The sequence below is a fragment of the Hibiscus syriacus genome, unplaced genomic scaffold, assembly GCF_006381635.1.
Source record: "Hibiscus syriacus cultivar Baekdansim isolate YM2019G1 unplaced genomic scaffold, ASM638163v2 tig00110882_pilon, whole genome shotgun sequence".
Lineage (NCBI taxonomy): Eukaryota > Viridiplantae > Streptophyta > Magnoliopsida > Malvales > Malvaceae > Hibiscus > Hibiscus syriacus.
In genome coordinates this window covers 826,539-898,627 of record NW_024062896.1, presented here as the reverse complement: position 1 = coordinate 898,627, position 72,089 = coordinate 826,539, and the positions used below count along the sequence as shown (strand labels likewise).

At 34.9% G+C, this 72,089-nt stretch overlaps 4 protein-coding genes and 1 long non-coding RNA gene across 7 annotated transcripts in view; 2 read left to right on the top strand and 3 right to left on the bottom strand.

The window, feature by feature from the left end:
- LOC120144184 (beta-glucosidase BoGH3B-like) overlaps positions 1–1,433 on the top strand; it is a 4,503-nt gene extending 3,070 nt beyond the window's left edge. For 2 of the 3 annotated variants that reach the window (XM_039158313.1, XM_039158312.1), the window contains exons 8-10: positions 124–306; positions 429–633; positions 837–1,324. In XM_039158313.1, coding sequence (XP_039014244.1) covers positions 124–306; positions 429–633; positions 837–1,324 — 876 coding nt within the window. Of the gene's footprint in view, positions 1–123; positions 307–428; positions 634–836 lie in introns of all 3 variants that reach the window. The other variant, XM_039158314.1, reaches the window with a different exon arrangement.
- Positions 1,434–22,487: 21,054 nt separating this feature from the next.
- Positions 22,488–35,697, bottom strand: LOC120144127 (putative axial regulator YABBY 2). The gene is made up of 6 exons (XM_039158270.1): positions 35,533–35,697; positions 28,668–28,787; positions 28,239–28,368; positions 27,684–27,732; positions 27,365–27,440; positions 22,488–22,684 (listed from the first exon to the last, which is right to left on the bottom strand). The coding sequence occupies exons 1-6, from the start codon at positions 35,599–35,601 to the stop codon at positions 22,583–22,585; spliced, it is 546 nt and encodes a 181-aa protein (XP_039014201.1). The 5' UTR covers positions 35,602–35,697; the 3' UTR covers positions 22,488–22,582.
- On the top strand, positions 25,067–35,671 carry LOC120144128. The gene is made up of 3 exons (XR_005518013.1): positions 25,067–25,079; positions 32,057–32,060; positions 35,442–35,671. It is a non-coding gene; the product is annotated as an uncharacterized LOC120144128 (long non-coding RNA).
- Positions 35,698–42,701: 7,004 nt separating the features above from the next.
- Positions 42,702–46,437, bottom strand: LOC120144117. The gene is made up of 9 exons (XM_039158264.1): positions 46,327–46,437; positions 46,036–46,270; positions 45,886–45,938; positions 44,050–44,186; positions 43,873–43,966; positions 43,700–43,762; positions 43,467–43,618; positions 42,937–43,020; positions 42,702–42,819 (listed from the first exon to the last, which is right to left on the bottom strand). Exons 1-9 carry the CDS (start codon positions 46,435–46,437, stop codon positions 42,702–42,704), a joined length of 1,047 nt encoding a protein of 348 aa, XP_039014195.1.
- Positions 46,438–58,871: 12,434 nt separating this feature from the next.
- Positions 58,872–61,004, bottom strand: LOC120144124 (dnaJ protein homolog). The gene is made up of 6 exons (XM_039158267.1): positions 60,733–61,004; positions 60,448–60,613; positions 60,084–60,222; positions 59,721–59,997; positions 59,431–59,629; positions 58,872–59,343 (listed from the first exon to the last, which is right to left on the bottom strand). Exons 1-6 carry the CDS (start codon positions 60,880–60,882, stop codon positions 59,021–59,023), a joined length of 1,254 nt encoding a protein of 417 aa, XP_039014198.1. The 5' UTR covers positions 60,883–61,004; the 3' UTR covers positions 58,872–59,020.
- Between the last annotated feature and the right edge of the window lie 11,085 nt (positions 61,005–72,089).

Sequence of the window (72,089 nt, the reverse complement as noted above, 5' to 3'; positions counted from 1 at the left end):
AGCACTATCCATGCCTAGCTATTCAAAAGTTCGAGTCTATTAGTGTACCGATCTTTATTTAACATATGTTACTTTGCCAAATTGAGTTTCTTGTTTTCTAATGCAATTTCTGGTGTCATGCAGATTATGGTTCCTTATAGCTTCACAGAGTTCATTGATGACTTAACCTATCAGGTTAAGCACAATATCATTCCCATGAGCCGGATTGATGATGCTGTAAAGCGGATTTTGAGGGTCAAATTTGTGATGGGTCTCTTTGAGAATCCAATGGCTGACAACAGCCTGGCCAATCAACTTGGGAGTCAGGTATATTGAATACATTTTGTTATAATATGGGCTGTGTTACTTGGACTCGGATGTTAGGACTCCGGACATGCATATTGGTGAATAAAAACAGAGCTTTACTAAATGATAACATGCTATAACAGGAACACCGGGAGTTAGCTAGGGAAGCTGTGAGGAAAAGTCTTGTCTTATTGAAGAATGGTGAGGCTGCTGATAAGCCATTATTACCCCTTTCAAAGAAAGCAACTAAGATACTAGTTGCCGGAACTCATGCTGATAACTTGGGCTATCAATGCGGCGGATGGACCATTACATGGCAGGGTCTTAGTGGCAATGATCTCACAACCGGTACGTTTTAAATTTTACTCTTGAAACAAATAAATATATTAGATTTTGACAAGTAAAATAACCCGAAAATCATTTTGGTTTCAGTATTGCCTCTGAATTTGTCATTGTTATTAACTATCTTAGCTCAAGGGGTTTGCTAAAATCGAAAAAAAAGATGGTTTCACTTAGTTTAATCCTTTGTTGAATGATACTTGCTTGAACAGGTACAACTATCCTCCAGGCTATTAAAAATACGGTTGATCCGAGTACTCAAGTTGTCTACAGTCAGAACCCTGATGCAGAGTTTGTCAAATCCAGAAAATTTGCTCATGCCATTGTTGTCGTGGGAGAACCCCCGTATGCAGAAACAAACGGCGACAGCCTGAATCTTACTATATCCAAGCCTGGTCCCGACACCATTTACAATGTTTGTGGGGCTGTGAAATGTGTAGTTGTCGTCATCTCTGGCAGGCCGGTTGTCATGCAGCCATATCTCTCGTCGATCGATGCACTTGTAGCCGCTTGGCTTCCGGGGACCGAGGGCCAAGGTGTTGCTGATGTTCTGTTCGGCGACTACGGGTTCACCGGGAAGCTGGCGAGGACATGGTTCAAGACCGTTGACCAGCTCCCCATGAACGTTGGTGATCCACATTATGACCCTCTCTTTCCATTTGGCTTTGGTTTGACCACTAAACCTACGGGGAAGAACTAATGTCACCTAGAGCTTGAATTTTGCTGCTTTACATGGCAGAAACTTATTAGATTATTTTCCCTCTGTATTATTTAGAGGTGTCCGCTGGACTTGAGGCTTTATTTATCAATGTTCTGGGTTATAAACCAGATTATGATCTTACCATTAACTGATAAATGTACTTTGGTTCATTTTTCAGAACTGGTCCTTTATTGCATTTTTTACCTCAAACTTTTTTTGACATTTTCTCCTTTCTCCTTATATACACACACATCCACTTGGTAATTTCTAGTTGTGTTGGGCATATTTGTGATTATATTTTGAGTGATCAATTTAACGGTATCGACAACGATTGTTGTAAGGCCTTTTACACTGTCTTTTAAATTTGGTGACTAAAAGTGAATACTTACGAAACAAAAGTGATTATTTCAATAGTTTACCCTTGAATTAATGATGGCAATCGATGATAGGGGTTTAGGTAAATGCAAATACTATCAGATTTGGTTTTGGTCAAATTCTTTTATTCCTGTACTATGGGTAAATTATGGATTTAGTCTTTCTATTTTAATTTGTTTATTTACCCTTCAAATTTTGAAATTTCAATTTGGCAGCAAACAATAGCAATGCAATTTGTTAACTTTAACTATTAACTATCATATTATGTGATATTTATAGATTTCGTCAATATTTTTCAATTTCACCATTTTAAAATTTTAAAAATACAGAGACTGCTGACCAAATTAGAATACAATAATAAATTTCATAATTTTTACATAAAAGAGGACTAATTATAGAATTTTTTTTCAGATTCAAAAGGTTACATTTTAGGTTAATATTTAGATTCAAATATTTCAACATATATTATTTCTCAAATGTCAATGGCCCATATCCATATTACCTTTGCGGATAACCCAATTGAATTCGGACATGGGTAATTTAAATTCACTTTCTTTTATGGATAACAAATTCAGATATTAATTTTTTATTTTAATTCTTTTAAAGTTATTAAATAAATTTTTAGCCTTTTTAATAATCACTTATATAATTTAATTTAATTGATTTAGATTTAAATAGTAATGTTTAAATTAAATTCAAATACTAAACAATAAATAACTTAAAATTGATAAATTTATATTTTATAAAAATTATGTTTTCGATTGAGCCTCATAAAATCAAGTTAATCATAAAAATATTTGAAAATATAAAATCTTTTTTAAAAGTTAACTTTTGCAATTAAATTTAATTAAAATGATTTATTTATTATTACCTAATAGTTAAATAAAATATAGGATAAACTATACGAATGGTCCCAATTTTTTCGGCCTATTCAATTTTGGTCACTAGTTCAAAAAAAATGATTTTGATCCCTTGTATTGATTCGTACGATTTTGGTCCCGGCCATTAACTCCCGTCAAACCATTAACGAAAATCTACGTTTATAATTAGAAAAAAAATCCACGTGTCATTCTTCAAAATTCCGATCCATCCATCCAGCGGCTAGAAATAAAAACATCCGAGTCAGCTTATCCCTAACCCAAAAATCTAAGCTGCCGTCGAAGCGTCACCCGCTGCGGAAGTCGCAGCTGTCGTCGGCCTAAATCTATCGTCCACCTAAAATCACTTTCTCCTTTATCTTAAAAGCCTGATGACCTAACCATGATTTAACTTTTGTTTCCATGGAAAAAACTATTAACACAAGCTTTTATTGACCTTTTAAATTGCATGGTAGCACGGCTAGAAGACTCTAAATTTTGTTTTTCTTATGTAGCATGGGGGTGGACAATGGTACGAGTTCGACGATAGCCATGTTTATCCCATCGGCCTGGAGAAGATAAAGACATCCGCTGCTTATCTTCTTTTCTACGCACGAGTTGTAGACTGAAAACATCCTGGTCATTGTTTACCGATGGAACCTTTTAAAGCGAGGAATTCTTCGTCTGTGGATATATCAAAATCTCAAAAGAGTAAGCATTCTACTTTCATCTTTGGCACCTGCTTTAGCCTGAGTTGATAGTTTTTAGTATTACAAAGGAAGGGGCGAATTATAAGTTGATGCCATTGATGTCTGTACCATAGTAGCAAGCAAGAAAAGAGAGGTGAGAGTGCTTGAAGAAGGGGAAGGGGAAGGGGAATTTTTGTTTCTTCTTTTATACCTATAATCATTTGTGAAATGAAGAGTCTATCCTTATTATTATTATTTTTATTTTTAACCCATGAAAGTGTAGCTTTTGTTCATTGTTATTATTGTACAATGATCGATTGATAGCTTGAAGAAGGGGAAAGCCTTGAATTTTGATGTATTCGTTTTCTTTTTTGAATACTCTGTAGTAAATATAAGGTAATATATATTCATAATTTTCTTATCTTATTGATAACATATACGTTCTGCAGACACAACTATTTCAACTTGAGTCATCTAGAGAGAATCATTTATTAGATGTATACGCAAATCAGTCGGGTTAAACTCGGAGTTTTACATGTAAAAGGTGGACCATTTCTATAGTTGTGTAAGATGTGACTTGACTTCCTTGATAGTTATAGTACCATGGTACCCACCCATGGCACTAGATGAGTCCAGGACCACTATCCCTTATGAAGCCAGGTCAGGTCCCTGTCCCTGCACCTGTGGTTCTCATTTTCTCACCCACTTTAGCCCAATTGCAATTTTCCATTGACATTTAAGTCCTTTTCTATCTTTGATCTCTCCATTCCCTTTACATGGATTTCAATTGATAACATCAGCTTCTATCATTAGAAAATTCGATATAAATCAAAACAATATGGATTTCAATCGACTTTAAAGCCGATATGGTGCCCATATTGTTTTCATTTTACCTTAAAATCGATATGAACGTTTCGGTTACAGATAGTAATCATCATTAAAGAGTTGAACCAAAATTAAGACTCAGGCGCATCATTTAACATTCCCGTTTAAATTTTCTTTTTTAAATATTAATTTGAATTATATTATTGTTGCTGTAATATTTTAAGAATTATAGATAATTTGATATTGCACAAAAATATATTGAAATTCCATCAATTTAATATATATTTTTTGAATTTCTTTTTCTTTTATGACATGTCTTTTTAGCACTAAAGAAAGTGAGGTGTGACAAAGTGCTGTCCAACAATGTCTGAATTCTCAGATCCATACTTGTAAACGTTGTTTTTGTTCTATTTTAGTACCTAAATTTTATTTTTTTAAATCATATTTAATATTTAGTTTATATTTCAATTTGATATCTGTCGTAACCGGTTTTCGTCCGGCACGAATTTTTTTTACTTGGCAGGAAAATAATGTGAATAAAAAATTATTTTTGATTTAAAAATATTTTGGGAGTCGCCATCGGCCTTTTAGGTCAGGTAGGTCGAATACCTAAAAATCATCCTTTAAAAGAGTTTTTAAGAAAACATCGATTAAAAGATAAACTGATCTGCGTTTTAACCAAAAATTCGTTCTTTTTAATAATAAAAAGGGATTTGTGGTCGGTTACGTTTAGGGAAGGATTAGCACCCCTACAACGCCCAGAATTGGTACTTTTTAATTATAAATTGTCTCTATTATTAGAAATTTAAAAATTCAAAGATATATTTAATTTATAATCTTGTTATTTCAAAAATAATACTATAATTTTAATAAAATTTATTAATTTATATTTATTTATTTAGAAATGTCAGAAAATGACTTCTAGGTACCTTAAGACATCTATTTTCTTCGATATTAAAAAATAAATAATTAATTAAAACATTTTTATAATAATTATAAAATATATTAATATATACAATTTTATAAAAGTAAAATATTTATTTATTTAAAATATCAGAAAACGGACATCTAGTTGCTTTAAGACTGCCCCTTTCTTTGATATTAAAAAAATAAATAAATACTATTATAAATTTTTTATAAAATTAATCAAATAATATATATTAATATGATTAAAATAATGATAATAATTACTAATTTAAATATATAACAATAAAATAAAATTGCAATGTAATAAAAACAAATAAAATTAAAATTATATGATCAAAATATAAAGTATTGAAAATAAAAGATCAAATTCGAAATATTAAGAAATCTATATCCTAATAGTTTAATTTAACCTTAATTATTTATTCAGGGCTAAAATAAAATTTATAAAATTATGAGGGACTAAATGCGATATTTATCCTAAATATATTATTTAATATAAATGACTAAAATAAATAAAATTAAAATTAAAGAACCAAATTATAAAGATCTAAAATTGGATTAAGTGACTAAAATATAAAGTTCTAAAATTATAATGGCTGCGGAAAGGGTTTTACCCTTGTCAAATTACACACATGTCCTCCCTTAAACGACGCCGTTTAAGAAAGGGCATAAATACCCTATTATGGCTGGCCCAAAGGGCCATCTTCTCATTTTTCTCTTTTCTCTTCTCTCTCTAACTGAGAGAGATTAGAAACTCTCTGTCCTCTCTCTAGGCTTCTGTCGCCGGAGAGAGATCGATCGTCGGCCGGCCGCCTTGCTCCGGAATGTACAAAATTACCTCACTTTCAAGATCTAACAACCCCAAAGCCGAATCTGGTTTTCTCTTCTCCTAAAAACCCCAAGAATTTCTTAGATATAGGTTTTATACCTTCGGGTTTTCGATGTTTCGACGACGGTTTTGAAGTTCCGTTGAAGGTAATCCACTCCACTCTCTTCTCTTTTCTTTTTGTTCCCTGTCGTTTCTGGTTCGTGCTCTGTTTTGGGTTTACTATTGGTCTCCGTGGCTGTCTCCAATTCTTCCTCTCTGTTCGTTGTCTTTTATTTTGCAGGTGAGTCGAGGCTTTTATAGCCTCGACAAAACGCTCATCGGACCGGTCACAGAAGGATTTCTCAGTGAGTCACCATAGCTATGGTTGTGACTCACCATAGAGCTCGACGTGGGGTGATGACGAGGCGTTTCTGGAGGCTTCGATGGGGTGGCGTGGCACTGACGGCGGCGTGGCAGCAGCTGAAGCGTCAACGTGGAGGTGGCGGCTGAGCAGAGGCGGCGGCTGGCCTTCTGGAATCTTGGAGGCGGTTGGGGGCTAGGGTTTGAAACCCTAGCATGAATGATACAAACCCTAAAGGGTTTGGGTTATCTGTTTGGGCCTGGATTGGTCTGGGCCTCCAAGATTTGTAAAATGGGCCTCCGGGTCTTGGGCTTGTAATAATATATTTAATAATAATAATAATAATAATAATAATAATAATAATTTTAAAAATAAAATGAAAAAAATCAATGTCTACAACTGCCCCTCTTTGCTCATTCTTGTGTTAACAAGAATAGAGCAAAGACGAAAAAGACAATAATTTTTTCATTTGATTTCTTTTGAGTAGGATGAAATATTGAAATCATCATGCACTGAAGGGCTTACATATGACCCTAAGGCTTTGAAAACATCAAAAAGCTCCCGAAGGCTTTTTGGAAACATCATGCACTGTAGGACTTACAGATGACCCTAAGGTTTTGAAAACATCAAAAAGCTCCCGAAGGCTATTTGGAAACATCATGCACTGTAGGACTTACAGATGAACCTAAGGCTTTGAAAACATCAAAAAACTCCCCGAAGGCTTTTTGGAAACATCATGCACTGTAGGACTTACAGATGTGGGAAATAGTTTACTAAGTAAAAAAACTAAGGAAATCGTTTTCTTACTTTTTAACAATTTCATTTTAGAAAAGATAAAATGAGAAACTATGGAAATCGTTTTCTCATTATTTTTCAAAATAACATCAAAAAGCTCCCGAAGGCTTTTTGGAAACATCATGCACTATAGGACTTACAGATGACCCTAAGGCTTTGAAAACATCAAAAAGCTCCCGAAGACTTTTTGGAAACATCATGCACTGTAGGACTTACAGATGACCCTAAGGCTTTGAAAACATCAAAAAGCTCCCGAAGGCTTTTTGGAAACGTCATGCACTGTAAGACTTACAGATGACCCTAAGGCTTTGAAAACATCAAAAAGCTCCCGAAGGCTTTTTGGAAACATCATGCACTGTAGGACTTACAGATGACCCTAAGGCTTTAAAAACATCAAAAAACTTCCGAAGGCTTTTTGGAAACATCATGCACTGTAGGACTTACAGATGTGGGAAATAGTTTACTAAGTAAAAAAACTAAGGAAATTGTTTTCTTACTTTTTAACAATTTCATTTTAGAAAAGATAAAATGAGAAACTATGTAAATCGTTTTCTCATTATTTTTCAAAATAACAACATCAAAAAGCTCCCGAAGGCTTTTTGGAAACATCATGCACTGTAGGACTTACAGATGACCCTAAGGCTTTGAAAACATCAAAAAGCTCCCGAAGGCTTTTTGGAAACATCATGCACTGTAGGACTTACAGATGACCCTAAGGCTTTAAAAATATCAAAAAGCTCCCGAAGGCTTTTTGGAAACATCATGCACTGTAGGAATTACAGATGACCCTAAGGCTTTGAAAACATCAAAAAGCTCCCGAAGGCTTTTTGGAAACATCATGCACTGTAGGACTTACAGATGACCCTGAGGCTTTGAAAACATCAAAAAGCTCCCGAAGGCTTTTTGGAAACATCATGCACTGTAGGACTTACATATGTGGGAAATAGTTTACTAAGTAAGAAACTATGAAAATCGTTTTCTTACTTTTCAACAATTTCATTTTTAGAAAAGATTGAATGAGAAACTATGGAAATCGTTTTCTCATTATTTTTCAAAATAACATGTTGATTGGGTAACATGATCCAATCTCAAGATAATGTTCATTCTTGTGGATTGCGTCCATCTATTCTTCAGATGTTGGTGTGATTCTTGCATTCGAGGTTCTGAATTCTACCTTCTTCTTGCAAGGTATTATTCATCATGAATCTTCTTTTTCATATGAAGATCTGCAAAACCTTATGTTTGAATGCAATCATATGTATCAATGTAATGTATTGTCTATTGTGTAAATGATATTCTTATGAATGCATGAATGTTGATGCAATCTTCATTTGACTTCAAAGTGGTGAACTAGGTCTTCCTTCACTTCATCATTTATTTCCAGGGTCACCTCTGGTTATCAGTGTAGAAACTCATGCTATCAAGCTTGCATTTCTGCAGAATCATCTGATCAATCTGTATTTTGATGTCTTCTTTGCTTCATTTAAGTCTCAGAAGAAGTGTTTCATTTGTGGAACTCTTGCCGTAGTCAGAACTATGACCCTGATGCCCCATTTTGTCTTGGATAAAACCAACTTTATTTGCTTGGACTTGTGTATAAATCCCATAAAGCTTTCATCTTTGAAAAGAGAATCTATCATCTTAAAAAGAGAATCTATCATCTTTGAAGAGTGTAGATGTAGATATGTCTGACTCAGCGGGGATTAATTAGGGGAGTAGAGTCTGTTCTAATTTAACTCTTGAAGCACATCACAAGGAAGATTTATTCCAATTCCTTTCATGTCTCCACATATAATCAGATCTTGAATAAGGCAACTTAGACCATATCATGTCGAGATGCTTAACAACAACCTATCGTTCAACCTTAGTTGGCGCCACTAGTTTCTTGTTGTTAAAATTTCAGTTCTCCTTCTGTGGAAAGAAATCTTCATTATATCTCACTTTTAATCTTGGGGTTGAAGAAGACAGAATTTATCTTGGATCAATAAAGGAAAACCATATGATAACAACATTGGTTCAACACCATAATCACTGGTTCATAAAACATTTGACAACACATTCTTCATCTCATGTGGCTTCTGCTCGAATTACTGGTCAATGAAGCTCTTTGCATGGTGTTCAAAGTCTTTGTATGATGTCACAAGACCACTTGAGAACAAAACTCAATGGGAATACAAGTGAAATACTGGTATGACCAAAAAGTTGGTCAAATTCATAAAATGTGCTGGTGTCGAATTGAATAGGAGACACTAATTGATCTCGATATCATCTCGGGCAAGGGCAAGTGTAATACTGATCACGTTTTCTTCTATAATGAGCCTTGTAGAGAGTAGAAACACTTCGGCTATAGGATCCATGTACATAAAGATATCTGTAGAATTCTTGCCGCTGGGGATGAAACGCACATGATAAAACCCAAAATAGATGAAAATTCAATTCACCCTGGCTGGCAATGATAACTCCAGTAACAACGAGAATAAGGGTAACATACATAAGTCAAGCCTCTTTCTTCAATGTCATCAAGTAGGCAAAACTGATGTGAAAAACAATTTTGTAGCCTCAACAACATAATTAAAACTAACTGCCAGGAATCTCAAAGAAATATGTTCAATCATCATACATAATAAAAAATTCAAAGTCGAGATCTTGAGGAACTGAACCCTGGATCGAACGGTCTGCATGGGGACCAAATTTAAAGAACATGCTGTCATGTGACACATGATTAAGAAGATTGGGTATTTGAAACCATACTTGCTGAGTAGATATTTGTTCAACAATATGATCCTGATGTAACTATCTGATGAACGAAACAATAATGTATAGTCAGCTCCACTGTCACTGTTTCAACATTTTTATTCTTTATTATTTCTGTCTTATTGGAAATATTTGTTCAAGGTAATGATTTTTAACACATGATGATGTGGGCCTTCAGCATGCCCCAGCATTTGCTAATACAAATATTCAAAAATGCATCAACAATCCTAATTCTGATTGAAATGGGCTTTCAGCCTGCCCTATCATTTGCTTCTTACTGATCTGAGCTTTCAAAATGCCCTAACATTTGTTGATACAGATGTTAAAAGTGTGTTCACATTATTTCTTGTTGAGATGAACCTCCAAGAATGCCCAAATATTCATATTGCTGTGAGCCTTCAAAATGCCCCAATATTCTATTTCTGGTTGAAATGGGCCCTCAAGATGTCCCTCTAGATCTGTCTTAATTGGGCTTTCGAGATGCCTCAATTTTCTATTTTTGGTTTACTCTTAACGTCTGTTTGACTTGAATATCATGATCCGTATAAGGTTCAATTTTGACAATGCATTGTGGTGGATACTTGTGGCTTTATTCGTGCTCCAAATCTGTTTATCTTGAATACTCTTATTCTGGTGTCACTAAACAGCAGTGTTTTCAGGTAACTGGAAGAATTCTCTTCATGTTGTAACAAACTTAAGAAGTACTCAATCATTCTGACAGAAACGTCTGAGATATGTGTCTTCTGAATGAGGTAACCATTTTCTGTATCTGGAGGGATTTAGTCAGATAGAGTAGTATAAATAGCTTGGTAATCCGTTCTAGACTAACAGAGTGGCTTATCATCTTTCAGTGAAGGCCATCTCTGAAATATACTTTTCTGTTGGAGAGAAACCAATTTATGCGAACAGTAATCTGATGCAATAGCAAGACTACATATATAGGCTCTTGAAAATCCACACCCATGCAACATGTTGATTCTGATAACTACTCATCTGATTATGAAGTGATCTTTTAGGATGATTTCATAAATATTGATAGTTCTTCTGATACCGAGAAAATCCTGAATTCTGATTCTGATGAGGAGAATAAACTATTATACTTGACGAAAATGGGATACTCATATGCTGAGGCTTCAATAGCCATGGAGAGATGTGGTCTGGATTCATTAATTGCAAAGTTGACAGATTTTATATGTGTTGCTCAAATGGCTAAGGCTTCTGACGCACTTCTTTCAGTAGAAGATATGAATTCATTATGCAATGACCCCAATTACAAGCAAAGGCGAAACTTGGGCTATGATTTTTGAAAAGGAAGAAGCAGGAGAAGCTTCTTAATGAAAACGATCATGCAGTTCATCTTTCAATTCCAATGATTGGTTCTGGGGTTCCTACCGAACCAGATCAGATAACTCAAAGAACATTTCCAGAAGATGCTATTGGGTCTCCTTCTTTCTACTATGAGCAAATTCATCTTTCAAATATAATGTTTGGTTTTGGGGTTCATACCAAACCAGATCAGATAACTCAAAGAACACTTCCAAAAGATGCTACAGGGTCTCCTTATTTCTACTACGAGAACGTGTCACTTGCTCCAGTTAATGTTTGGACTGGAATATCACAGTACTTATTTGATGTAGAGCCAAAATTTGTAGATTCGAAGCATTTTTGTGCTACTGCCCGAAAACGGGGTTATATTCATAATCTGCCAATCTAGAATAAATTTCCTCTTATTCTGCTTACTGATTGCACCATACATGATGCTTTTTCCATTAACAACAAACTGGTGACCTTTCTGGGATCCAAGAACAAAGTTGAACTGTTTACAAACATGTACAGGAAGTGCCAAATTGACAGAAATGATCTGTAAGGCTCTTGAAGCTTATGACGATGAGCCACATTCGAGTGTCCAGAAGTATGTTCTTGATGAGTGCTGAAAATGGAATCTGGTATGAGTTGGAAGGAATAAAGTTACTCCACTTGAACCTGATGAGGTGGAAATGCTTCTAGGTTTCCCTAAAAACCACACATGAGGAGCTGCTAGAGACAAGTTCTTTGGTGATATCAATGTCCTGTCTTTTTTTTTTGGATCAGTGATGCAGAGGCCGCCTTCTACTGTCTTGGCATATCTTTGAAAACAGATGTGCAAGAACTGAATGATGATCGGTTGGAGCAATTGATGAGTATATTTGGCGAATTCGACCTTGTTGTCGGTGGCATCCAGCGTAACAACTTACTGGAAGAAATAAACATCATCAGGATGAATTAGAAGATTTTTGTAGGTGCATTTTCTTGCAATGACTGCTATGACAACTGTCTCTTCTGCTGCTCCAATATATCCCACTCTTTTTGAATCATGGAACGGTTTATTGACGGTAAAATTGATTATCTTCAACTTTTGGAATCCTGTAACCAATGTTACCCTATATAAAAGGCCTATAAGGGTAGATTCTATTCCAATGTCCTATTCTGTGCCATATGTTATCAATTTCAAGTTCAACAATCTTCTGAAAGACATAATGGATATAATCTTGTCAATGAAATTGATCAGCATGGAAGAGGCAGCAATGATGTATCAAGACTTGAGCTAGCATCACAGTATAACCAGAGTGCAGGTAGTGACTTGTTCATGGCTCTATGATGTAATCTTCTAGAGAACATGGATTGATGGTTGGGGAGAATAATTTGTCTGGTGATGCTTATCGACCTCAGCATGAGATAAATGATAATCTTTCTTGATGAGCTGCTAATAATGTCATAGGAGAGTGTCACAAGTTCAATTCTCCAGACTTTCTGGCTTATTGGACCACTTGCCTTCAAAAATGTGAAGTGCTTCATCATTTTGGCCTCGTTCATTCTTTTTCTACAACAGAGGTAGAATAAGAAACAATTGCTTCAAGGACCTTCCTCATTTGAGACTGTTCTGTTTGAAAATGTTTTTTTCTTTTCTTTATCGAAGAATGAAAGAATTTTGCAAAGTAATGCACTTCTCAAGTTCACAATAGAATCAAATCATAAATAATGAGTTTAATGAATATCAAATAAATCAACTACACTTTTAAATCATTCAAAAATCATAGTCCTATAGCAAGTGTCAAAAATATTAACTGATTTAAGGTGTAGGTTAGTTTTGAGAAAGTAGGTTCTTTCAAGTTGGTTCAATATGTTGCTTTGGGCTTCCATTAACTTGAAGAAATGGTTCTTATGCTCATCTTTGTATAAATACTTCTTGATTCCAGAATCTCAGGAACGTCTTTTGGGATGTGCGGTGCTTCATTTAAGAGCTTAAGATCATCTCTTATGTCGTTTGTTGCACCATTCAATATTCGAGCCGCGTTTTTAGGTTTTCAACTCGAATCCTCCTTTGGTTTCAAGATATTATTTAAAAATTTACATCTTGAACCCCCCTTTATCATTTTTCATATCATGCATTAAAGATTTTAAAAACCAATTTTTGCAAATAAAAATCAATCTTGAGAGGCGGAATGAATTATGAAGATATTCTCTTTAGATGCCTTCAATCTTGCTTTGCTTGACTTGGATCTACCTTGCTGGGGATTTTTCTATCATCTGGATCCCTCTAAACTGCCAAATTTTGGGTTCATTTCCATTTTCTCATATCTTCATCATTTCTTGCTCTTCTTGCTGAATATGAATCTTTGAACTCATTGTACTTGATCAACTTTGTAACTTGAGGCTCCATGAGTCACCTATCTTGATTTAATTTCTCATTTTTTTCATTTTTCTTTTCTTTTTCTTTTCTTTTCTTTCTTTTTTCTTTTTCCTTCTTCTTTCTTTGCTGGATGAGTATAAGACTTCAATTGCTTTGAACACCTCATTTTCCTTTTTGTCATTTTTTCTTCTTCAAGTATAATATTTCTTGACAGAATCTGAGTTTATTTGGTTTCTCAGAACTTTCCCATCCGTTTTTGCTAAGATCAACGCTTCTCGGGAAAAGGCCTTTTTTACAACATAGGTCCCTTCTCAATTAGACATTCGTTTCCTACATAAATCTTTATGTATAGGCAATATTAGATCACACTCTCAGAACTCTCTCGGATGTACTTTCTGTTCGTGACCTTTCATCATCCATTTCTGATACATCTGACCATGGCAAATAGCTTTCAATTGGTTCTCATCAATAAGGTTTAATTGATCAAATCGAAATTGGATACATTCAGTCTTCTCCAATTTTTCTTTCCTTTAGGATACAAAATAATGGGATCTCAACTTCAATTGGTAATACTGCTTCCATCCCATAGACTAAAAATAAGGTGTTACCCCAGTAAATGTTCGCACAGTAATTCAATATGCATATAAGGCAAAAGGTAGCTTCTCGTGCCAATCTTTGTAAACTTCAGTGGTCTTTGTAATGATCCTCTTAAGGTTCTTATTTGCTCCTGCAAATTCCCCATTTATCTTTGGGCGATATGTTACTGAGTTTGCATGCTTAAACTGAGCGCAAAGTTTAGTCATCTCATACATAGAAGTCCTTGTAAAAAGAGGTATCTCTAGGGGGGTGAATATTCAAGATTAACTTTACTTACATGAAAAAATGTAATTAATGCATGGTATATTTATTTCAATTAATCACTTTTTCCTTCTTCTTGAGTATGCCCTAATCACTCGAAATCATCTTCAATAAGTTGATTCATGATACCTCATATCGTCTCTTCTTGTAGTAAGATTCACGGATAATTGAAAGTTTGGTTCTTTTGAGGTGTTTTGGTTTATGATGGTTTTGTATTTGGAAGGACAAATGTGTGACTTTTGAAGTCGTATATATGGTGGAAGGTAACATAATGAATCGATCAACTCTACCGAAAAAGTAAACATCTAGAGTTGGTGTCTCAAAAACAGGTGGAGACATTACTTCAGAGCCTCAGATAATTGTAGTGTCAGGATTTGGTTTTGTAAGGATCAAGTAATTGGCGTTGGATGGGATATGGAAGATATAATTTTACCACTTGCCAAAGATCTATAACTCTTGAAAAATTAAAAGAATATTTAATCTACATGATACTCAAAAATTTCAAGATTAAAACTTAATTACTTGCTCATAACCATAAAAGCAACACATGTTTATTTATTGCACAAAAAGCGGAGAAAGGAACAAAAAACAAGTTCAAACAATATTCTGAAAGTAAAAGGTACTACAGTGGTAGATATCAACTTCCACTTGTTTATCTATCATGCCTCATTATAATGTTAGGTGTGTAATAGGACTAAGGTTTTTGTCCTTATTTGCCCCCATTTCTTGATCATATTTTGTGTCAAATTCTTTGGATAAACCCTCAAATGCACAAATCTTTACTTCTTCCTGATCAGTCTCTATCATCATCTTCTTCTTCCCCGAGTGGAAATTGGGCTCAATTTAATATTCAGAACAGCTTCCTTTGGTGATGAAAGTTTTATTCTGATTCTGAATGCATCTTGCAGCTGTGATTGGAGCAGTATTCACTAGACTCTTTATATTGCCCATTGCTTCACTTGTTCTCAGAACATCTGATACAAATGTTTGAGGTTTCTTCAGAGTTACATTTTTCCCATTCATTCTTAAACTGGTGGGAAAATCTCGAATTACCTCTCTTTTCATTTCTTTCTCATTCTTTAGTATCAGAGAAGTATCAGGAGTTGAATCTGTCATACATACTTCATATTCCTTAATTTTACCTTTTTTCTTTTCAATATCTTCTGCTGTATGATCTTCATTTGCCTTGACCGTGTTAATTTCATTTTGGGGTTTGAATCCCAGTTGTTTGATCAAAATGGATTGACTGTTAACATCCACTCTTATGATTTTATGAACCAAAAGGTCTTGAACTTGTCTTTTAAAGTTACCGCAATTTTCGATGGAGTGTCCTCGTATTCCAGCATGATATTCATAAAAGACTTTCTCATTATACCATCTCGGGTAAGGAGGCAACAAAGGCTTAGCCTGACATGGGCCAATAAGATGGGCTTTGAGTAACTCAGGATATAACTTGCTGCATAAAACTGAAGGAAACTTGGGTAGAATTTCCCCTGACATCACTGTAACATTACAATTATTTTCTTTGCTTTCTTGAAGACCTTGTGACTTACGATCTAGATGTTTGCTTTGTTTAGCTTTCTTCAATGGTACTGAAATTTCTTCTATGTTTCTCTTCAACTTGATCTTTGTCTCATCTTCTGGGGTCATACCCGATTTTTGGAGATTTATCGAATTTCCACATTCCCTGGCAAAGTTCTGGTCATTTGTTTCCATTGTATCATCTACATTATTCATAATCCCATTCAAATCTTTCACAACAGGATCCTCTAAGGGTTTCTCTCCATGGATTATAATATTCACCATGTCCTTCAATTTGGCCAGTTGTTCCTTTGAATCCTCCTGGAACTTTTTTACTTGATCAGTCATCTTTTGTTGAGTCTTGATAAATTGCTCTTGTAGTTTCTCAATTCTACCAACCCTTGCTAAAATCTCATTCATGGTTCTTATCCTTGTTTAGGAAGACCAAGTTAGCTCCACTTTGATTTCAGAAATTCTGTCATGGAATCTTCCACGAATTATTCCACATGTTTAAATATATGCAAAATATTTTTAAACAAAATGTAAATATGTAAAGATGCAAATGCAAAAAATGAAAATATGAATACGAACGTAAAAATGCAAATATAAAAATGTGAATGTAACCATAAAAATGTAAATTGTGCAATACAAAAGGAAACATAAAAGTATAAATGAAAAATGAAAAATGAAAAATGCAAGGATGCAAAATGCAAATGTATGTATGAAAAGGTGTTTACTCAAGAGTAATCATCTTATAACAGATTTCATTGAACACAAAAGTTCCGGTACATCAAACAAAACTTTACATATAGGGATATCTTTCACTTCTAACTTCTCCAAAGCCCAGTTAGTTTCCATTCATGCTCAAAAGTTGAGTCTTCAGTCTTCTTCATCTCCTTCTAAAGTCAGCTAAATATATCATTTAAGAACCATATTGCTTGTCTGGACTGCAACTTCTTCTATGACATTCTCTTTCATCTTCTGTATCACTTCTCGGAGTTGCTCATTTTCCCTTGTAAGAGATCCTTCCTGTCTAAGAAGTTCTTGAACAAGATCTTCATATATGTTACAGTTCTTTTTCAGCTTGGTGACCCTTGTGATCCACTCTTTTGGGGTACTTCCTAGGCCAGCATTTTGAAAGGCTTGACTGATCTTCTGAAAATCTTCATGCATGGTTTTCATTTTTGTGCTCAATTTCTTGTTTTGGTCGTTCAAGTCCTTCAAATAGCATGCTTGAGCTTCATAAAAACCTCCACTACTCTGAATGCCCTGACTGATGCTCTTACCATAGACTGTTTTTGGTATCAATCTGGCAGGATCTTTGTGGAGTACTTTTGGTATTAATATAACAGGATATCTGTGTGCATTGCTTGCTTCTATCCTCGGAGTTTCCTCAGGATGTCTTTCCTTGGCCGCATTATATTTTGTTTGATCATAAAACTTTTTGTCCATTTACGATTTCTTTCCAATTTGATGAACAGTCTTTCAAGTCAACACATTTTGGTTATGCCATGATCATGTAATGCAGGCACAAAACAAAAGAAATCAATATAAACAAGTTAAAACAAAACAAAATGTATGAAAAATAAAAATGAGAAAGGAAATAAATTGATAAGTACCAATTAATGAAAATAAAATATTCTACCTATCATGGTATATAATATATCCTAACCTCATGCTTTCTAGTTCCATGCTTTGTTTGGAAAAATTAACCTAACAACATGATTTCTAGTTCGCATGCATTTATTCAGAAAAAGTAAAAAATTAAATAAATTAAAAGACAAAAAGTTAGAACTTATTTCTCCTTTGTGTACACCTATGAACAGAGATTCAGTGCTGTCTTAGATCAGGTGAATTTCTAGGGTTTATTATATGCGGAGTTTCAGTTCTAGGAGTAAAGGTACTTGAATTGTCCTTGTTGATGCCCCCTTGGGTTGTCAAACCCTCAATCCTAGTTCATTACAGACTTAAGCAGATCGAGTTCAATTCGAGGGGACATATTTCTCTATGCCTGACACGGAGAATAAATTCTCACGAAGATATAGAGCATATGAACCCCGAAAGCTACTTGTTAGGTCTGACACGGAGAATAAATTCTCACGAAGACGTCGCTTTCACTCCCACTTAAAAGGGATAAATCTCAGTTATAGAGATTATGTTTATGCAATGCAAGTGTTGTGTGCGAGGAGAAATATTCAAACCTCTGACAGACAATAAATAATAAAATTTAATACCTGAAAAATAAAATAAAACATTAATAAAATAATATAAATATTATGAAAATATATATATATATATATATATAAATTTTGAAAAAAAAGAATTAAAAATTAAATATATTAATTTTTAATTTTCTAATTGATAGAGACAATTAATAATTGGTTTTAAAGTTTGACCGTTCCCCAGCAGAGTCGCCAAGCTGTCGTAACCGGTTTTTGTCCGGGCACGAATTTTTTTTACTCGGCAGGAAAATAATGTGAATAAAAATGATTTTTGATTTAAAAATATTTTGGGAGTCGCCATCGGCCTTTTGGGCCAGGTACGTCGAATACCTAAAAATAATCCTTTAAAAGAGTTTTTAAGAAAACATCGATTAAAAGATAAACTGATCTGCGTTTTAACCAAAAATTCGTTCTTTTTAATAATAAAAAGGGATTCGTGGTCGGTTACATTTAGGGAAGGATTAACACCCCTACAACGCCCAAAATTGGTACTTTTTAATTATAAATTGTCTCTATTATTAGAAATTTAAAAATTCAAAGATATATTTAATTTATAATCTTGTTATTTCAAAAATAATACTATAATTTTAATAAAATTTATTAATTTATATTTATTTATTTAGAAATATCAGAAAAGGACTTCTAGGTACCTTAAGACAGCTCTTTTCTTCGATATTAAAAAATAAATAAATAATTAAAACATTTTTATAATAATTATAAAAAATAGATTAATATATACAATTTTATAAAAGTAAAATATTTATTTATTTAAAAATATCATAAAACGGACATCTAGTTGCTTTAAGACTGCCCCTTTCTTTGATATTAAAAAAATAAATAAATACTATTATAATTTTTTTATAAAATTAATCAAATAATATATATTAATATGATTAAAATAATGATAATAATTACTAATTTAAATATATAACAATAAAATAAAATTACAATGTAATAAAAACAAATAAAATTAAAATTATATGATCAAAATATAAAGTATTGAAAATAAAAGATCAAATTCGAAATATTAAGAAATATATATCCTAATAGTTTAATTTAACCTTAATTATTTATTCAGGGCTAAAATAAAATTTATAAAATTATGAGGGACTAAATGTGATATTTATCCTAAATATATTATTTAATATAAAGGACTAAAATAAATAAAATTAAAATTAAAGAATCGAATTATAAAGATCTAAAATTGGATTCAGTGACTAAAATATAAAGTTATAAAATTATAATGGATGCGGAAAGGGTTTTACCCTTGTCAAATTACACACAGGTCCTCCCTTAAACGACGCCGTTTAAGAAAGGGCATAAATACCCTATTATGGCTGGCCCGAAGGGCCATCTTCTCATTTCTCTCTTTTCTCTTTTCTCTCTAACTGAGAGAGATTAGAAACTCTCTGCCCTCTCTCTAGGCTTCTGTCGCAGGAGAGAGATCGATCGTCGGTCGGCCGCCTTGCTCCGGCGCCGGCCACCACCCATGCTGGCCGGAATGTACAAAATTACCTCACTTTCAAGATCTAACAACCCCAAAGCCGAATCTGGCTTTCTCTTCTCCTAAAAACCCCAAGAATTTCTTAGATCTAGGTTTTATACCTTCAGGTTTTCGATGTTTCGACGGCGGTTTTGAAGTTCCGTTGAAGGTAATCCACTCCACTCTCTTCTCTTTTCTTTTTGTTCCCTGTCGTTTCTGGTTCGTGCTCTGTTTTGGGTTTGTTGTTGGTCTCCGTGGCTGTCTCCGATTCTTCCTCTCTGTTCGTTGTCTTTTATTTTGCAGGTGAGTCGAGGCTTTTATAGCCTCGACGAAATGCTCCTCGGACCGGTCACAGAAGGATTTCTCAATGAGTCACCATAGCTATGGTGGTGACTCACCATAGAGCTCGACGTGGGGTGATGACGAGGCGTTTCTGGAGGCTTCGATGGGGTGGCGTGGCATCAACTGAAGCGTCAACGTGGAGGTGGTGGCTAAGCAGAGGCGGCGGCTGGCCTTCTAGAATCTTGGAGGCGGCTGGGGGCTAGGGTTTGAAACCCTAGCATGAATGATACAAACCCTAAAGGGTTTGGGTTGTCTATTTGGGCCTGGATTGGTCTGGGCCTCCAAGATTTGTAAAATGGGCCTCCGGGTCTTGGGCTTGTAATAATATATTTAATAATAATAATAATAATAATAATAATAATAATAATTTTAAAAATAAAATGAAAAAATCAATGTCTACAATACCAATCGATAAAAAATTACCTGCACTAATAACGTGAAATTTACATTACAAGACACGTGTAATATTGAAAAAGGAAAAATAATTCCGTGTCATCGATGCCACTAATTTTTTAACATTGGTGTATCAAATTGAAACTTAAATTAAACGTTAGATATGGTTTTAAAAAAATAAATAAAATTTAAGTACTAAAACGAAATAAAAGTGATAGTTTAAGTACTAAACATGTAATTTATCCAAAATTTTATTAGGATCAATTATAAAAGCTTTTATAAAACTTAATAATCATTAAAATAAATTATGTAAAATTTTAGGGAGAGTATTTATATATACTGGTTTAGTATGGGTTGACAGGAGGGGAGGGTTTATGAAATGATATGAGAAATGGAGACGATGCATGCATAATAATTTATGAGGTTTGGATTGAACAATATATATGGATGGTGTTTGGCAACCAAGAAAATGAAAAAGAAAAGTAAATGAAAACTGACAGACTCATCATCAGATTCTCTTTTCTCATTCTTCATGCTTTGCATGGAAAGCAGCAGCAACAAACCCTTTTCTTTTTCCATTTGATTTTCGTGTTCCTAATTCCCAAACCTCATTAGCTCTTCATATAATAATATCATTAGTAAAATCAGATACGGATAGGAAGGAAAACGAAGACGATCTTATTTTCATTTTTTTTTTATTATTTAATTTTATGTATTAATGGCATAAAATTATATATTTATCTTTGAATATAAATATTGTATAATTGTATTTTCTAAATTTCGTTGATATCTCTTGAAGGTCATAAGTTTAAGTACACTTAAATTTATCTTTGATTTAAAAGTTTAGATAAACTGTAACGGAGAATCTATAATAATAAAAATTAAGTGTCAAAATGGAAAAAGGGATATAATTTATGGAGCAATTTGTGAATTATACCTTTTATAAAACTTAAAATATATAAAGAAAAGCCAACATATACTTCCAAGGTGGGTGATTTGACATTACAGATTCTGTACAGACAGACCAATCTTTTGTTTTCCCTTTTGCCAAACTATATGAAGTTGCAGTAGCACAATTCTAGTGTACAACATTCACATACCATTTGCCAAATTAATCCTCATAATGTTTATTCCATGTTTTTAATTTAGGTATGATGACAAAATTAACATTCAGCGTTTACATAAATGATCATTTTGGTCTTTAATTTTTTATTGAAGTATTTTAGCTCCAAACGTTTTAATTTATTTTGTCAAAATAACTCATGTTGGATGAAAATCATTAGTTAATTAATGGTTATTTGTATAAACGTTAGGGGCTAATTTTATCATTTAACCTTTAAATTACGTGTTGGAAACTATAATTTAATTATTTGAATAACCCCATTTTGTAATGCATTTGGTGAATGGGATGAGAGAGATTAATGTTTCAAATAAAACTATACTCGTGTATCTGGTTAGATATTGACTCAAATAAATTAAAAATTAAGTTTAATTTTATCGTAATTCTACTTATTGAAGATGATTTGATGATTAAATTTATTTAGTTAATAATTCTTATGAAATAAGGATTCTTGGTGATCAAGTATTTAGCTATATAAATAGCGAATATATTTTAGCTTTCAAAATTATGAGAGAAAATTATTTTAGATGGATTTAATCATTTTGTAGTATCCCTAAATTTTTAGGGTTTACATTACAAAAATGAGTTAAGTAGGAACATTGAGAGAGTAGTTTGAGATATATCGAATTTTGTATATATATATATCGAGGTTTTAAGATACATGAAATATCATATATCTATACTCTTCTTGATCTATGTGTTCATACTAGATTTTTGTTTCTCCCATCTTGGGAGATAGACAAGATTAAACCACGTTAAATCTTGTCTCATGTGTATGACATATTTTACGTTGATATCACTTTAATTATTTTTACACTTATAAAATCATATCATATGCAGTACGGATTGCACCATGTGAAAGTACATTCAATTCATAATATATTCTAAAAGCTTCAAGAATTTCTCTCTTAACAAGATCACTATCTTTACTTTACCTTCTACCATAATTATAAGGGGAAAGACACTCATGGCAAAAGATGATCAAAAATTTTCGCCAGAATTTGTCACCTAAAGAAATTGCAACATATTATTCACTACAAATAATGTCATGGTATCTGAGTTCAACATATATAAATGCAATCACAGGAAAAATGAAAACTGCAAAACACACAATAGCAAGGTGAGGCCTTTCCTAGCAATATAGTTTAGGAGAGTTTCATCCAAACTTCACTTCCTTTTGTAATATATATATATATATATATATATATATTGATGAAGAAGAGGACCAGCTTCTGCTGGTAAAGTTGTCATTGTGTGTTCAGTAGTAGCGGTTAGACTTTTGAGCAGCCTGATCTGCAAATGACTGCTCCAGTTTTGCTTGCTTGTTTAGCCCATAGTGAATGTGTGGAAAATGTGCCCACTGCAAATGCATTCGTCTTCTTAGTTACACCATTTACCATTATGACTGTCAAAACCATTACTGCAAGTTTTCCTTTATATATATATATATATAGCCAAACCATGAACATAACCATTATCCATATGCGAAACTCAACCAAATCCAAATAATTCGAAGATTGAAGTTTTTCTTCTCTTGGTCTTAACTATCAATACTGATAATGTCATCAATGCATAGGAAATGAAGCACAAAGCTGAACAAGGAAATTATCAACTATTGCTTTTAATATAATATTATTGCTATAAATAATATATATTCTTTTTTTAAAAATAATAATAATATATTAACTTTTAAAAGTATTATATCATTTTGAGCAAAACTCATATATTAATAGCCAATAATAATAGTAAATATAAAATGTGAAGAAAAAATAACAGAAATGAGAATTAATTTTGAGCAAAAATAGTACAACAACAACAACAAAACCCAATTCCCATATGTATGGGGTAAGGGGGAGGTAGGGTAGTAGGCTGCTCCCAACGCCAGGTTGAGAGTAGCTTCCGTGGAAGACCTCCGGCAGTCAGAAAATTAAAAATATAGATAAAATGCAGTGCATATATAAATAAATACATAGCTAAACAATATTCATATGCAGTCATTAAAATCATATGTGCGTCTGTAACGGGAATTAATCCCTGCATAATAATCTCTGTGAAAGAATCTCTGCATATAGACAGAAACATAAGACCCGACTAAATTTAAAAGAGGAAACATGAAGAGAATGATACACAGAAGTCAACGATAGCAAGCGCAGTTCTAATCCTTCATAAATACCAATAACAGAAACATATAAAAAGTAGAAGTCATGGAAAATACTACAAAGACATTAAAAGAAGATAGAGATGATACACCCTATAGATGTGACCCACACTACTCGACTACCCTAGTCTTTAGCCTCCATATTTTCCTATCAGAGGTCATGTCTTCGGTAAGGGCTAAATCCCCTCAAATCAGATCTCAAGCAGTCTTCCCACTTCCGCCTTGGTCGTCCTTTCCTTCTGGCACCGTCGACTGTAATCGATTCTACCCTCCTGACCGCATCCGACGGTAATCGTCTAAGGACATGCCCAAACCACCGTAGTCTTCCCTCCCTCAATTTTTCGGAAAAAGACACCACCCCAAGGACATCCTAATAGCAGAGTTAGTCGTCTTATCCCATAGAGTCCTACCACATGTCCATCGAAGCATCCTCATTTTTGCGGCCTCAATCCTCCTTACGTGATCCTTCTTGGTTGCCCAACATTCTGATCCATACAACAGTGCTGGTCTTATTGTCATTCTATAAAATTTTCCCTTAAGTTTTAGAGGCACCTTCTTGTCACACAGAACTCCAGTAGCGGCCCTCCACTTTAGCCATCCCGCCTTTATACGGTGTGTAACGTCATCATCTACACCCCCATCTTTATGTATCATAGACCCTATATACTTGAAACAATCCTTTGAGGGGAGAACGTGTCCTTCTATGCATACTTCTACATCTTCATCGTTTTGGTTCCCATTGAAGTTTGAACATAAATACTCTGTCTTTTCAATATTGATCCTTAAACCTTTTTCTTCCAAAGCAGTCTTCCAGGTAGCCAGTCTACTATTCAACTCAGATTTTGTTTCAGCAACTAGGACAATGTCATCAGCGAAAAGCATACACCAAGGTACACCGTCTGGTGTCGCACAGTAGATGTCGTCCATAATCAAGGCGAAGATGTAAGGGCTAAGAGCCGACCCCTGGTGGAGTCCGATTTCCACCGGGAATGCCTCGGAGTCGCCAACTGTAGTCCTGACGTAAGTAGTAGATCTACAGTACATATCACGAATCGCCCGGATATAAGCAGTTGGGATCCGTCTCGTTTCCAAAGTCTTCCAGATCGTATCGCGGGGTACACTATCATAAGCCTTCTCAAGGTCAATGAACGCCATGTGAAGATCTCTAGACTTTTCTCTATATTTCTCCATAAGCCGTCGAAGTAGATGAATCGCCTCCGTGGTAGACCTGCCTGGCATAAAGCCAAATTGGTTTTCCGAAACCCTAGTAACTTGTCTCAACCTAGTCTCTATCACCCTTTCCCATAGCTTCATGGTATGGCTGAGTAGTTTAATACCTCTGTAGTTACCACAACGTTGGAGATCTCCTTTATTTTTATAGATTGGTATCACCGTAGACTCTCTCCACTCCTTTGGCATCTTGGCAGTCTCTAAAATAATATTAAAGAGGTTGGTCAACCACTTAACTCCCTCTTCTCCTAGGGCCAACCACACAGTGATAGGAATTTGATCAGGACCGATAGCTTTGTCCCTTCCCGTCTTTCTAAGGGCCATTTTGACTTCCTCAAACCCAATCCTACTTATAGGGCAGTCATTGGTCGTAGTATGATAGTCGGCTAACCCATCAACGATACTATCTCTACATGGAGAGGCACCGTCATTAAATAAGCCAAAGAAGTAACTACCCCAAACCCTCTTAATATCGTGATCTTTCGCTAAAAGAACACCATTGTTGTCCTTAATAAACCTAATGTTACCTAGATCCTTTTTCCTAATCTCCCTAGATTTTGCAAGTCTGAAGATGCAATTTTGTCCTTTCTTGGTGTCTAATCTCTTGTACATTTCCTCGTATGCCTTATCCTTTGCTTTAGCTACAATTTTCTTGGCTTCCCGTTTTGCCTCCTGGTATCTTTGTTTAGCTCTCGACCTTTCTTCGTCGTCATTGCATTGTAGAAACTCCTTGAAGCAAGTTTGTTTTGTCTTCACCTTAGTTTGGACTTCGTCGTTCCACCACCACGATTCTTTATGTTCCTTGGCCTTCCCCGTCGACAACCCAAGGGTGTTTTTGCCAACCTCTCTGATGGAATTTGCCATATTTTTCCATAACATATATGCATTATTTGAGTTTGTAGTTTTAAAACTTGTATTAGACAAAACCTTACTCCTAAAGTCATCAGATGTCGCTCCATGTAAGTTCTTCCAGAGGATCCTAGGTTTACCAAGTTTAGCCCTCCTATGAGTGCTCCGCCCGTGGGGTGCGCGGAACACCAGAACCAACAATTTGTGTTGTGATGCACATGCCTCTTCAGGGAAGACCTTACAGTCAATGTAAGCCCATCGTTCCCGATTTCTAATCAAGATGTAATCGATTTGGGTACAATGTCCCCCGCTATGAAACGTAATCAAGTTCGCATCTCTCTTATTAAAGAATGAGTTAGTGATCACCAAATCGTGAGCAGTAGCAAAATCAAGCAATGTACGCCCCTCATCGTTCCTGCTACCATAACTGAAACCCCCATGAACACCGTCATACCCGTCGGTTGCACTGCCTATATGGCCATTGAAGTCTCCCCCTATGAAAACTCTTTGGTCCTCCGGAATGCTCCTAAGTATATCATCTAACTGATCCCAAAAGCAATGTTTCTCCCCCTCCCCTAGGCCAACGTGTGGGGCGTACACTGAAAGTACATTCACTACTTCCTCTTCTATAATAACCTTAATCATCATGATCCTATCCCGGTATCAGCAAACTTCAACTACATTTTCCTTGAGCCTAGAGGATGCCAAGATACCCACCCCATTTCTAGCGTTATCTACGCCTGAATACCACAACTTGTACCCATTACACTCTCTGGCGCGGGACCCTTTCCACCTAGTCTCCTGGATACATGCAAAATCTATTTTTCTATTATTAAGTACGTCGGTCAGCTCCAGCAGCCTAGCATTTAATGTGCCTACATTCAACGAGCAAACTCTTAGTCTAGTCTCCTTGTCACCACTCTGTCGAGCCCTCCCCCTATACGCCCCATGGGATCTAAAAGAAGGACATGACCTCAAGTAATCATCTATAACCGAAGCAATGAGGAACTATGAAAAAAGAATCCAAATAAGACAGAAGATGCACTAATAAAAACGCTAACTTAATTCCAACAAAATCTAATCAAATAATTTTGCGGTATTTACTGTTTCAGAGAGTAAAATAGACCAAATCCAGTAACAGAAACTATAAGTTGACAAAACTAGTGAAGATGAACATCAAACCCAGAAAATTTTGCAGAGAAAATGATAATAAGCAAGCATATATATCACTATTGAGGTATTCACTGTTCTAGAGAGTTTAAACATACCAAACCCAGGGGAAAAAACTCTAAACTACAATCTGAAGATGAACATTGAATCGAACCCAGAAAAATAAATAAACCAAAAACCTCTAAATTCTGAAGCGAAAAGGAGATGGAAACAGAGCTAAAAAGTTGCTAGGGTCTTTAGCACAAAATTTAGTCTTTGGTAAATCAAAGAGCCTCTAACTACCAAAAAGTAAAGCTAATTGATGATTCTAAATATACAGTTCGGATTAAACTTCAAGAAAATCACAGATTGAATTTAACGGAAACTATAAACAAAGTTAAAACAAAATCAGGAATTGAAGTGAAAAGGGTCAAAATCACAGTCAAGATTTTAGGCTTTATGGATCTCAAAACAAACCAAGAGAGATTAAAGAATTAAAGGAGGAAAGCAGCAGAACTTTCTTTTTGAGCAAAAATAGTGAATTGTGAATATGTAAATATTAACATAGAATATAGACCTAGAGTAAAATTAGAAAGTGAAAAATTATACGAAGAAGAATAAAATATAATATGCAGAAGCGAAAGAATAACTTACATTTTTTGCTGCAGTGCTGAAAGCTTCCCTATGGCTGATATCTGGATTATTAGCTTTAATCCTTTGGATTTCCTCCCTAAATATAATATATGATCCAACAAAAGAAAATGAGTGTGAGAAAGATGGTTTGTGATCTATTATCCTCATGGACAGAGACAAGATTTTATGTCAGAGGAAGAAATTATAAAATTTTAGATAATAAAAACATATTATCAATAAAAAATATTAAAAAATATATGTGAATTTGAAATTTTAAGATTCCATCGTCACTGGTTATTCCTATATAATCAAGTAGCCATGAAAGTTTGGTTTAACTTACTTAATGAACCTGTTATACGCAGAAGGAACACGTTGCCTCTTCTCAGGGGCTGCATTATTTCATCACATATAGAGATCATCAAATATAATCATAATTAAAGCTTAATTAAACAGAACTCTGGGTTCAGGGTTCTTTTATCAAACTCCAGGGATTGTTTATAATCCAAAATAATAGGCAACATCAGCATTTGTGGCATGTGAAACTTGACAGTAAAGGCTAGTAGTAGCCCTGGTTTCTCAATAGTGGTCCATTTTCATGCAAATGTAAGCATATGAAGTCTTCGTGATAAAGATATAATTTAACGTATGCTGTAGGGGCAACTTTTGATATGCTTTTAGGGTGCGGTGTAGGAAACTGTTACTACTTAATGAGGAGTTAAAACTTGCCATGTAATGTCACCATCTTGTAGGGGCCATGATTGGAAAGGAGATATCATATAAGTTGCTTAAGCTGTTGAGATATACATACATATAATATACATATATATATGTATGTATGCATGTGTGTTGTTCTTGTATGTAAGTATAAGAGAGAGAGGGAGAGAGGGAGACTGACGGCGAATAGGAGACATTCTTGGTGCTTCTTGTTCTGCAGACTCAAATGCAGAAAACTGCTTGCTGCATTTTGAAGACGATCCACAGTCCTTATTTGAATGATCTTGATCAATGTTTATGGTCTGCTGTTTCTTCAACTCCACTCAAAACAAAGCAAAAACAAGTAAATCATCCAAACAATCCCTGTCTAATTTAATTTGGCCCACAAAGCTTTTGTTGATACCATTTAAAAAAAAACTGCAATAGCATTGAAACTTGACTTTGGGGAGAAACAAGAAGAGGAAAGATGTCAAATCAACTGAAACAACATTATTGTTTCATTGTAATAGTTTTTTAGCACAGCAGTGTATATTATCAGCTGAAAAGGGCTAGGTATCCACAAAAACAATGTTTTTTTTTCAATCTTTGATCACTCTTTGTCTTTGAATACCTGAGTATCTTGAATGGGAACTGTTTGAAGTGAAGTTCCCATATTTACAGACAGCAGATTGGCACAATGCCCACATCGAACAGTCACAATATTGAACAGACTTATGTATGGAACACTAACCTGCAAAATGTTACCATTCTAGAAATGTTATAATAAATCACCTGCAAGCTTAATAAAGTAGAGAGACTGAGAACTGATCAGAGGCAGCTATGAATATGTATATATGTATAGATAAACATTGGAGAATGTTTTACTTCATAGTACAATATGATCAAACACTAAGAAGAAATCAAGGCCCCAAGATTAATATCCTTCGAGATTTCATAATATCAAAACCTTAGAAAAATATCCAAACTCAAGGAACATGATAAAGTAATCCCCATTGCCTGCAACACTAATTGTAGATGGGGAAGATAAAGAAGTGATAGCATCAGATGCCAAAATATATAATAAGACCAGAAATTTAGGTTCCAAGTGCTCAATCATTTGTTCAGCGCACATGGGGCAATAACTATAGGTACAAAGGACTTGTTAGTTGTTACTTTTCTCAACCCCAAATATTATGTATTTTCCTTTCGGTGCGCCTGGCTTTTTCTGCCTGACACTTCAAGCTAGATGATAACAGGAAAAAGAAAAGAAAACCCAGAGTGGAAGAGAGTAAGAGAGGGATGAAAACGACGTGACCGGAACGGAAACCATAAAAGTCATGAGCTATCAAAGATGGCCATTGATTAAAGGAAGAAGAAAAGAGGAAAAAAATTATCATGAATGGTGGATTGATTTACTGATCTTTGTGTGCAGTGTTCCTGTGTATGTGATTTTGTTTTTTCCAGGGAGAATGTTGTTATGAAAGGAGGGTTAGAAAAGAAAGAGACGAAAAGCAGCACTTGGGTTTTATTACCCATGATTCCTCTCCTCACAACTTTTTGATATTACATCGAATACATACCGATCACCGAACGCAAATATCTTAAAACCAAAATTTCAGTGGAGGAATTAAGCTGTTAAGTAAGGGTTTCTTGATGGTATAGCTCTAGTAGAAGAAGATCAGGTTACTGACTTACTGGTAGTATAACAATCGATATTTTTCCATTGGAAGAAACTAAAATGAGTGGCAGGCTTGCCTTTGGAATACCATGACTATATGACTTTGAAAGGTAGGGAAAAGGAAAGAATCTCCGCCATTGTTGACTTGGAGCTTGACCTGGAAGAACCCTAAATAAAACTTAACTGAAGCCTAGTCACTCATAGCTACATCTGAAAAAAAAAGCTTTGGGTGTTGAAACTCACTTAGCCAAGCTTCTTCTTGCTTGTTTATGAGGGATCAATCTTTTGAAGGAATTCTAAATCAGAAAATCCCCAGTTTTATATATATGTGTGTGTCTGTGTGTGTGTGTATGTGTATGGTATTTCGTGCTTGTTTTAGACAAAACTAGGCTAAAAATTATCATAAAATATGACATAAGTGTTGGATCATAAACTTGATCCATTATGGGAGCCTAAACCCAAACCCAAACTAAATTGATGTCATTACTTACATCATTTAATTAAAGATGTCATTGCTTACATCATTTAATTAATGATGTCATTGCTTACATCAATTTAGTTAGGTGAGAGTTAGATATTTGTTGAATTTGTAATTGTTTAAATTAGTTTATTTGTGTGGTGTAGGATTGTTCTTGAGTAGTATAAATACCCCTTCCCATTTTAGTTTTAAGCATCAAGAAAAATTAAGAGCTTCTAAGTGAGTGAAGAAGCAAAGTCTTATAAGAGTGAGTTGTAGTTCTTGTTTTTGAGTGAGAGTACTCTTGTAATATTTGTTTGAGTTTCAATAAAAGTTGTTTGTGTGAGTGTTTTATTTCCAACAAAGTGGCATCAGAGAGAGTTGGAAAGATCGAAGGTCTCGACGAGAGGAATACGACGCCGCCAGAATTTTCTCAATCTGAGTTCTGACGCACCGCCACGCACCGCCGGAAGACTGCTGCCAGAAAATCGAGTTGACTCACCGAGTTGAGCCGATTAAGCCGAGTTGGAGCTCTTGACCGAGTTGTCCAAGTCCCTCCAAAGTTTTTTTTCATCGTTCCGGATTCATCCGTGCAATCGGATTTTACAAAATCTCATTATATTGAGAGATATGGCAAATGGTATGGCACCATTCCAAGTTCCGACACTCAACAACAACAACTACGACAATTGGAGTATCAAAATGAAGGCACTTCTTGGATCACAAGATGTGTGGGATATCATAGAGAAAGGCTATAATGAGCCTGCGGATGATGATGTTTTTGCTACTCTTACACCAGATCAAAAGACAACTTTGAAGGATTCAAGAAAGAGAGATAAGAAGGCTCTCTACCTAATCTATCAAGCATTAGATGATGATGGTTTTGAAAAGATTTCAAGTGCAAGCTCTAGCAAGGAAGCATGGGAGAAGCTGCAAACCTCTTACAAAGGATCCGAGCAAGTGAAGAAGGTTCGTCTCCAAACATTAAGAGGTGAATTCGAATCCTTAAACATGAAAGCATCTGAGTCTATTTCAGATTATTTCTCAAGAGTAGTAGCTGTTTCTAATCAATTAAAAAGAAATGGTGAAAAGTTAGACGATGTGAGGATAATAGAGAAGATACTCCGTTCGTTGGATCCCAAATTTGAGACATCGTCGTGACGATTGAAGAAACTAAAGACTTGGAAGAAATGAAGATCGAACAGCTCCAAGGATCATTGCAAGCATACGAAGAGAAGCATAAAAAGAAGCATGAGTTTACTGAGCAACTCCTCAAGCTGCAACTCAAGGATATGCATGAGAGCCAACGCAATGATAGAAACCAACGTGGCCAAGGCAGAGGTAGAGGCCATGGACGAGGTGGAAGTCGAGGTCGTGGACGAGGCTGGAATTACAACAATAACAATTCCAACAACAACTATGAGAAAGGAGAAAGCTCAACACGAGGCCGTGGAAGAATTAATCCAAACTCAAAGTATGACAAATCTAAAATTCAATGTTATAATTGTCAAAATTTGGGCATTATGCTTCAGAATGTAGAGCTCCCAACAACAAAATTGAGGAGAAGGCCAATTACGTGGAGGAAAAGACAGGTGGCAAAGAAACTCTTCTTCTAGCACGAAAGGAAACTGATGGTGGCCAAGCAAATTCCTGGTATCTTGACAGTGGTGCAAGCAATCACATGTGTGGAAGGAAAGACATGTTTGTGGAGCTAGACGAGTCAGTAAGTGGAAATGTTTCGTTTGGAGATGATTCCACAATAGCAGTGAAAGGGAGAGGTAACATTCTTATCCGTTTGAAAGATGGGAGACATCAATTTATTTCAAATGTCTACTATGTGCCCAATATGAAAAGTAACATTTTAAGTTTAGGGCAACTGGTAGAGAAAGGTTATGATATTCATATGAATAATTATAATCTTTCTATAAAAGATGATAAGAATAACTTCATTGCTAAAGTGCCGATGTCAAAGAATAGAATGTTCTTGATCAACATACAAAATGATGTTGCAAAGTGCCTGAAAGCTTGCTACAAAGATGCATCATGGCTTTGGCATCTTCGATTTGGGCATCTCAATTTTGGAGGTCTAGAGCTATTATCTAAGAAGGAGATGGTGAAAGGACTACCTCACATCAACCATCCTGACCAACTCTGTGAAGGGTGTCTAGTCGGGAAACAATTCAGGAAAAGCTTTCCAAAGGAGTCAGAGACAAGAGCTAAGAAGCCACTTGAGCTCATCCATACCGATGTGTGTGGACCGATCAAGCCAAGCTCTCTCGGTAACAATAATTATTTTCTTCTATTCATTGATGATTTTTCAAGAAAAACCTGGGTATATTTCTTGAAACAGAAGTCAGAAGTTTTTGAAGTCTTTAAGAAGTTCAAAGCAGCAGTGGAGAGAGAAAGCGGTAGAAAGATCAAAGCCATGAGATCCGATCGAGGTGGAGAATTTACTTCCAGGGAGTTTCAAGAGTTCTGTGAAGCAAATGGAATTCGTCGACCAATGACAGTTCCTAGATCCCCCCAGCAAAATGGTGTGGCAGAAAGAAAGAATAGAACAATCCTCGACATGGCACGAAGCATGCTCAAAAGCAAGAAACTACCCAAAGAATTTTGGGCGGAAGCAGTATCGTGTGCAGTCTACTGTCAAATCGATCTCCAACAAGAAGTGTATGGGGAAAGACACCGCAAGAGGCATGGAGTGGAAGAAAGCCTGGCATTTCCCACTTGAGAACCTTTGGAAGTATAGCCCATGTTCACGTACCAGACGAGAGAAGAACGAAGCTTGATGATAAAAGCGAGAGTTTTATCTTCATCGGCTATGATGCTAATTCGAAGGGCTACAAGTTGTACAATCCAGACAATAGAAGTTTGTGATTAGTCGAGATGTGGTCTTCAACGAAGAAGGAGAATGGGATTTTAACTCTCATACAGATGACTTCAATTTCTTTCCTCAGTTTGAAGAAGATGAGCAGACAATGAGGGAGCAACTAGATGAATCTCAACAAGAGCTTGCAACTCCACCCACTTCACCAACATCAACCACTCAAGGAGACTCATCACCTTCATCATCGTCAAGTGGGAGTCAAAGTGAAAGAGTTGTGCAACGCACAAGAAGCCTTAGAGATCTCTATGAGGTAACTGAACGACAAGATAATCTTACATTATTTTGTCTGTTTGCCGATTGTGAACCAGTGAGCTTTCAAGAAGCGGTACAAGAAAAGAAATGGAGAGATGCGATGGACGAAGAAATCAAGGCCATCGAGAAGAATGACACATGGGAACTTACCTCACTTCCCAAGGGACATAAGGCGATAGGTGTCAAATGGGTGTACAAAACAAAGCAAAACGCCAAAGGAGAGATTGAAAGGCACAAGGCGAGGCTAGTTGCTAAAGGCTATAGTCAAAAGGTGGAATTGACTATGATGAGGTATTTGCTCCTGTTGCTCGATTGGAGACTATCAGACTAATCATTTCTTTGGCAGCTCAAAACAAGTGGAAGATACAACAGATGGATGTAAAGTCCGCCTTCCTAAATGGAGTTCTTGAAGAGGAACTTTACATTCAGCAACCATCAGGCTATGAAGTCAAAGGGCATGAAGACAAGGTGTTGAAGTTGAAGAAGGCTCTTTACGGGCTAAAACAAGCACCAAGGGCATGGAATAGCCGAATCGACAAGTACTTCCAGAGAATGGCTTCAACAAATGTCCCTACGAGCATGCTCTATATATCAAGATCAAAGATGAAGATATTTGATCGTGTGCCTCTACGTGGACGATTTGATCTTCACTGGAAGCAACCCAAGCATGTTTAATGAATTCAAGGATGTGATGATGAAAGAATTCGAGATGACAGACATGGGGCTCATGGCGTACTACCTTGGCATTGAAGTTAAGCAACAAAATGATGGAATTTTCATTTCACAGGAAAGCTATGCAAAGGAGATATGAAGAAGTTCAAGATGGAGAACTGTAAGCCAATAAGCACACCGGCAGAATACGGGATCAAGATGACCAAACATGAAGAAGGCGAAAGTGTAGATCCAACATTCTTCAAAAGTTTGGTAGGAAGTCTACGCTATCTAACTTGCACGAGACCGATATTCTTCACGCAGTTGGATTGGTTAGTCGCTACATGGAATCCCCAACAACCACCCATTTTAAAGCCGCAAAGAGAATTCTTCGCTATCTGAAAGGTACAATTGACTTTGGCTTGTTCTATTCAGTTTCTAATGATTACAAGCTTGTTGGATATAGCGACAGTGATTGGGGTGGAGACATAGATAATCGAAGGAGCACTACTGGATTCGTATTTTTCATGGGAGATATTGCATTCACATGGATGTCAAAGAAACAACCGATTGTCACATTATCCACTTGTGAAGCGGAATATGTTGCTGCTACCTCATGTGTTGTCATGCAATTTGGCTTAGAAATCTATTGAAGGAGATTGGTTTGATACAAGAAGAGCCTACCAAGGTTTGTGTCGACAACAAGTCAGCCATTGCCTTAGCAAAGAATCCAGTATTCCATGATCGAAGCAAGCACATTGATATTCGCTACCACTATATAAGGGAGTGTGTTGCAAGAAAAGATGTGGAAGTTGAATATGTGAAGTCACAAGATCAAGTTGCTGATATTTTTACCAAGCCACTGACCAGCGAAGACTTCTTAAGATTAAGGAACCTACTAGGGGTCACGAGATCAAGTTTAAGGGAGGGTGTTGGATCATAAACTTGATCCATTATGGGAGCCTAAACCCAAACCCAAACTAAATTGATGTCATTACTTACATCATTTAATTAAAGATGTCATTGCTTACATCATTTAATTAATGATGTCATTGCTTACATCAATTTAGTTAGGTGAGAGTTAGATATTTGTTGAATTTGTAATTGTTTAAATTAGTTTATTTGTGTGGTGTAGGATTGTTCTTGAGTAGTATAAATACCCCTTCCCATTTTAGTTTTAAGCATCAAGAAAAATTAAGAGCTTCTAAGTGAGTGAAGAAGCAAAGTCTTATAAGAGTGAGTTGTAGTTCTTGTTTTTGAGTGAGAGTACTCTTGTAATATTTGTTTGAGTTTCAATAAAAGTTGTTTGTGTGAGTGTTTTATTTCCAACAATAAGAATGAGAACTTTGAGCTACTTTACAAGTTAAATCAAGAAAATCTCATGATCCATGAACTATGGTAGGCATCTTTTTAATTCTGGTGAAAGACCATGAGAATTCCCACTTTGTTCTTCAAGAGAAAGAAGCCAAATGGATTTCAGCAAACCAGACATGGCCAAATCAGCTCTTTTTTTGCAACAAAAGAAGAAGAAGAAGGAAGGAAGAAGATAAGGAGAGAATTGAGGGTTGTACCGCTAAAATGGTGTTGCAGAAGTTGCAGTGAACATAACAAACACGTTCAGATGCCGAATCCAGTGACATTTTTGTTCCGACTTGTTCTCTCTCTCCTTTTTAAACACTATATACCCCACTATAAGGCTAGAACAAAAGGCTAAGGAAATGGAAAAAGTAGCGAGGATCAAAGGGATGAAGAGAAGAAGAAAATAGTTGGATTTATTTTCTTCTTTTTTGGATATATATATATATATATATGGAATTATGATGAATTGTGAGAGACAAATGTATAAAAAAAATCTGATAGGACTAGTCTGGTCGGGTGAGGGAGAGATAAACACTGTAGTGGAGGAAGAGAGTGTGGGGATGGAAAGTGGGTATTGTTTTCCTCATTATTATCATTATTACTAGTATTTTAAAAAAAATTATGCGAATATTTGGATTTAATTTTTTTATATTAATAATATATCTTTTTGTCGAATAAATCACAAATAAAATAATAAAATATTTTTTATACCCAAATAATAAAAAAATTATGCGAATATTTGGATTTAATTTTTTATATTAATAATATATCTCTCTACGAAGGAGATTAACATAAATATAACTAAAATTATAATAAAATCCAATTATATAGTAATTTGGTAAATACATAATTAAAACATAAATAGTATTATATAACTGAATTAGAAATCAAATCAGAATAGACCTAAACATAAATCAGAAACGTTTAGATAAAAACTCAAACATATAAAACATTATTTTAGAAATTAGTTTCGACACTTAATTCATGATTCCACCAATTAAAACCATCCAACTCATTTTTTTCTTCATGTAATTATTATTACACGTGGATCTTCATTCTTTTTTTTAATGTTATATTTTTATGAAATATTGATAATATATAAATGACGAATTAAAAGATTTTAATCGAAAAGAATGGTGAATAATATAGTAATAAGAATTTGGAATTTAAAATATTAAATATTAAAGATTCCATTTAAAGAAAATTATTAGACGAATTCAACTTACAATCTTACGTGGATTATGATTAAGGGAATGATATGAGAGGTGGGAGTAACCGATCCTTGGTTTCTGTAGCGGAAGAGAGGGGCGAGATATTTATGCTTTGGAATGTTTTTGGGATGTGAGACCTCACGCGCGCCTCTAATCCTTAAACTCCACCGTCAACTTCTTTATAAGATATTAAAAATATTTTTTATAAGATAAACTACACACTTAGTATCTAAATTATTATTTTTCTTTATTTTAATACTTAAGTTTTATTATTTTTCAAAATAATAGTTTAAGTTTTATTTTCTTACCCTACCGTTAAAAACTTAATGGTAATGTTGACGTATAACCATAAGGTAATATCAAATTATTATTGAAAAAAATAAAAAAAAATGTCACATCAGTAGTTCTGTTAATTTTTTAACGATAGAGTGTCAAATTGAAATTTAAACTAAACGTTAGATATAATTTTGAATGAAAAAATTAGATACCAAAATAGAACAAAAACAATAGTTTAAGTACCGAAATTTGGTGCTACATTGGATCACGAAGACGACTACCAAGTATATAATTCATTTGCAAATTATCACGAGTCAGGTTTCATTTCAGAATATCAAAAATATAATTTAAAACGTTTTTTATAAAATCGAAGCCCGAATTACAAAAAAAATATAAATCAAAATAATAATAGAGTGTACAAATTAAAATATGTAAAGTAAGATCCTATGAATATATGTGTCCACAAAAATAAATCAAGTATTGTACTTTGAATTGGGGTGTTATATGTCTCACTTTGACAGTGCTCCATTGACACAGGCATAATCACATAGATCTAATAATTCATGCGCAAAAATCAATTCGAATATCGAATTTTACAAACTTAGTGATACATATCTACTATATTAGTATACATGCAATTCAATATATGCATGCGTGTTAAAAATAAGCATAGGAACATAGTTTACTCATCCTAAATGCATCTCAATCGATATGATCAGTTCCCATTTATGCACTTATTTTGCATTAATTTCATGCAAGTTGTTGGCAGTGTCGGCAACAAATTAATTACGAACACTCAGGATGTTTGAATTAAAGAAAACAAATTTATCAATTAATTGCAGCGATCATTAGAAAATATGTTATGCATGTGCCAAACGAGAGTGCATGCACAGGAAACATTTATTATATATTACTTGATATCTATACACTATATATATTGTGTCTGATTGTGTCAATGTCACCAGTTAATTAAATTTTAAGGATCGAACATGTAATTATAAACTTTTAATTATATATTCATCGATTGAGTATTAATTCAAGTGATATAAATATTATTATGATATTCAAGTGAATAAGAGTTTGAATGCGTTTAAAATATATTATTATTCGATTCATTGATAAATATTAATATGAGATATCTCAATAGTTAAAGAGAATATTATTCTCTTTAGAGGTTTTGAGTTCAAACAACCGTGTTTACAAGATATGTGTGCATTATCAATAATTAAGAAATTTTTTGAATAAATAGTATTTTATAATTATTTCGGATTATTTAAAAATCCGAATTTATTTTGACTATTTTAAATCAATTGATTAACAATGATATTGAGTAATTTTTAAATATTGGCATGTGAAATTGTTTAAACATATTGGAGATAGTTATGGTTAATTCTTGGACCTCCCAGTGGTCCAAAGATTGAGAAAATGATGGTTCCACACCTAATTTAAACTTTAACCCTAAGATTGAATGGTCCAAATACCCTCAACCACAAGGTTTTAAAGAATTAATTATTGTTTGTACTAAGCTACTTCTTCATCAGGAAAGACTTTTTTTTTACAAATAATTCATTTCGTTGAAAAACATAATAATTTTTTTTTGCTTAAGATATAAATTATATATATCCATCAAGACCTAGATGCCATATAACTTCAAGCACAAGTTGATATTATCATTAGCTTTAATGAAAGCAATTTGAAAAAAAAATTAAAGAAATTTGAATATTTGAGTGTTTTACAAACTATTTTTAGTTTACCAAAATATTATAATAATTCTAACTATAAACTACCTATTTGATCATCTATTTATTCTCACAAAACTATACTTTTTTTTTTATAAAAACTAGCACGGGAAAGTAATCAAAATTATAATTTCACCATATAATTTCAAAATAATGAATAATCATTCATACGTTATAACTTCGAATGGAGACCAATGTTGACCATAAATTCTAAAATTGTGATATATTCAAAAACATTCTTGATTTGAACTTATTAAATGATCTTAACGGTAAAAGATAATGTTGTTGTTTCTTGATGACCGAATTTATACAATTATATATATAAGGTCTATATACATTATCAGTAATCTAAAGAAATTCTAAAGAAATATTATTTTATAATCACTCTTTATTTACCTATATTTGAGGGTTGACGCTGACCTAAGCTTACCTAAATATTGTTTTGATGTTTAATTTTCAGAGTCCATAATAGCCCACACAACCTGTTCAAGTAAATGCAAAGATACAACAGACAAGGCCCAAGCATATCTTTATTACTGGATCATATATTGTTGCCCATTTTAGAATCTGTCCGTATAGAAAATTGTTACATCTAATATTTTAAGATATTCACACTTAGTTATACATATGTTAATATTTTTAGGGTAATATTAAGTAATTATATATAATCTATTGATCGATTAATTTACATTTAGTTAATTTTTTTTTGCAGTAGTTTGTTGATATATTTAGAATCGTTTACGGAGTAATATGTTAGATTGGTTCTCTTGTTCTTCTTACTTATATCAATATTGGATCCAAGTTCGAATAGAGAAGAAAAAATTATTAATACTTATTAGATTTTTTTTGGAAGATAAAATATGTATTTAAAGAAAATTTTGGTTTTATTTTTTATTTATGGTCTTTAAATTTTTATGTTATAGTTGTGCTATATTTGTTGTATCTTATTTTTTTTATTTGATGAAAACCATTTTTTTTATTAAAAAACAATAAATATTGTTTGACAAGTGACAATTGATTGGTAAGTGCCCCAAAATGACCTAAAAATCCTCACAGAAAATTTTACAGTGTGACACCTTTAATACAACAACAATAACAACAACAATAAAACATATTCTCATATGTAATGGGGTAAGGGGGAGGTAGGATAGTAGGCTGCCCCCAACGCTAGGTAGGGAGCAGCTTCCGTGGAAGACCTTCGACAGTCAAAAAATTAAAAATATAGATAAAAATACGTGCATGTATAAATAAATACATAGTTGAACAGACTTCATATGCAGTTTTCATATGAGCATATGTAATGGGAAGTAATCCCTGTAAATAAATCCCTTCGTAAAAATCTTTGCATATAGACAGAAACGTAAGTCCCACCTAAATTTAAAAAGAAGAAACATAAAGAGAATGATGCACACTAATCAGCGATAGCTAGCTACAAGAAGGTATAAAGTCAAATGGTTTAAAACCTAAACTAAGGCAACACTACTCCGCTACCCTAATTCTGAGCCTTCATAAATTCCAATGACAGAACTGTATAAAAAGTAGAAATAATGAAAATAACTACAAAAACAATAAAAAAAAGTTGTGACACCTTTAATGTATAACTAAAAAAAATATTATCGATTTTTTTATTGATTAAATAATAAAATTAATAAAAATATTAATTAAAATATTATTATTTCTATATAAAATATTATTATTTTTAATATTTTTGATAAAATATCCAACAATAACAAAATCAATAACAAAATAACAAAACTGATAAAAATAATAATATTTCAAGTATATTTTTATCAATTTTTATTTAAATAATAACAAAACCGATAATATATTAACATTATATTAAATATGTCTCACGTTATCATCTCCCAATATCATTGTACAAGATCGGAACCTGCAAACCCATATAGAAGAAAGAAGGCCGAGGACACTTACTCAGAGCAAGCGAAGAAATGGGCGAGTCATCATCCGAATCATTCTTGAAGAAGCACTGGGAAGCTTACAAAGAATTCTGGGCCGAAAGATCTCCATTCACCGATGCCTATTCAAGATTCAACAGCCGTGAACAGTCTCTTCCTCCTGTTCTGAATCCGACGTTAAGGATTTCATCGCTTCTGACCCTCTTCATGGCCCCACCTTTAGTAATCTCCCTCCTTCCTTTTTCAATTTTGGGTGTTTTTCGATATTGGGTTCCTTTGATTTAGTTCAAATTTTAGCAAATTTGATCATTTCTACCGACACCCTTTCATTTTTTTTTTTTCCTTTTTGATTTTGGTTCTCGAAACAGTATCTTGTCAATGAAACGGTTTTGTTTGGACTGCTTGTAGTTTCATATGCTAGAATTAATTGCTGGGGTTTTGCCTAATTTGTAAGCTATAATGTATTATGCAGATAGAGTTGTTGTCATTTTGCTGCAGTAGAAGCAATACTAGAACATATTTTTCGCCTCAAATTGCTTGAATTTCATTGTTTCCTTTCTTCTCTACAGTTGAGAACTGCTAGGGAAGCAGCAAACAGTGCCTTAGCAGGCGGTGCTATCGGAGCGATATCAACTGCAGGTCTTGCCTGGAAATACTCAAGGAGTTTACATGATACTCTAATCCTTATTCTCCATGGTCATATTATTAAGCTATGAAACAATGAAGATCAAAATCCCAGTTCCCAGCGATATCAACCGTTTCATATACACTTTGATTCGAGCAATGCCTTCAATGATATCTACAATCTCACTTACACTCCTCTTAACTCCCTTAAATTGTCTATAACTCATTTTATCCCATATACAGTATATGTAAGCACACCAAGCCACATATAGAATGTACACCAAGAGTGAGTTACCCTTGAACTGAGAGATAGCCCAACCAAGCTCTTCACTTCAGTTTCTTCCAAACCTACGAATACTGCAAAGCCTCAGGAAAGACTCCACACGCTCAAAGAATATATGATCTCGAGAGTCCTCTCCATTATAGATCATGCAGCCCTCCTCCACATTAATTCTCTTTTTTATCAACCGATCAGTAGTAGGCAACCTATTAAGAACTTCTATTCACGCTATAATAAAATGCTTAGGAACATTCATAGAAAACCACACAAGTCCCTGCCATTCAATCATGTCCTTCTAGTCCCTAGGCTCACCCCACAACCATCTCGTTGTTATCCTTCTCCAATTTGGGCTTCCAGTAAACAAAGGTCTAGCCTCCTCTCTTAGCCTTAACAACTTCCTCAAAATCCAACCAGTGTTTTAAAAAGCGCGCTTGAGGCGCTTTGAGGCGTTTAGAAGAAAGCCTCCGACCACCAAGGCGGCGTCGAGTACATGAGGCGGCGATTCAGTCGTCAGAGGCGGCGAGAGACGACGAGGCGACGAGGCGATGCTTTTAGCGATTCACGTACAATGATCCATTTATATTCTGAGGAGATTAGGTGGAGTTCTAGGGCAGCAGATTGTGTCGGGGGTTTGTATTGATGGGAGAGAAAGGAGTTTAAGCATGGGGGTTGTCACCTTGGGCCAAGATAAGGCTGATCAAGAAGATGGGCGCAATGTTAAAACAAGTATGTTAGAAGTTAGTGGGCTGCCAGTTGGCAGTGATAATAGGAAAAAAATAAGTGGGAAACACGTGAGTATGGAATCGAGAAATACAAACTTCTCTGATGATTCTGCACATTCGGTTGACTATGGTGTTGCACCTACTTCAATTAGGAAATCCAACCATATTGGGCCTATTAAGTGGGTTGGGAATGAGAACTCTATTGGGGGGCAGGATGGTGAGTTGCAAACTGAAACGGATGATGTTTTGATCCAGTGGCAATCTGTAGGGCCGAGTAGGGGTGACGGGGATCATGGTGTCAATACAATTATTTCTGGAATCCAAGAGAGGGGGAAATGTTCTGTGGAACTCAAAAGAAGCGCCTCGCGTACGTGAATTCCTCGCCTCAAAGTGCCTCAAAAATTGAGGCTCTCGGGTAGCTAATCGCCTTGGAGCGCCTCGCGCCTTTTAAAACATAGAATCCAACTAAAATGTGGCTTATAATCCACCTGTAAAAAATCCCTACCCTTGAAGACATAAGCACGAATTTAGGCCACCCATAAGGACCCTTCAGTAGCAAGGATATTCTTCATCAGCAAAAGCACACAAGCTTTATACCAGCTTTTCAAATTCTTTACCCATAATCCCCTTCTGACTTAGGAACACAGATGCACTCCCACTTGACCCTAGCTCCCTTAGAAGGTACATCATCCCCCTTCCAAAAGAAACGTGCACAAAGTTTATCCACACGCCTGATAACGACAGAAGGCAACACCAACTACCTACACCAGTAGTTAGCAATACTAGAAAATACAACACCAATCAATTGCACCCTTCAAGCGTAACTAAGCTATTTACTTGACCATTACCCTAATTTAGCTTTGATTTTTTCCACGAAACAAGCATAATCCCTCTCTGTCAATTTCCTAGGAACTAATAGAATCCCAAGGTACCTAACAGGTAAGGAACCAATCTTTAAAATCATGTAGAAGAGCCAATTGCGTTTTGGTCATGCCAGAAGAAAATAGCTCAGACTTGGCTGCATTAAGCCTTAACCCTGAAACCTCATAGAGCTTATCCAATACATACTTAATCCCCACAATGGAGTTAATGTTTCCTTTGCAAAAAAATTGCAAATCATCTACAAAACATAGATGAATATGCCCTAGCTTCTTACACTTAGAGTGGTAAGAAAAACTTTTTTGGTAGTAGCCTCATTCAATAATCTAGATAACACAGTCATTGACAAAACAAACAAATAAGGAGATAATGGACCCCCTGCCTTATGCCTCTTTTGCCCTTGAAATAACCAATCAAACTCTCATCGAAGGAAATTGAAAATATGAATCTAGTAATACATACTTCAATCCACCTCTTAACCTAAGCAATCAACCCCAACCCTTCCAAAACTCCAAGAGTAAAATCCCAACTTAAGGAGTCAAAAGCTTTCTGCAAGTCAGCCTTAATGGAACACCTAGGGGAGAGAGTTCTTTTCTTGTACCCTTTTACAAGCTCCTGGGAAAAGAGTGTGATGTCCACAATACTTCTTCCCTTCACAAAGGCAGACTAGTACATAGAGACCATTCCAGGGAAAAGATGGGCAAGCCTTGCAACCGAAATTTTTGTAATGACCTTATAGATCACATAATAACAGGAAATTGGCATATAGTCCTTGGCCATACTTGGATTAGGCACCTTAGAAACAAGAATGGCAATAGTAGAATTAGAAGCAGGATGTATAGTGGAAGAGGTGAAGAAGTACTATACTCCTGCAACATCATTATCCTCACAAGATCCCAAACAACCTTAAAAAAATCAGCTGTGAATCCATCAAGCCCATGAGCCTTATCCTTCCCCTGACTAAAAAAGGCATCCTTTATTTCATCACTTGCAACTTCTCTAGTCAAATCAGTCTCAACAAGCAAAGAATAGTTGAGCAGCTCCCTCAAGACCCCTACATCACAACCCTTAACACCTTCTACTGATAGAATAAGCTTTCAGCTTTCTCCAACTCAGCCAACTGCAGCATCAACATTTTCTCAGCCTCCATGTTATTTTGGCCAGTGCTACACAAATTCAAGATCTGCTGCCTCTCCAATTGCACCCTCTTATCAACAACCTTCTAAGAAATATCATAATAGCAATCCCTATTAAGAGCCCTTAAAACAGGTTTCAACCTCCTTAGCTTGCAAAACAACACCTGCATAAGATCACCATGCATAGCCTCATCCTAGGAATTCTTAATAATAAATGTATCTATGTTGTGTAACAAGACTGTATTATAACTTTGACATGACTGAAAAATACGATTATAATTTGTATCTAAATTTGTTTTATGTGATTACTAATCATTTAACCGGATTAATTCAATTTGATCGATTAATCAAATTTTAAGTGAACAATAAACATCAAAATTTATTTTTAAATTTGTTTCATATGATAAAAATAATATATGATATGTTTTTTTATATATTATCTCAATGATGATTAATGACTCAATAACATTATGTGTATCATATTAGATTACTTATATAATAAATACAAATAAATGTACCATTTGTTTATGCGATAGGTTAAGGATAAGTTTTAGAGGTTTGACTGGTTAATATGGATTAATAACGTACTTTATGATAATGATAGGTAATTAATATTAATCATTTTTGAAAAATTTACCTCACTTTCCTTATTTACTTATTCATGTTATGAACGTATTACTTTTCTTGGTTTTTAATAATTTAATTAATAAATATTCAACTTAAAATATAGTAAAATTAGGTATAAGAAGAACAAAAATCATTTCATCGAAATCTAAATTACAAAATTAAATTCTAAACCTTTTATTTTTTTCAAATAAAAATGTTAAATTCATCATTTAGAAAATTTAAAAATTAAAAAAATTTAAAATTCTAAACCTTTTATTATAAATTTATTTTAGGAAACAACTGGCCAAATACATATTCCAAATAAATATGGACTTAAACGATAAAACAATTAATACTGTCCGTTTCTGTAAATTTTACGTTACTCTCTTCATTCACAAATCAACTATAAATTTGATATCGAACACTTAGAAATTTGCACACATTCAAAGAAGTAGAAATACACAAAATAAAAGCACGAAGAAATCTATTGTATTGTTGATGAAATAGGGGAGATCAAGTTTTGTCCTACCACAATGACATTAGCAGGGCCATGTGGTCCTACTGCAAAGTTTGACTGTTTTGAAGCCATTAATGGAAAGTACGGGGCAAGGGCAATGACACAGAGGTGTTCTTGTCAACCATTACCGTCTAACCAACATATATGCCAGTGTTATATTGTTTGCCAATCATTCTAATGCTCTTTCTTTTAACCACATGTACTCGTTTCATCAGCTTTATTTTGTCTCAATAAAATAATTTCTACAATTCAAAAACCTTCTTGTTTAGTGCGATTATCCTCTTCATCTTGTTTTCTTTGTTCTTGAATACAAATTTTGAATCTAGATCAATTAATATGGACAAATTAATCTCGAATCTTATTACAAATAATATCTTTTATCTTTTAAATATAACTTCTAACTAGAACATGATGTGCTTGAAGCAGTAAAAGGGTATATGCAAAAATTTATATTAGGATAAATAAATTATAAATAAAAGATCTAAAATATATTATAATTTTAAATTTTTAGAGAGGGTCGGATGTCCCTAGTTGCTTCCCCTCGAACTCTCTCTAGCAGTCGACAAGCCTCGTCGAGGTGGGTGTTTACCAGCGGAATGTGAGAGCAATTACGCGACCATGTTAGGGGCATTACTCTCGACGATAACAATATCACAAACCAATTCGGATGCTAACCGAATTTCGTACGTGAGGGCATGAGCAACTCCAAGCGCTACATCACAACAAGCAGGGAGGTTACAGCAGATCACCCTGTCAAAAACCACATTCATGGCTGAGTTCTTTGGAAAGTGGGCAATTGATTTGAATACAAAAGGAGACAGAAGTCATGCAGGGCATGATGAGAGCAACCCATGAAGAATCAAAATCAAGGCAGAGCATCATTGATCGAAGAAAAGGCCACTCGACATGGTCGTAAGCTTTCTCCATATCTAACTTCAATGCTGCATCGTAGGAAGATCCAGGATTGACGGAATACAAGTAATGAAGAAGTTCATGTGCTACCAAGATGATGTCGAAAATTTGACGGCGCAAAACAGAGACTGTCTAAGCATCGTCAATACATCGCTCCATGAGTGCACTTTGGAAACAATTTTATAAACAATCGTACGAAGAGCAATTGGCTGAAAGTGCTGCATCGACTTCGGATCGGCAACCTCAAGAATCATGACAAGAACAGTCAGATTTACACTCTCGATGGTGTCAACACACATTTTTCGTCCTACTAGGATTCAAACTCTCAAAAATAGGATATAATTCTGCTAGGATTCAACTCCTAAAATAAGATAGAATTTTACTATGTTTTAAACTCCTAAAGATAGGATCCACAAACACTATAAATAGCCATTGTAGCTCACTATTGTAACACACGATTGGCATACGAAATTACCAGAAAAAATACGAGCAAATAGATTGTTTTAAGCTATTGTAAACAATTCAGGAGCAATAAAAGGTGAAAGCTTTTACCTTTCTCATTCTTTTATTCACTTGCATGTGTTGTTATTCGTCTTTGTGCTTGAAAAAAAAACAGTTTTGGCCGAGGAAAAGGGGTTGTCGTTCGAAACTTTTTCTTTTAGATCTACACAACCCCGAGGCCGCTTTGGAAAAATACTAGGATATTTAAAACGAAGGAAAGGTTTGTCGCCGATAAACGGTCCCTTATGTATTATTTTCATATTTTTATTTATTTCTTTTTGATAAATCTTATTATTAAGTATATATATATATTAATTATTTTTATTCTAATATTATTTTAATATATTTTTTTAAAGTTATTATATATATATATTTATAACTATTATATTTATTATTATTTTACTATTAACGTATAAATATATTTTTCTCTTTTGCTACTATTATTATCATTATATGTATATTTTTTATTGTATTTTATTTTATTTTTACTTTTTTTAAACATATGCATATATACATTTAATTATATTTTTATATTTTATACTTATTTTTTTTTTTGTTTTCATGTATTTATATTATATTACATTATTATTATTTACTTTATTAAATTTTTTTTTTCGTTATTATATTTATTATATATATATATATATATATATATATATATATATCATAATGTTTTTTGTTTATTCATTCTTACTATTATAGGGATACATCACACTCATTATTAACTACAGTTCTACCCCTTATCGTCTTTTTCCTTCCGACAATTATACTTCACCAAACATTGACTTTCTTTTTTTACTTTTTTGGTGATTGCGTTTTTATTTTACTACTTATTATCATTATTATTATTTTGCACTTAATAATTATATGTTTTTATTCCTCTTTTAGTTTTTCATCATTTTTTTTTATTTTTTTCCTTCTATTTTCTTTATTTCATTTACTCTTATTTCCTTTTTCCTTTAACGCGTTTCTCGACTTTTTAAGGGTACTCTTTCAAATTGATCGGAGGTAAGTAATTTTGGATCATATGTTACCTTTAAATTTTAACTTTCGATTTTTTTAATTAAAAACAACTGGAAATTACGTAGTACCGAAAGGGCGGTTCAAGGGTGCTAATCCTTCCTTGACCGTAACCGACTCCCGAATCCGACATATCTTTGGTAAGACGCAGATCAGGTAAGATATAAGGTATCCGATTAACCTATTTATTTTTTTAAATAAATAATCGGTGGCGACTCCAATCACATTTTTCAAGTCGAAGCCCAATTCCGGGAACCAACCGAAAGACGGTTACGACAGCTTAGCGACTCCGCTGGGGACACAGGTAAGTGAGTCAGACTAAGGTAATTTCCAGTTGTCTTTTTAACGAAAAGGGTAAGTTTAAATTTTAAGGTAATATTTCGATCCTTTTTACTTACTTTTGATTATATTTTCGAGTAAATAGTTGGACTAATCGTTTTCTCATGATTTCAGCCTTCAAATTTTTTTTTCATCTAAGGCTCTATACCCGAGCTCCAATTCCTTTTAAGTGGGGGTGAAAGCGACGCCTTCGTGTGAATTTATTCACCGTGTGGGCCTAGCAAGTAGCCTTCGGGATACATATACCTTATGCCTTCGTGTGAATTTATTCTCCGTGTGGGCATAAGAGAATGTTTCCTCTCGAGTTTAACTTCGTCCACACAAACCTGTGATGGGTTTAGGACTAAGGGTCTGGCAAGCCCAAGGGGGCACCGGCAAGGAGAACTCGGGTACCGTTTTTTAAAACCTAAACCGGGAGACCATGGAGAAATAGAGCCTACCCCGAAACCACGTTCCAAAACCTAGGATTGTTTTTTTACCTTAACCATGTCTTTTTGTGTTTTTTTTCTTCCGTCATTTTTTTCGTTTGTTTTTATTTTTTACTAACGTTTTTGCCTTTGTGTTTTTTTCTAGCATTTGCATCATTACAAGAGGTTATTGATCCCTAAAAAGCATTTGTTATACACAAAATAATTCGAATTAATGGACAAAGATGTTGTAATACAAGAGATTGAAAACGCTGAGGCACGACTATGGTCCGAGAAGGCTCAAAAAGAGAAGGGAGACAGTCTTCAGGGGAACTATGTGTCAGAACTGGTTAGTTACGCCGCTGTCAGCCTGAAATAGAATAATCTCCAAGAGCTGCGAAACATTTGGGACAGTTGGAAGAATGACAGAAAGCAGAAGTTCAGCCAACGATATGGTGATATCGCCCTCTTCCTCCATGTCAAGACTGATGAGCCCTTACTCCGAGCATTAATTCAATTCTGGAAGAGTTACTACTCTACTGCATTGCGAAAGCATCAAACTAGAGAGGGCATATATTAAACATATCAAGAGTCAGCCTTTCAAGAACGGACTGGCCAAGATTGCAGGGGTTGATGAAAAGTGGGTGACTGATCGACTCCGGCACAAAGGTAACGGGCAAGGAATTGAGTGGATCCACATAAGGCAACTAATGAAGGACCACCCTGATGAATGAAAGACTATAGACCTTTTTGCACTAGGTCTGTATGGCTTGATCATCTTTCCGAAGGTTTTGGGATGCATTGACGCAGCCGTAGTAGAATTATTTGAACAACTTCCAAGGCGAGTCAACCCAGCACCGACCATCTTAGCCGAGACCTTTCGGTCCCTTAATCATTACAGAAGAACTGGTGGAGGAAGGTTCATTGGGTGTGTTCAACTCCTTCAAGTCTGTATTCACAACCACTTCTGAAAGACTAGCGGGGTTACCTACCGCCGATTCAGCACTACCTATTCACCATTAGGAGAGTTCATCACTATGAAATGGCATGAAGGAGCTTCGAAGGAAAAATGGATAAAGGTCTTCACGCATCTTCAGGATCATGATATTACCTGGAGAGACCCCTAGTTGTTCCACAGTGATGTTCTTTTCAAGTGTAGGGATTCTGACACTATGACCCTACTTGGACTTTGGGGTACAGTTGGGTATGCTCCGTTGTTGGCACTTAGACAGTATGGAGCACGTCAGTTTGTCCCAGCAACATATGGATTATCTACATCAGAATTTATGTATCAGGATGACAGTTATAAGAAGATGATTAAGGAAGTAGCCAAGTCATGGAAGAAAGTATCCCGCATAGATGTTGTAGCAGCCAGGGACATGCTTACTCTGGATTATGTGGAGTGGCGAAGAGTGAGGAAAAATGACAATATTCCGGTACCAGAATGTGAGGACACCCGTACCTTGGAAGAACATCTCAGGCCTGCCCCTTCTGAAGCCGAGATAGCCAAGACAGAGTTTGAAGCTGTGAATAATGAGCTGAAGCAGAGGATAAAGGAGCTTGAAGCTGAGCGCTATCAGTGGAAGCTAGATGCCGACTCTCAGAAAGATCGAGCAGACAAACTTGAAAAAGAACAGAAAAGAGTCCGTTTTGAGCTCGAAGACTTGAGAAAGGGGTATCAGGATACGGTCAAGGATAACTCCAAGTTGAAGGTATCTTATGAGTACTGGAAAGATGAAGCTCACAGCTTGAAGAGAAAGTTCGAGGGACCTGATGAGAGAGCCTGGAAGGAACAGATAAAGACTGCCCAGAGGCGCTTAGCAGACTGTCAGTATCAAAACCAACGCTTGAGAGTCCAGATGGCTGATCTGGAGAAACAACATGAGAAAGATGGTAAAACAATAGCTGAGTTAGAAGCCATTGTAGAAGGATTCAAAAAACAAGCAAGCGAGCTTCAGATAGTGCCCTTTGACAGGGGTTTGCAGTGGCGTTTCCGATGGGAGCAAGCATAACAAAGGGTGAAAGCCAGAGACGCAGTCATCCGAGATTTCCTGGATCAAGTACAGAAGGCAGCTCGCCATCTACACGGCCTGGCAAGGGAAGCGGGAGTGGTCCGATAAGGTATACAACCGGTGACAGATGAAGGCAGAAGACTTGTCAACCTAATAGAGGCTGTTCGAGGTCTAGAGGATTTAGTCCGAGTGTACCTTTGATTGTTTTTATGTCTCTTACAAGATAAAACATTTTTGTCTAAATAAAGATTATTCATAATAACAGGCACATTTCTTGGATCAATGCCTCGAACATTTCATGCATTCTTGCATTTTTGCATCTTCATCTATATTTTTAAGCATTTTCATAAACATGAAATTAAGTCACGGAGGATTCGATGAAGTGGTCTTAACCACATTACACCACATGAAAGTAAGATTTTAACAATTAAAGAAAAACTGAAATCAGTACAGGGGGAGCTGGATCAGCTGATTGTAGGACTAAGCCTGCCAGGATGATCTTAGAAAAGAGTACCCATCTCCTAAGGGCTACGATGTTGAAGTTATTGCCACATAAGGATTCCCAAAAATTCTTCTGAAAACTGTAAGGCGCTTGCAGAAGAAGGGGGCATGGCATATACCATTTGTACTTATAGGATTGTTTTGTTTGAACACATCTTTTAAACGATTGAATTCATGTTACTTTCTAAGGTGGAGCAATTGAACAAATTTTAATCGTTAGTTCTTTGAATATTAAATGAATTAAGGATTCTTTTAATTCTTCAAGAATTATAGATTTTTGACATATGACAAGATTAGACCTTTCTTACCCTGTCTCAAACCCTAGAATAAAATAACTTGATTCTTTACCCAAAATAACTCATGGTCATTACCAAAAAACCAAAATTTGACATTACCTCTATTTAAAATTCTTGAACATTACCTTTATCTTTTTGATACACCCATACCTTTCTTTGAGTCAATAAGATCACACAACTGTCTTTTTAGACTCAAAATTAACCTTTTTTACCATTAAAACCCAAGGTATTGAGTTGTTCATTTGAACATGAGTATTCTTTGAAGATACAATTTGGGGCATCTCGCCGGGAGCCTGAACATTGAGACATAATGGGAGCAAGGAGCAGAAAAAACAATTCATTCGAAATAATTCTATCATGCATTAATTGCACTATTTTCATGTGAATAGAATTAATCCTAAAAATATATCCCCCTGGGGATACCTCTTCTGTGAAGACTTACATGTATGAAATGATGAACGACTTTCTTTCTTTATCCCTTCACAACAGGAGAAAATATATATCCCTTGCGTCCCCTTTTGAGCCTATAGTATTTTTTTCTTCTGATTCAACCCTAACCAATGATCACCCTCCACACTGGGGGGCAATGTGGAGAAAATCTGCTCACATGAGTGAAGACATTGATTCAGATGAGATACCGAAAGGTGAACCAAATGCCAAGTGCGATGATTCAATCAGAACAAAAAGGGCAAAAAGAAAAAAGAAAAGAAGCAAAAAGGAAAAAACAAGAACAAAAAAGAAAGAACAAAATTAAAAAAAGGGGACAAAAAACACATGCAAAATTCCCTAAAGACAAATGGTGCATCAAGCTTCAATGAGATTGATCAAGCATAATCATTCCCGAATCACTGAATCCCTTCACTCAAAGATCATAGAGCATCAAGAGAAAGAGACATTTTGAGCAAGACAAGATTGATGGCATCAGAATGAATTGATCCTTGGTTCAATACCCTGAAACACTTGTTTGGGCCTATTTATCATTTTCTTTCATAACCACGAACCTTGGCCTACATTACGTGCCTTAAAAGTCCCTTCTAATCATAAATGGATTTCTAAACAGAAGAGACTATCTTCAGATTTCATCCCGCCCATCAGGATTAATCTTTGTTTGCAAAAAAACAATGTAATTAATGTATGGTAGAGAAAAATAACAAAGGGGGGTTCAAGACGTAAATCCTGAATAACGTCTTGAAACCAAAGGAGGATTCGAGTTGAAAACCTGAAAAGGTGGCTCGAATATAAAAATTGTGCAACTGAGGCGATCACACAAATTCCTTGATAAGGCATCGCACAATCCGAGTGTGACAACGAAGGTTGGGAGTCAGAGAACACTTCCAGTAAAGAAGCATGCAAGCTACCCCATCAATCCTTTGAGCATCAAATACCAAACCTTTGAGCATCAAATGTCAAACCTTTGACCAAACACAATGACCTGAGACTTTTTATCCTTTCCTTACTTGACCATCTCTCAAAGATAGCTTTGATCTTGACACTTGTCAAATAGCTATAATTTATTGAAGGATTAACATTGTAATTAATTCTTTGATATCCAATGAACTCTAGTTTTATGATTCGTCTCAATTGTAAAACCGTGAAAGGGGCAATATTTTTAAAACTTGGGATTAAACATTTTTTGAAACTCTTTTAATTGATATTAAAAGAGAAAGAAAAACATTTTTTTCAAACAAGACAGTCTCTCTAGAGTGAATCTTGGTAAATGACATGTGACTCTTAGACACAAAACTCATGCTCAGAATCAATACTGAAGCAAGAAATGAGGAACATTTGGGGCATCTTTGAAGATTCAACATGAAATATTGGGGCATTTTTTGGGCATCTTTGGGGATTCAACATCCTAATGCGAATTATCAGGCCTTTTCAAGAGATAAAATATAACCAATTCATGTTATATGCATCTTATGCATACATTTTAGAGCATCATTTTTTTCCCACATACATAATTTTTGCAGCTTTTAGAGTCAAGTTTTGACTTCAAAACGAAGGATACTCGATTCAAAAGCACCTTTAAAGATTGATGTTGGTTGCTTAACTCAGTAGCAAGAAGCTACACTTCAACCAATTTGACATATTGAAAGATCGACAGATCTTAGAATCAACTTCAGACAAGTTCGAGAGATAATTCAGAACCGATCCAGTTCGCATTTTCAAGTTGGATTTCAACTTCACGACGAAGGATATCCAATTCCTGGCTCAACTTCACGACGAAGGGGCCACCCACGATTTCAGCTTCACGACGAAGGGAATCGTGCTCACCATTGTCTCTCTTGAGACAGTTTTCCTTGAAACAAACTTTGTCTCTCTTGAGACAGTTTCCCTTTAAAAAAAAATTTCTCCCTTGAGACAGTTTTTCATGAAACATAAACATTGAAAACATTTCCCTTGAAATGAGTTTTGTCTCTCTTGAGATAGTTTCCCTTGAAACAAAATTCCGTCTCCATTGAGACAGTTTCTCTTGAAACATAAACATTGGAAATATTTCCCTTGAAATGAATTTTGTCTCTCTTGAGATAGTTTCCCTTGAAACAAAATTTTGTCTCCCTTGAGACAGTTTCTCTTGAAACATAAACATTGAAAACATTTCCCTTGAAATGAATTTTGTCTCTCTTGAGATAGTTTCCCTCGAAACAAAATTTTGTCTCCATTGAGACAATTTCTCTTGAAACATAAACATTGAAAACATTTCCCTTGAAATGAATTTCGTCTCTCTTGAGATAGTTTCTCTTGAAACATAAACATTGAAAACATTTCCCTTGAAATGAATTTCGTCTCTCTTGAGACAGTTTCTCTTGAAACAAATTTTTGTCTCCCTTGAGACAGTTTTCTCTTGAAGCATCATCTTTGAATATGTTTTCCTTTGAACTAATTTCATCTCCCCGTGAGACAATTTCTTTTGGAACTAAGTTTTGTCTCTCTTGAGACAATTTTTCTTAAAACAAAATTTTGTCTCCCTTAAGACCGTTTCCCTTGAAACAACAAATATCTTTGAGATCGTTTCCCTTGAAACGAGTTCTGTCTCTTTTGAGACAATTTCTCTTGAAGCATCATCTGAACCGTTACACTCAGCTCAGGCACATACTTGGGATAGCATTTCTCAAATCAAAAAATAGAATGTGCACATCAGATTTGAACATTTGAAGAATTTGAGACCATGGATCAGAACTTGAAGATTCCAGAACCAAGATTCCAGAAAAACAACCAGAGATTGAGATTTCTCTCCTGAGTCCCAAAATAACATATGTTGCATATGCATTTTAGGCATACCTAAGAGCATTGCATCCATCTCATCACATATATGCATAACTTTTTCAGGTTTTAGCTAGAGTCAATTTCAACTTCACAGCGAAGGATATTGCACTCGAGACAACACAAGTTCAACTTCACAACGAAGGGACGGCTGGTTGTCAACAATAATTTTCAGGGCCAATTTCAACTTCACGGCGAAGGATATTGGACCCAAGACAGCACAAGCTCAACTTCACAGCGAAGGGGCGGCTGACTGTCGACAAACAATTTCGGAGCCAATCTCAACTTCACAGCGAAGGATATTGGACCCAAGACAGCACAAGCTCAACTTCACAGCGAAGGGGCGGCTGACTGTCGACAAGCAATTTCGGAGCCAATCTCAACTTCACAGCGAAAGATATTGGATTCGAGACAACACAAGTTCAACTTCACAGCGAAGGGACGGCTGGTTGTCAACAAACAATTTCCCAATTCCAGAGCCGATTTCAACTCCACGACGGAGGATATCGTGCTACCTGAGACAACACAAGTTCAACTTCACAACGAAGGGACGACTGGTTGTCAACGAACAACTTTTCAGTTTCATCCGCGATTTCAACTCCACGACGGAGGATATCGTGCCACTCGAGACAACACAAGTTCAACTTCACAACGAAGGGATGGCTGGTTGTCAACAAACATTTTTCAAATTTCAGAGCCAATTTCAACTTCGCAGCGAAGGATATTGGACTCGAGACAACACAAGTTCAACTTCATAACGAAGGGACGACTGATTGTCAACAAGATTTCGTTCAGAGTCAATTTCAACTTCACAACGAAGGATATTAGACTCGAGACAGCACAAGCTCAACTTCACAGCGAAGGGGCGGCTGACTGTCAACAAACAATTTCCCGGTTCCAGAACCAATTTCAACTTCACAGCGGAGGATATTGGACTCGGAACAATATTTGGATTTAAACTTCATGGCGAAGGATATCCAATTCTCAGGCTCAACTTCACGACGAAGGGGCCCTGTACGATTCCAATTTCACAAACAGATTGACCCAACTTCACGACGAATGAGTCATCTGTAACGCATCAACACCGAAGTCTTCAGGTCAAGTTTCACCTTCACGACGAAGTATCTTGATCCAGAAGACGATTCAAAGGCCACTCGCCAAAAGCTTTGAGTTCGATTCCAACTTCACGACGAAGGATATAGTGCTCAGAAGCTTCCAGATGAACTCGACTTTAGGACGGAGGAGTCATCCGTAACTCAACTCGACAGGGAGTTATTGAAACATCAGAGTAAATTTTCAACTCCACCGAACGAAAAGTGTATTTTTCAATCTTTGCCCTATCCCCGTTACACGACTATGGGCAAAGAGGGACAGCTGTCAACACACCTTTTTCGTCCTACTAGGATTCAAACTCTCAAAAATAGGATAGAATTCTGCTAGGATTCAACTCCTAAAATAGGATAGAATTTTGCTATGTTTTAAACTCCTAAAGATAGGATCCACAAGCACTATAAATAGCCATTGTAGCTCACTATTGTAACACACGATTGGCATACGAAATTACCAGAAAAAATATGAGCAAATAGATTGTTTTGAAGCTATTGTAAACAATTCAGGAGCAATAAAAGGTGAAAGCTTTTACCTTTCGCATTCTTTTCTTCACTTGCATGTGTTGTTATTCGTCTTTGTGCTTGGAAAAAAAACAGTTTTGGCCGAGGAAAATGGGTTGTCGTTCGAAACTTTTTCTTTTAGATCTACACAACCCCGAGGCCGCTTTGGAAAAATACTAGGATATTTAAAACGAAGGAAATGTTTGTCGCCGATGAACGGTCCCTTATGTATTATTTTCATATTTTTATTTATTTCTTTTTGATAAATCGTATTATTAAGTATATATATATATAATTATTTTTATTCTAATATTATTTTAATGTTTTTTAAAGTTATTATATATATATATATATATATTTATTTATAACTATTATATTTATTATTATTTTACTATTAACGTATATAAATATATTTTTCTCTTTTGCTACTATTATTATCATTATATGTATATTTTTTATTGTTTTTTATTTTTATTTTTACTTTTTTTAAACATATGCATATATATACATTTAATTATATTTTTATATTTTATACTTCTTTATTATTTTTTTGTTTTCATGTATTTATATTATATTACATTATTATTATTTTACTTTATTAAATTATTATTTTTTCGTTATTATATTTATTATATATATATATATATTATATCATTATGTTTTTTGTTTATTCATTCTTACTATATTATAGGGATACATCACACTCATTTATTAACTACAGTTCCACCCCTTATCGTCTTTTTCCTTCCCGACAATTATACTTCACCAAACCTTGACTTTTTTTTTTTACTTTTTTTGGTGTGATTGCGTTTTTTATTTTACTACTTATTATCATTATTATTATTTTGTACTTAATAATTATATGTTTTTATTCCTCGTTTAGTTTTTCATCATTTTTTTATTTTTTTCCTTCTATTTTCTTTATTTCATTTACTCTTATTTCCTTTTTCCTTTAACGCGTTTCTCGACTTTTTAAGGGTACTCTTTCAAATTGATCGGAGGTAAGTAATTTTGGATCATATGTTACCTTTAAATTTTAACTTTCGATTTTCTTAATTAAAAACAACTGGAAATTATGTAGTATCGAAAGGGCGTTTCAAGGGTGTTAATCCTTCCTTGACCGTAACCGACTCCCGAATCCGACATATCTTTGGTAAGACATAGATCAGGTAAGATATAAGGTATCCGATTAACCTATTTATTTTTTTAAATAAATAATCGGTGACGACTCCAATCACATTTTTCAAGTCGAAACTCAATTCCGAGAACCAACCGAAAGACGGTTACGACACATGGGTACACAGCCAGCAAGGAGATTGAGACAGAGACATAACATCATCCTAACAGTCGCCAGAAAACACCAGAAAAACGACAGTGTAAACTACTAATATCGAGGACCTTGTGTGGGTGAATTTATCTAAACGGTGTGATAACTGGAGTGACCGTATTCAATATGGAACATAGCCGTTGGATTGGAATAAGGAGTGAAAATAAGAGACGACCAAAAAATCAATATCATCCGAACTGTCCTCCCACGACTACGTCGCAAAGAAGCCACGTATGTGTAGTCGAGCATTTAAGTAGGGTTGGCATGCACCTATGTAATCATAATTTTGGGGTATAAGTTTGCCACGATTGTTGAACTCGTCTTATATAACTTGTCATTCTAGCCGGAAATCTTTGTTTATTGTTTGGATTTATTTATATTCATTTTAATTTGGCTTAATATAAAAAAATTACTAAAATTATTTCTTTTGTTCTTAAAGTGATGTCTAAATTTTTTGATTAATTCAAATGTCTAAAATTATAAATCTTATTATTTTAGGTGTCTAAATTTCACCGTTATCATATTCTGATAATTTTGAAATTAAAAAAAAACTCAAAAATTCTTTTAAAATTCTTTTCTTGAAAATCTTTTTTTTAAAAACCCACACTTTGAAAAATCCTAAATCTGTTCTTTATATTTACACGGGTCATTGGTCTTGCCATCGTTACTGATCGTGCCTCCACCGACGACTATTTTTCCAACAAAGAATCACCACACCTAAAGTCAATGAGAGCTGAATCAAGTTTGTTGTTTTATTAGGTTCACCGTTGATATCATCGTTTTCAAATGATTATTCGGAGATAAATGATTATTGGATCAAGGCGTGTTCAAAAATAAACTCAATCAACGATGACGACTAAAACGGTAACCAAAGTGAGTATAGAACTGAAATTAGAATTTTAAATTTTTTCTAATATTTCTTAAAATTTGGACATTTTTCTAATAGAAAATGTATCCTAATTTTTAAAAAATTCAAAATTATCGAGACATAACGCATAACACTTAATAAAATTTGTAACAATAATTATAAATCAGACACCTAAATTAATAATATTTATAATGTTAAACACTTAAATTAACAAAAAGATTTTGAACACATATTTATAAAAAGTAATATAATTTAAACACTTACTTATATATTTAAATTAAGCTTTTTATTTTTATGTAAATGAATTTTATATCCAAACTACAAAGTTTATCAAAATTTCCTATGAATTCTCCGTTAGAGTGGAGCTCAGGCATATTCCTTGATTGCAGGGAAGTTAAGAGAGTTCAGCGACATTGGGCTTCCTACCTCACAGCTTTATCCTTGGTTGTAACGGAGTATTTGCATATTCTTGATCAATCAACCCGCTGATAAATCATATGATGAGATATCAAGAGATTATTTGCATATTTTACTCTTAATAAAAAAAGGGGTGCTTATTAGAGAAAGCAAGCTAACAGCAAGGAACACTGCATGAAAAGCATCTTGTGCCAAGAAGACATCGAAAACGTAGTTCATACAGTACTCAAAATCTACTTTCTACAATACTATAGAAACCGGCTTTCAATATTCTTTGCAACAAGAATACTAATGAAATCTTCCAACTTTTTTCTCCATCATCACTGCTGAGCACATTGCACCCTCTGGGCACCACCAGGCATTTCCTCATCTTCATCATAAGCTTCCTGCGCATGCTGCTGCTGCTTCCTCCTCATCTCCTCTTCAAAGTTCACATCATACAGTGTGGTCTCCTCACACTCATCTAACTCCATATCAGTCAGCTGACATGTTGGTTTCGGTGGCAGAATAGCCTCAAGTGCCTTAACATGATCAGGACTTAGAGAATCGGGGAATTCGACTGCGAAGTGAATGTACATTTTGCCCTTCATGAATGGCCTCTGGTATAATGGCATTCCCTCATCATTGATTGCCTTGAAGGAATCTGGAACAACAAGTTTCACAAGTTACTAATCAAGCAATAGGTAGAAGAAAGAGTTGACAATGAATCTACACATTCCATAGCACTTACCAGGTTTCACAACTTCTCCAGGGTTTGACTTGATTAGAAGCTGTCGTCCATCGAGATGGGTGATCACAAACTGGAAGCCACACAAAGCCTCGGTAAGAGTTAATGTGTGCTCCACAAAAAGGTCTTCGCCCTTTCTCTTGAACTTTGGATGGTCTTTCTGCTGAAGAACAAAGACTATGTCCCCAGTAACGGTATCAGGCTGCAAAACACACCAAACACAAACACATTAATCGAGAAACAGAGTGCATACACTAGATTGCATTTCTAAAATTATACATCACAATACATACAGCCTCGTCAGCTTCGCCTGGGAATGTAATCTTTTGTCCATTCTGCATACCCTTCTCTACAATGACTTCCAAAACTTTCTTCTCCTGGACAACCTTATCACCCTTGCACTGAGGGCAGCGGTCCTTCTCATTGATAGTTTCACCGGTACCCTTACACTCGTTGCAAGGATGTTGCATTTGCTGAATCATGGAAGGACCAAGGTGCTTAATCGAAACCTTCATACCAGAACCCTGACAACCAGGGCATTGCATCGAAGCACCCGATTTCGAGCCCTTTCTGCCATTAATAAATAACACATTACATGTAAGCAAATACAACAAGAAATTCGGAACACGAAATAAACAACCAAAACACGAACTCACCCATTGCATTTCGAGCATATCACATTGCGGGAAAGAGAAAGTTTCTTTGAAGTCCCAAGGTAAAGGTCCTCTAGAGACACCTTAAGAGGATGAACTACATCCTCTCCCCTTCTCTGTCTTCTTCCTCGACTGCTAGCACCTAATCATCAACAATAACACCATAATTCAACCTTATGCCAATTCCCCTAAAATTAGTTTCAACAACGATTCTCAAATTCCTTAACCAGTAACGGCAAAATCCTCCCTCATCCGGTTCCATTAAGCACTCAACATGATCACATACCAAATTTTGATTGCAAGGGATAATGAATCGAAAATCATTAAACAAGTTAACAATGATTTTGAATTCAACTAAATCGCTTACCACCAAACGGGCTACCACCAAAGAAGGAGGAGAAGATGTCAAACGGGTCATGGACCCCGGCTCCACCGCCCATTCCTTCCTTAAGTGCATCCTCGCCGTACTGATCATAAATCTCACGTTTCTCAGGATCGCTCAGTACCTCATAAGCTTGAGCCAACTCTTTAAACTAACAAATCAAACAAAAAACCCAGAAAACAAAAAAGAAAGATCAGCAATAAACTCATTTCACCCATAATCAATCAAAAGAAACCCAGAAAATCCTCAAAAAGAAAACAAATACTATACTTTTTCAGGATCACCGCCTTTGTCTGGATGGTTTTTGATGGCGGCTTTCTTATATGCCTTCTTCAAATCGTCCTGGGATGCGTCCTTCGAAACACCCAGAATCTCATAGTACCTGGTATTATTACTCTTCTTAGGTGCTCTTCCAAACATCTTTGATCTTTTCTAGTTTTAGCCTCTAATTCGGAAATTCCTTTTCTTGGGAGAGAGGGAAGGTCCGGAAACAGCAAGAAGAGAAAAGAATCGACGAAATGGCTTGAAAGAAAGGTCCAGGGGCTTGGGGACAATTTATAAGAGAGGGATTGATAATTGGTAAAGAAGGCTCTAGAATTATCTACCCTCTCTGATTCTTTCTGTCCGTCTTTCTTTCTCTGCCTTTGCGAGGAAGGGGGAGAAAAATAAAATAAATAAATAATTATGTAGATTAAAATGCAAAACATAAAATAATAATTAAATAAAAAATAAACAAGGATCCAAATGAAAAATAAAATAAAATAACAATGGCTAAATAAAAAACTAATAGTGACTAAACTAAAATAAAAAATAAAATAAAATATCATAATCAAATGATACAATAACTGATGCTACGGGGTCTAAATTAAAATAAATGTAAACATGATGTCCTAAATAAAATACCATAAAACATATAAATGACTAAAACAAAATAAGACATGATATGTAGCCCAAATTGAAATAAATAACAAAAAATGCCAATTTTAGTGATCTAAATAAAACACTACAAGAATATAGGGACCTAAAGGATGTTTACCCATGATTTAATGCTCCAAACGTTACTTGGGCTAAAGAAAAGGACTCATACAGTGATTTAGCCTTAATTTAGTGACGAGAATAATATGTATTTCCTAAATTTAGAGGACTTATGCGTGATTATACCATGAGTTAGTGATAAAGCATGAAGCATCTTTAGAACCTAAGGACCTATTGCCAAATTTACCCAAAAATTAAAAAAACACATAACCCCACCTTTATTATTTCCAGTACACACTGAACCAAAACCAAAATCAGCTTTCCCTTTTCCTATTTTCAATTCTGCCCTTGTTTCTTTAATCCCTAGCCTTCTGCTTTCTTTTCCTTCACCAGCGCGACAGAGCAGCCATGGCGACCAAATATCCAGTGAACCCGAGAGTCACACCGACCACTCGACTCTAGACCCGACGACGGTGACACCCCTACTCCGACGAACACCGAAGCAAGGTAACCTAACTCCCTATCTCTATTTTAATTATTTTTTAGAACTCATGGAATTTACGTTAACTACGAACAAAATTACAAATTAAAATTCTTATTATTAGCTGCATTTGAATTGAACAAATAAATTAAAAAAAAACTGAAATATAAACTGAAATACCTTAGGATTGCTGAAAAAAAATCTGTATTTTATTGCTATTTTCCTTGCTGAAAAACCGAGAGCAACTGTCCCCTACAATTGTTTCCCTCCGTTTCTGTTTTTTTTCCTCTCTTTCATACATGCATTCCACTTTTTTTATAACCAAATTTACACTGATTTTATATTTTAAAATCATGCAACTTGGTTGGTGTGATGATGCTTTGATTTTTTAGCTTATCCTCTAATAGTGGGTGGCAATGACAACGGCAAGTGGACATAGGATGGCTGGCAGCTTCACGTGGTCATGGGTGTAGTGTTGTGAATGAGGACAAAATATGGGGTCTACAGCTGCCCCTCTTTGCACATTCTTGTGTTAACAAGAATAGGGCAAAGACGAAAAAGAAAACCAGTTTTTGTCCGGTCCTTTCTTGTTTTGAGACTTGATACATTTATTGGGGAGTAACTGTGATTGGGCTTCAGCCTGAGCCTGGAATTGGGCCTTGATATTCTTCTCGGTTAAAGATCTCGGCTTGAAAATTCTTCTAGAAGGTAGTTCCTCGTTGCTACCATGCGGTTGATATGCCTCTGAGATGAATGAAATCGAACTCGAAAGTCTTAATGTTGGTAGATAACCCTTCTAGCCTTGAGTTATGCTGTAAAAGATGTGTCTTTAAGCTGAGTGTAAGAACTCAAAAGGTCTTTTGTTGACAGATAACCCTTCTAGCCTTGAGTTTTGCTGCAAATGACGTGCCTTGGAGCTGAATGAAATCGAATCTCGAAGGTATTTGATGACAGATAGCTCTTATCGCCTTGAGTTATACTGCAAATGATGTGCCTTTGAGCTGAATATAATCGAACTTGAAGGTCTTTTATTGACAGATAACCCTTCTAGCCTTGAGTTATACTGCAAATGACGTACCTTGGAGCTGAGCGTAGTCAAACTTGAAGGTCTTTGGTTGGCAGATAGCCCTTCTCGACTTAAGCTATACTACAAATGATGTGCCTTTGAGCTGAGTATAATCGAACTCGAAGGTCTTTTGTTAGCAGATAACCCTTCTTGCCTTGAGCTAAGCTGCAAATGAGCACGATATCCTTCGTTGTGAAGTTGAAATCGTGAATGACTCATTCATTGTGAAGTTGAGCCTCGAATTGGATATCCTTCATCGTGAAGTTGAAATCCAAGGGTTGCATTGATGCTGGTGGACACGATATCCTTCGTCGTGAAGTTGAAATCGTGGATGACCCCTTCGTCGTGAAGTTGAACCTTGAATTGGATATCCTTCGTCGAGAAGTTGAAATCCAAGTTAAGTTGCATTGTTTCGAGGCCAATATCCTTCGTCGTGAAGTTGAAGTTGACTATGAAACTGGAAAGTTTATTGACAAACACTCCCTCTCTGAGTTGGATATCATTCGTCCTGAAGTTGAAATCCAACCTAGAGATAGATGATGCTTGTGTGTACGATTCCCTTCGTCATGAAGTTGAAACCGTGGATGTGTGGGCATGATATCCTACGTCGTGGAGTTGAAATCATGGATTCGTGGGTATGATATCCTCCGTCGTGGAGTTGAAATTGTGGATGGCCCATTCGTCGTGAAGTTGAGCAACTTGAATATCCTTCATCGTGAAGTTAAAATCCAAGCTTGTGTTGTTTCGAGTCCAATATCCTTCGCCGTGAAGTTGAAATTGGCTCTGAAACTGTAAAGTTTATTGACAGACACTCATTCTTTGAGTTGGATATCCTTCGTCATGAAGTTGAAATCCAATCAACAGATGGATGCTGCTCGTGTATACGATTCCTTTCGTTGTGAAGTTGAAACCGTGAATATATGGGCATGATATCCTCCGTTGTGGAGTTGAAATCGTGGATCTGTTGGTACGATATCCTCTGCCGTGGAGTTAAAATCGTGGATGTGTGGGTACGATATCCTCCGTCGTGGAGTTAAAATCGCGGATGACCCCTTCATCGTGAAGTTGAGCCTTGACTTGAATATCCTTCGTCGTGAAGTTGAAATCCAAGCTTATGCTGTTGCGAGTGGACACGATTCCCTTCGTTGTGAAGTTTGGCTTCGAATTAGATATCCTTCGTCGTGAAGTTGAAATATACTCTCGAGCAAATTGTGAGCTCAATATCCTTCGTTGTGAAGTTGAAATTGACTCTGAATGAAACTGGAAAATTGCTTGTTGAGTACAATATCCTTCGGTGTGAAGTTGAAATTGACTCTGAATGAAATTGAAAAGTTGTTTATTGACAGACGCTCCTTCGCTGTGAAGTTGAGCACCCACCATCAATTTCTAAATGTGCTTTTGAATCGAGTATCTTTCTTCTTGAAGTTGAAACTTGAATCTAAAAGCTGCAAAAATATGTATAAAAAATGATGAATGTGATGATCTTAAGTATGTCTAAGATGCATGCAACATGAATTAGTTTTATCTCCACGTGCTTTGTCTGCTTGTTCCTACATGTGGAGGAAATGCCTTCAGAAGATCTGATCATTTGCATCAGGATGTTAAATCCCCAAATATGCCACAATATTCAATGTTGAATCTCCAAATATGCCCCAACATTTACTGTTGAATCTTTAAAGATGCCCAATTGTTCCTCATTGATTGCTTCAGCACTAATTCTAAGCATGAGCTTTGTGTCTGAGAGCCACATGTCAAATACCAAGATCCACCCAAGAGAGATTGTCTTGTTTGAAAAGTGTTTTTCTTCTTCTTTTATTTTCAAAAGTTTTGAAAATGTATTAGAAGAGTTTTGAAAAATATTTAATCAAAAGTTTTGAAAATATTGCTCCTTTCTAGGTTTCACATTTAAGACAAATCATAAAACTAGAGTTCATTGGACATCAAAGAATTAATTACACTGTTAATCCTTCAATAAATTATAGCTATTTGACAAGTGTCAAGATCAAAGCTATCTTTGGGAAATAGTTAAAAAATGAAACAATAAGAAAGTCTCAAGTTATTGTGTTTGGTCAATCGTTTGGCCTTCTTATTTCTTTGATGTTTACTGATCTGATGGGGTAGCTTGTATGCTCATCTACTGGACGTGTTCACCGGCTCCCTACTCTTATCGTCACGCATTGTGTAATACCTTATCAAGTAATTTGTGCGATTGCCTCAGCTGTACAATTTTTACATTCAAGCCGCCTTTTCAGGTTTTCAACTTGAATCCTCTTTTGGTTTCAAGATGTCATCTAGAATTTACGTCTTGAACCCCCCTTTGTTATTTTTCTCTATCATGCATTAAAGATTTTAGAAAACCTTTTGCAAATAAAAATTAATCCTGATGGGCAGAATGAAATCTGAAGATAATCTCTTATGTTTAGAAATCCATGAATGATTAGAAGGGACTTTTTAAGGCACGTAATGTAGGTCATGGTTCCTGGTTATGAAAGAAAAGGATAAATAGGCCCAAACAAGTGTTTCAAGGTATTGAACCAAGGATCAATTCATTCTGATGCTTTCAATCCCGTCTTGCTCAATTTGAATATGCCCGTATGTGTCTCTCTCGATGCTCCATAAACTTCGTGTGAAGTGATTCTGGAATAATTGTGCTTGATCAATCTCATAATTTGAAGCTTGACGCGTCATTTGAGTCGATTATCGTTTTTTCTTTTTTTTTCGATTAGATCTTCGCACTTGACATTTGGTTCTCCTTTTGATATCTCCTCTGATTTTATGTCTTCACTCATGTGAGCAGATTTCTTCCATCTTGCCCCCAGTGTGGGGTGATCCTTGGTTAGGGTTGAATCAGAAGAAAGAAAAAACACTATAGGCTCAAAAGGGGACAACAAAGGATATATATATATATATATATATATATACATATATGGATAAATGAAACAAAGCCGTTCATCATCTCATACACAAAAGTCTTCGCAGAAGAGGTATCCCCAGGGGGATAGATTTTCAGGATTAAGTTTTATTCACATGAAAAAAATGTAATTAATGCATGATAGAATTATTTCGAATTAATTCTCCTTTATGCTTCTTGTTCCCAGCATGCCTCAATTGTACAAGCTCGTCTTCAGAAAATTGATGAGTGATGCCCCAAGTTGTGTCTTCTGGTAGGAAGGTTCATGTTCAAGTGAACATCTTGTACCTAATACCTTAGGTTTTATTGGTAAAAAAATGTTGGGTTTACGTCTAAAAGAACGATGATGTGACTTTATTAACTCAAAGGTTTCGGTATGACTCTTTATATCTCTATGAATTATTCTGGGTAAAAAAATTGAGGGATTTTTTTTGTTTTGTTTTTTTTAACAGGATAAGAAAGGTCTGATCTTGCCATATGTCAAAAATCTATAATTCTTGAAGAATTAAAAGAATATTTAATTCATTTAATATTCAAAGAACTAAAAATTAAAATTTGCTCAATTATTTCACTTTAGAATGTAGCATAAATTCAATCATTTAAAGGATTAAGCAAACATGAAATATCAAAATATGTTCAAACAAAACAATGCTCTCAGTACAAATGGTAGATATAATGCCCCCTTCTTCGATTATCCATACTCCTGAATCCATCAAGTTTTGAATCTTGCGCTTCAGTGCCTTATAGTTCTTAGAGGAATGTTTGGAGCTTCCTATGTGATAACTGTGCACGATATCAATATCGTAACCCTCGGGATATAGGGACTCTTTTCTCAGATCATCTTGGCAGGCTTGGCCATACAATCAGCTGATCAGGCTTCCACTGTACTGATTTCAGTTTTAATTGATAAAATCTTTCTTCCATGTAGTGTCATGTGATTAAGAACACTGCATCGAATCCTCCATGAAGAAATTTATGTTTATGAAAATGCTTAAAAATGAAATGTAGATGCAAAAATGCATGACATGCTCGAGGCATTGATCCGAAAACATGCTTGTTATTATAAATAATCCTTATTAGGGACAAAAGTGTTTTATCTTTTAAGAGACAAAAATATCTTGACAGCTTCTGACATGTTGACTAGTCTTCTTCTTTCGTCTGTCACCGGTTGAATAACCTGTCAAACCGCTCCGGCTTCTCTGGATAAACCGTGCAAATGTTAACCTCTCCAGATTCTCTGGATGAACTGTGCAAATGTTGAGTTGTTTTTTTACTGGTCCAAGAAGTCTCAAATGACTGCATCTATGCATTTATCTTTTATTGAACCTGTTCCCATCGAATACGTCATTGGAGCCCTCAATTGATAGGAACTATGTGAAGTTCATTTGTCTATTTCTTGAATTCATCAGCAATGGTCTCCAATTTCAGCTATTTTTTTGCCATTGTTATCTTTGAAAAGACTCCCAAAATCAGTAACCTTCATCTTGCTCCTGCAATCTCTGCCAGTCAGTTCTTCAAATATAGGCTTTCATTGTGATTGATGTAAACCCGGTTCATTGTGAGTCCTTTATAATGCAGCAGAGTGATATACTCTTCAATTGTGGGCACAACGTCTTCTGGATCAAATGTGACACATAATCACCTTGTAGACTGTCCCCTGTATTTTCATCTCTTGTATTACAACCCCTTTATCTATTAATGCAAATTATTTACGTTTAACGAACACGTTTTAATGGATCAACACCTCTTTTAAATGATGTAAATGATAAGCAATAAAATAAAACAATAAAAAAAAGGGAAAATGAAAAGAGAAAAAAAATTAGTGAGATAAGGATAATAAAAATAATAATAATGAAAATAAAAGTCCTACCCCATATGATATCTATCCCACATACTTAGTATTCCTACTCGTACATGATCTCTGTCCCGTAAGTTGATTTTGAACAAGTCCTAACTGCATAAATTTCTAGTTCACATGCTTTGAACATAAAATAAGGCAGGAAATGAACTCAAAATAGCCTAGGGTTTGAAATGAGGTTTTGGGATGACTATAATTTTCTGTAGTCTCTCGGTTTAGGTTCTAAAAAACGGTACCCGAGTTCTCCTTGCCGGTGCCCCCTTGGGCTTTCCAGACCCTTAGTCCTAAACCCATCACAGGCTTGTGTGGACTAAGTTAAACTCGAGTGGACACATTCCCTTATGCTCGCACGGTGAATAAATTCACACGAAGACATAAGGCATATGAATCACGAAGGTTACTTGCTAGGCCCGCACGGAGAATAAATTCTCATGAAGGCGTCGCTTTCACCTCCACTTAAATAAGGTTCAGAGCTCGGGTATAGAGCATGAGATGACAATTTTGAAAAATCTGAAAACATTAAAAAACGTTAGTACAACTATTTATTTGAAAAATATTCAAAGATAAATAATTGGAATCGAATAAATAAATTAAAATTTAAATTTACCATTTTCGCATAAAAAGACAACCGAAAATTAATTCTGGCCTGACTCACTTACTGTCCCCAGCAAAGTCGCCAAGCTGTCGCGACCGTCTTTCGGGTGGTTCCAGAATTTGGCTTCGACTTGGAATAAAATATTGGAGTCACCACCGATCATTTATTTTTCGTAAAATATTTGGTTGATCGGATACCATCTTATCTGATCTGCGTTTTACCAAAAATATGTCGGATTCGGGAGTCAGTTACAGTCAAGGAAGGATTAGCACCCTTGAACTGCCCTTTCGGTACCATTTCATTTATCGGTTATCTTAATTATGAAAATTACAATTTAAATTAAAATTTAGAGGTTCGATTCAAATTACTTACCTTTAATTGATTAAAATTATCCTAAAAAATCATAAATAAAGTAAGAAAATAAAACAAACAAACACAAAGAGTTAGTATTAAGATTGAAATAAAATAAGTAAATAAAAGGAATGAAAAAAAAATCAAATTAAAAATTAAATTGGAAACAATTAAAATTTATGGGTCGAATTAATCTTAAGAACGAGCTGCAAGAAAAACAAAAACTTAAGGGATTAAATAGCAAAAATAAAAAAATAAAGTACTAAAATAACACAAACGAAAAATTAAAGGATTAAAGTAGAAGGATCTAATAAATATATATGAACAAATAAGATCCTCAACAATCAATTTAAAATAAATACATGGCCTAAATTGTAATAAAATCTAATTATGTAGATTAAAATGCAAAACATAAAATAATAATTAAATAAAAAATAAACAAGGATCCAAATGAAAAATAAAATAAAATAACAATGGCTAAATAAAAAACTAATAGTGACTAAACTAAAATAAAAAATAAAATAAATATCATAATCAAATGATACAATAACTGATGCTACGGGGTCTAAATTAAAATAAATGTAAACATGATGTCCTAAATAAAATACCATAAAACATATAAATGACTAAAACAAAATAAGACATGATATGTAGCCCAAATTGAAATAAATAACAAAAATGCCAATTTTAGTGATCTAAATAAAACACTACAAGAATATAGGGACCTAAAGGATGTTTACCCATGATTTAATGCTCCAAACGTTACTTGGGCTAAAGAAAAGGACTCATACAGTGATTTAGCCTTAACTTAGTGACGAGAATAATATGTATTTCCTAAATTTAGAGGACTTATGCGTGATTATACCATGAGTTAGTGATAAAGCATGAAGCATCTTTAGAACCTAAGGACCTATTGCCAAATTTACCCAAAAATTAAAAAAACACATAACCCAACCTTTATTATTTCCAGTACACGCTGAACCAAAACCAAAATCAGCTTTCCCTTTTCCTATTTTCAATTCTGCCCTTGTTTCTTTAATTCCTAGCCTTCTGCTTTCTTTTCCTTCACCAGCGCGACAGAACAGCCATGGCGACCAAATATCCAGTGAATCCGAGAGTCACACCGACCATTCGACTCTAGACCTGACGACGGTGACACCCCTACTCCGACGAACACCGAAGCAAGGTAACCTAACTCCATATCTCTATTTTAATTATTTTTTAGAACTCATGAAATTTACGTTAACTACGAACAAAATTACAAATTAAAATTCTTATTATTAACTGCATTCGAATTGAACAAATAAATTAAAAAAAAACTGAAATATAAACTGAAATACCTTAGGATTGCTGAAAAAAATATGTATTTTATTGCTATTTTCCTTGCTGAAAAACCGAGAGTAACTGTCCCCTACAATTGTTTCCCTCCATTTCTATTTTTTTTCCTCTCTTTCATACATGCATTCCACTTTTTTTTATAACCAAATTTACACTGATTTTATATTTTAAAATCGTGCAACTTGGTTGGTGTGATGATGCTTTGATTTTTTTAGCTTATCCTCTAATAGTGGGTGGCAATGACAGCGGCAAGTGGGCATAGGATGACTGGCAGCTTCACGTGGGCATGGGTGTAGTGTTGTGAATGAGGACAAAATCTGAGATCTACAAAGAGAATAAATGAGAGTGCCCCTAATACGTCTAAAACACATAACATAAATGAATATGAAGAAACAAAGATAAATAGTTTGGACAATCGATTAAATATACTTGCTCACAAAATTCCTAAACTTAAACCATAAAGAGCGATCATGATTCCATGGATCTAGGTGATTCTTGAGAGAAGAAGTTATTTTTAACACTCATTCAAGTGTGTATGTATATCACAATGTACTTGTATAAAAATATCCTTGTGATTATATTACAGTATCTAATTTTTTAGACATGTTTGATTGAGTGAGTGTAATTATATCGTAACTTTATATACCACGTATAGTGGTACAAATTGTAATTATACAATTATATAAGTAAAAACTTTAAAATAACATCAATTATAAAATTAAATTATATAATCAACCATACATATTACCTCAATTTCGACCTCCTTTCCTAGAAATGAATGAAACCGTCCAATTACACTCAATTAAGCTTTATTTATTTATTTTATTAATATGACGTGAATACAAGATAATATTTATTCAAAAATTATTTTTAATCATTTGACAATAAACTTTAATATTCATGGCGTACGCGGTTCTCAAATTCGGGACCTCAAAATATAACAATAAATCCCTTAACCACTGATGTCACTTGATTTATACAAATTCAATTTTAATTGTTTATCTAAACCGACGAACGAAAGAATTAATATAATGGTACGATGTAGGGTAGTAACATCGTTATAAATTTTAGATTTTTCTATTAATTTGGAGTGATTATAATGAATTACGTGTTCAAAAGCTTTTCAACCATTTAATAATAAATTCTCAAATACTAGACAACGTACTCAAACTCGAAACTTTAAGAAATAACAATAATTTCTTTAACCAATGAGATCACTTAATTAATGTAAAGGGTAAAGTATACAAATAGTCCTCTAACTTTATGGTATTATTTTGTTGAGGCCTCAAATTATTAAAACTTACAAAATGGTCCATCAACTATATGTCTTTGTTTTGTTGAGTCACCCCGATTCTTAAAAGTTAAAAAGTGATCACCCTACTATTCTTATGTTTCAAACTCATCATTTTCAGTTAAACAATTGACGATCGTCTGAGCTGAATGTTAACTTGCTGACTGAGATATGATAGAATTATATTTTAATGATGTCTATTAGCACCGTCGTTGCTTTCAAGCACTGGCTCGATGACATAATATAAACGGAGATTTGGTAACAAAATATAACTCAAACAGTTTTGATATAAGATTTTATCATATCTCAACCAACAATTTAACGTTTAACTCAGACAGTCATCAAATTTTTAACGAAAATGAATAATTTTAGAATATATGAATAGTCTGATGATTATTATGTAATTTTTAATAATAGAAGACTCACAAAACAATGTCCTATAACTAAAAGATTATTTTATAATTTTTAATAATTAAAAGATTTAATAAAATAATATCCTATAATAGAATAACTATATTTTACCGTTGTTAATTTTAGAATTTCAGAGAAGTGATCCCCTCACGTGATGACCTCTCTTCGTTGCCACGCTTGACAACGACACAGAAAAGCAATAATTGTAAAACGGCGCCGTCCTCCGACAGTTTTAATTGTTTTTAACTTTTGCCCCAAACACGCACACTCCCTCACTCCCACGCCCCCTTCCTCGGATTGCTTTAGCCGATTATAGTCCTCACAAATTCAATCGACGAAAAACTAAAAAA

Coding starts and splice junctions, on each gene's coding strand:
- LOC120144127 (XM_039158270.1), bottom strand. CDS start 35,601: ATGTCACTGGATTCGGCATCTGAACGTGTTTGTTATGTTCACTGCAAC. Junction 28,788..35,532: donor TCTGCAACACCATTTTAGCG/GTACAACCCTCA, acceptor AACATTTTGCAG/GTTAGTGTTCCATACATAAG. Junction 22,685..27,364: donor TCAGCACTGCAGCAAAAAAT/GTAAGTTATTCT, acceptor ATGCATTTGCAG/TGGGCACATTTTCCACACAT.
- LOC120144117 (XM_039158264.1), bottom strand. CDS start 46,437: ATGTGTGTTGACACCATCGAGAGTGTAAATCTGACTGTTCTTGTCATG. Junction 43,763..43,872: donor TCACAGCTGATTTTTTTAAG/GTTGTTTGGGAT, acceptor CTTGTTTCTAAG/GTGCCTAATCCAAGTATGGC. Junction 43,021..43,466: donor ACTCTTGGAGTTTTGGAAGG/GTTGGGGTTGAT, acceptor CTTACCTGTTAG/GTACCTTGGGATTCTATTAG.
- LOC120144124 (XM_039158267.1), bottom strand. CDS start 60,882: ATGTTTGGAAGAGCACCTAAGAAGAGTAATAATACCAGGTACTATGAG. Junction 59,630..59,720: donor CAGGCGAAGCTGACGAGGCT/GTATGTATTGTG, acceptor TGTGTTTTGCAG/CCTGATACCGTTACTGGGGA. Junction 59,344..59,430: donor TGGAGAAGTTGTGAAACCTG/GTAAGTGCTATG, acceptor TTGTTGTTCCAG/ATTCCTTCAAGGCAATCAAT.